This window comes from Eucalyptus grandis, chromosome 7 (assembly GCF_016545825.1).
Source record: "Eucalyptus grandis isolate ANBG69807.140 chromosome 7, ASM1654582v1, whole genome shotgun sequence".
Classification (NCBI taxonomy): domain Eukaryota; kingdom Viridiplantae; phylum Streptophyta; class Magnoliopsida; order Myrtales; family Myrtaceae; genus Eucalyptus; species Eucalyptus grandis.
The window spans coordinates 48,928,456-48,999,591 of record NC_052618.1 but is presented as its reverse complement, the minus strand read 5'-3'; the positions used below and the strand labels follow the sequence as shown (position 1 = coordinate 48,999,591).

The 71,136-nt window shown below is 38.8% G+C and overlaps 7 protein-coding genes and 1 long non-coding RNA gene across 9 annotated transcripts; 6 read left to right on the top strand and 2 right to left on the bottom strand.

The window, feature by feature from the left end:
- The first annotated feature begins 5,727 nt into the window (after positions 1-5,727).
- On the top strand, positions 5,728-10,769 carry LOC104453980 (hypersensitive-induced response protein 1). Its single transcript, XM_039317236.1, is given in 7 exon segments — positions 5,728-5,880; positions 7,841-8,038; positions 8,438-8,558; positions 9,301-9,392; positions 9,472-9,568; positions 10,178-10,222; positions 10,225-10,769. Coding segments are annotated over 6 exon segments (855 nt in total). The 5' UTR covers positions 5,728-5,880; positions 7,841-7,849; the 3' UTR covers positions 10,536-10,769.
- A 315-nt stretch (positions 10,770-11,084) lies between these two features.
- Positions 11,085-14,478, bottom strand: LOC104453979 (mitochondrial outer membrane protein porin of 36 kDa). The gene is made up of 6 exons (XM_010068649.3): positions 14,144-14,478; positions 13,925-13,992; positions 12,686-12,796; positions 12,390-12,476; positions 12,063-12,271; positions 11,085-11,735 (listed from the first exon to the last, which is right to left on the bottom strand). The coding sequence occupies exons 1-6, from the start codon at positions 14,190-14,192 to the stop codon at positions 11,429-11,431; spliced, it is 831 nt and encodes a 276-aa protein (XP_010066951.1). The 5' UTR covers positions 14,193-14,478; the 3' UTR covers positions 11,085-11,428.
- Positions 14,479-15,229: 751 nt separating this feature from the next.
- On the bottom strand, positions 15,230-24,550 carry LOC104453978 (alpha-amylase 3, chloroplastic). The gene is given in 14 exon segments (XM_010068648.3): positions 15,230-15,872; positions 16,623-16,663; positions 16,666-16,789; positions 17,362-17,484; positions 18,217-18,466; positions 19,035-19,141; positions 21,057-21,246; positions 21,533-22,191; positions 22,327-22,682; positions 23,113-23,233; positions 23,343-23,465; positions 23,553-23,607; positions 23,726-23,856; positions 24,167-24,550. Coding segments are annotated over 14 exon segments (2,568 nt in total). The 5' UTR covers positions 24,296-24,550; the 3' UTR covers positions 15,230-15,713.
- Positions 24,551-32,808: 8,258 nt separating this feature from the next.
- Positions 32,809-34,743, top strand: LOC104453976 (pectate lyase). Its single transcript, XM_010068647.2, has 4 exons — positions 32,809-32,999; positions 33,133-33,784; positions 33,898-34,140; positions 34,264-34,743. Exons 1-4 carry the CDS (start codon positions 32,809-32,811, stop codon positions 34,486-34,488), a joined length of 1,311 nt encoding a protein of 436 aa, XP_010066949.1. The 3' UTR covers positions 34,489-34,743.
- A 796-nt stretch (positions 34,744-35,539) lies between these two features.
- On the top strand, positions 35,540-40,994 carry LOC104453975 (single-stranded DNA-binding protein WHY1, chloroplastic). Of its 2 annotated transcripts, none has more exons than XM_010068646.3 (7): positions 35,540-35,935; positions 36,403-36,494; positions 36,588-36,680; positions 37,282-37,376; positions 38,291-38,364; positions 40,133-40,221; positions 40,548-40,994. In XM_010068646.3, the coding sequence occupies exons 1-7, from the start codon at positions 35,650-35,652 to the stop codon at positions 40,665-40,667; spliced, it is 849 nt and encodes a 282-aa protein (XP_010066948.2). In that variant the 5' UTR covers positions 35,540-35,649; the 3' UTR covers positions 40,668-40,994. The 2 variants fall into 2 exon arrangements, with proteins under 2 accessions (XP_010066948.2, XP_010066947.2); XM_010068645.3 differs by having other exon boundaries at positions 36,397-36,494.
- A 134-nt stretch (positions 40,995-41,128) lies between these two features.
- On the top strand, positions 41,129-41,991 carry LOC120295300. The gene is made up of 2 exons (XR_005552651.1): positions 41,129-41,702; positions 41,809-41,991. It is a non-coding gene; the product is annotated as an uncharacterized LOC120295300 (long non-coding RNA).
- Positions 41,992-44,915: 2,924 nt separating this feature from the next.
- Positions 44,916-47,669, top strand: LOC104455761 (serine carboxypeptidase-like 45). Its single transcript, XM_018877299.2, is given in 11 exon segments — positions 44,916-45,153; positions 45,226-45,330; positions 45,428-45,523; positions 45,626-45,718; positions 45,818-45,877; positions 45,880-45,902; positions 46,018-46,317; positions 46,718-46,836; positions 46,944-47,036; positions 47,212-47,329; positions 47,487-47,669. Coding segments are annotated over 11 exon segments (1,428 nt in total).
- An 11,366-nt stretch (positions 47,670-59,035) lies between these two features.
- Positions 59,036-61,845, top strand: LOC104455760 (serine carboxypeptidase-like 45). Its single transcript, XM_010070495.2, is given in 11 exon segments — positions 59,036-59,273; positions 59,346-59,450; positions 59,548-59,574; positions 59,577-59,642; positions 59,745-59,837; positions 59,973-60,058; positions 60,171-60,470; positions 60,901-61,034; positions 61,128-61,220; positions 61,396-61,513; positions 61,663-61,845. Coding segments are annotated over 11 exon segments (1,443 nt in total).
- The last annotated feature ends 9,291 nt before the right edge of the window (positions 61,846-71,136 follow it).

Genomic DNA, 71,136 nt, shown 5'->3' with positions numbered 1-71,136 from the left:
AAATTGAGAAATTAAATCTTGATTTCTTCAATTTCTCTATTTTGGAATAAATCTGTTTAGAAATAGAGAAATCAAATGCGTTACCAAACGGATTTATGTTGGCAAAACCTTATTAGGGAGCAGAGAAATAGAGAAATCGAGAAACAGAAATTTTGTCATGCACGCCCCTACTAGTTCGAGTGCCTCAGACATGCTTGCTCTTTGAAAACAAATTAATAATAGAGGGATGACATTACACATTTGATCAAAATTTAAATACCACATTGAAAAACAAAGCATTTTGGATATTCATCTGAATAAGCTTTTAGATAGTACTGTTTCACTTTAGGGGAGAGAGAGAGAGCACTTTTGTTTTTGTTGCATGTGCTACCTAGTTTGAGTGCATCGGACACGCTTCCTTTCCAAAAGCAGATTAAACTTTTAGAGATGACACTATAAATTAGAATCAAAGTTTAGGGATCACATTAGGTACCGAAGCGTTTTGGATATTTATTTGCATAAGCTTTCATATTGCACCATTCAACTTTTTAGCATGGGATCCCACCGAGGGGGAGAGAGAGAGCTCTTTTTTCGTGGATCCTAGTATGCTTTCATTGCGGGACCTAGTTCGAGTGCCTCAGATGCACTTGCTTTTCAAGAGTAAATTAAAAATTAAGAATTATATTGTGTAAATTAAAAGTTTAGAGACAACTTTACATATTTAGAATGAAGGTTTGGAATAATTAGTGCTAGTATTCTCTTTCCAAAAGCATGTCCTTGAAGGAAAACCAAAATGAGCATTACGAATTTTGAATGCCTAAATTATAAGATAGGATATTAGATGCGTGAGTTAGAAATTTGTAGAGAGACGAAACTCTATTCCAATCATAAGACAATATACATACATAGGGATTGCGTAAAAAATTGAGAGTTACAAAAAAGGTTGTGTCTGTTTCACAGTAGACGAATGATTCAAAGATATTTTCCCAAAAAAACCTTCAACTTCACCCAATGTCCCACACCCAAAATCCTAATATGACTTTGACTAGAAAAAATATATATATAAAAATTAGACACTAAGGGCCCAACAAAATTTATGAAATAGAAATCACTTTTATTTCATTGATGAGTTTCTCAGCAAAGAAACGCATTTGATAACGATTCGGAATTTTTATTTCTAGAGTAAAAATTCATTTGATAAAAAAATAAAATTTATATTTCTAGAAGCGGCGATAGTCGGCATTTAGTAGCCAGAGTCGACGTCCAACAATCGGCGTCCAACGTTCGGCAATCGACGGCGGGTGGTAGAAGTCCAACTTTTGACATCCGAAGGTCGGCAACTAGCGGCTAGCGGTGGATGGCCAACGGTCGAAGTCCAATGGGTGGTAGCGAGGACCAACGGCCAGCAACGGGTGGCCAACGCTCAGAGTCCAACGGCCGGTGACTGGAGGTGGTGACGGGTGGCCAACAACCAAAGTCCAACGGTTAACATCTGACAACCGATGGTGACCGACAAGTGGTCGGCGGCGAGCCTATGGTGTTTGGTGGTTGGCAATGAGGAGCCAACGACCAATGGACGTCCAACATTCGGCGACCAGCAGTCGATGACAAGCGGCTGGAGTTTGATGGCGGACGGCCGGCAGTCGGTGGCAAATGGATGATGGTCGAGGCCTATGGCGGGTGGGTGGCGACCAACGGTGACCATTTGGCATCCCATGGGCGGGTGGGTGACAAGCGATGACGAGAGTGAATGATAAAGAAAGTTTTGATTTCTTATTTCTGTTCCATAAATATAAAAACTAAATTAATTTCTAATTTCTACTACAAATCTATTTCTGGAATATAAATTTATTCTAGAAATAAAAAAAATGAAATTGTATTACCAAACAGATTTCTGTTATAAATCTGTTATGAGGAATAGAGAAACAAAAAAATAGAGAAATAGAGATGTTGTCATGTGCGTTCTAATACATTCGACTTTGTAAAATGTCGCTAGATCTCCCAAATTCAGACTGGTTCGACAGAAAAAAATAAATGCTAAATTTCCATCTCCGATTCCTTGACGTACGAAACAAATCGGACGATACCTTAACCCGTCGTGTTATCGAAGCAACCGTCGTGTTATCGAAGCAACGTATTGCCACGCGAAGTACAGATCGAAAGTGCATGCACTTTTACAGAAGCCAAAGTTCTTGGAAGAAATCAAAAAGGCGACAGCACGCAAGCGGTGTATGGCATGAGAATTTCGCATAGATCAAAATCTGAGAGGGGGAAAAAGGACATGAGTACTCCATCTTTTTCAACACCTGCGTCGTGGCTTTTGCTGCTTGAAAACGTCAGTATACTTCGCCTCTCTGCAAATGAGATGATCGAACTCGAAGCTTGAATGACAGGGAAATGGAAGGCGTGGAAGAAGAGAAGTGAGTTCCAAAGTGTTTTGGATATTTCATCTACTGTTCAACTTTAGCATAAGATCTCACGGGGAGAGAGAGATAGAGAGAGAAGGGGAGGGAGGGAGGGAGAGGGCAAGAGCACTCTTTTCGTGGATCTTAGTATGATTTTCGTCTTGGGATCCACTACTTCAAGTGCCTCGGATACGCCTGCTTTCCAAAATTAAATTAAAAATTTAGAGACGACACTAGTCACAATGCAAATTTAGATCAAAATTCAGGACTACATTAGGTACCAAAATGTTTTGAATATTCATCTGCATAAGCCTTCGAATAATATTGTTCGACTTTAATACGGGATCAGGAGTTAGCGCACTTGCTTTTCAATAGTAAATTAAAATTTAAAAAGCGGCATTACACGTTTGGTCAAAATTTATGGATAATATTATGTAAATTAAAAGTTTCGAGACGACTCTACACATTTAGAATGAAGTTCACGGACAATTCGTGTGAGTATTCCCTTTTCAAAAGCTTATCCTCAAAGGAAAGCTGGAACAAGTGTTATGGATTATAAGGTCGAAAATCGGATGCTGGAGTTATAAATTCGTTCAAAAATGAAACTCTAACTCACCGATGGGCTTATTGCATATGAGTCATGGATAGAAAAATATAAGGACACGAGGCTCACATAATGAATAAAGAGTTAGAAAATGACCTTATGTTCGTTTTATGGAATATGAATGATTCGAAAGATATTTTCTTAAGAATGATTATTCATATCACTTATAAAAATAAATAAACAAAAAATATTTCATCATTCATGAAAAAGGTCATAAATAAATTATTATCGATAATGAAATTTATTGGCTAATTATCTAAGACGACATAAAGGATTATTTTTTTACGAAAATTATTTTCAAACAATTTTTCTAACAAAACGTACTGAAAAAAAAAAAAAAAAATGTTTTTGTAATGAATTCGGTATTGTGCTTGATACAACGTGGCCCCCAGGCTGTAGGCCAAAATAAAAAACAACAAAAAAAAAAAAAAATCTACGTCATCAACGTGAGACTCGCCATAAACCCCCCAAAAAAAAAAAAAACGTGAGACTCGCGATTTGGTGGGACTCACTCGGACGTCTTCTCTAATATTACCTTTGTAGACCCATTTATTTTGGATGTTGGTACTCAAACGGTAATTTTTATTTAATAATATAAATAAATTTCAAATTGATACATCAATTACAAACTTATTTCCGAACGGAATAACTATGATAAATTTACTATCAAATTGTTGAGCAAAATGACATGACAATGGATGGGTATATCGGTTTGAGATTTTACCTTCCGTTCAGTTTTTTACTTATTTAAAATGTTAATTTAATTTAACGGAAATTAACAGAAGATAAATTTATCACAAAAGTATTAAATTAAGACTTTTTAGTAGTCAAAAAATTAATTTGAGGTAAATTTGTTATGAGTATATAAGTTTAGATTTTTTTTTTTGTATTAACTCCTTTTCTTTTGTGGTACATTCATGGTTAAACATCTAACATGTTTAATTGAATATATCCATATATCTATCTATTAACAATATTCAACTGAATCGTGGATTTTCTCTATTTTCTAGACATATAACATGTTTAGTCCTCATACACATAGTACTTTGTAGTTTTGTTGCGCAATTTACTTTTTAAAATGAAAATAGCAAAATTGGCCCAAAAAGAAAGAGGACAAAAAGGTAGGAGGAAAAATAAAAAATCAACCATCCACTTTCCACTTAAACATCATTGAAAAATCCTAATTCTTACTGTTTGCTCTAGCATGTGTCATAGCCTAGCAGAATCCCATATATTAAATATATAACATCTGTATCCAAATCGAAAATCCTAATTTGGGAAATCTTACTCTACGTAGAAAACCACTACAATTAAGAATGGGGATGTGCAACCGGATCAAGTATACCCGAAAACTAAACCAACCCACTCGGAAAACAGGGTCAAGAATCGGTTCCCGTTAAAATTGGTCCGGGAACAAGTTCCCAAAATTTGGAACCGGGTTCGATTGATTACCCACTTAGGAACTGATTCTCGGACCGGTTTTGGAATCGATTTTGTAAGTACAAATCCAAAACTCTATTTTTTTTTCTCTTATATCTATTCTTACTTCCACAATCACACGGTATTTTTTCTCTTTGGCTCTCTCAAACACGCATAGCACTCCTTCTCTTTCCTCTTCCTCACTTGCTTCCCTCCCTCATCGGCTCTCTCTCGCATCGTCCAACGGACAGATGGTGTTTGTTGCCGCTAAATTCTTGTGTACCTCATGGATTGACTCGCATAATTTCTCTTTTGTACAAGGAGTTATGCTTTCATAAATGAGTAGCTTTAGTTGTGGGAATAAAATTAATAAAAACCCAATTTTGTTGCTAATTTTTTACCTTATGATTTTATTTATTATAATTAGCTCCGTGGATCCTTAATTTTTTATTCAGTAAAAAAGTTCATATATTTATTTATACAAGTGCTTAATATTTCGATACAAATTATGATAATTATATTATTTTCTCCGTATTAATATAAAATTTGAAGTTGTATAAAATATCGGGAGATTAAAAAGAGATTTCAATAGAAACAACATTGACTTTGGAACCGGATTGAAAAAACATGGTGGGTCGGGTACATGGTCCAATACAAACGGGGTGGGTACGGGGTTTAAAAAGAGGAATTGGTTATAACGGGTCGAGATATAAGGTTCAGATCTAAACCCTATCACCTGATCACCCCTAATTAGAAAACTAGGGAACACTCAAATTAAGAAACTCACTCAAATCATAGCTTGAATTAATAAGCTAGCCTAGATGAGGTTTCCTTATGAATTTAAATTACAAAATATTCAAACTTGAAAACCCACTCGGACTAGAAAAAATCTATTTGGATCAAATCAAGGCCTTTAACATTTATAAGCGAGATCCAGATAATCCAAAAAAAGAATGATTGCTTGAACTTGTGAGATTTGAATAGGAGCTATCTAGTTTTCAAATCAAATGGCAAATTTTTGAATAATTTATGCTCAATCTCGAGAGCCATGAATCGTCTAAGGAGCTGTCATGTTTTTTCCTTTCCTTGGGTAAAGCAAAATACAAATCAAAGATAAAAAGACAATCCATGCGGAGTCTGGAATGAAATTATCATGCGATCTCCAAATTTAAGATTAAGGACGCGGATTCAAGGGGATGGAAGGTTCGAAAGAGGGAAAATCTAGATGGCGTTAACCACCCTTCACTGGAATCTCGATACGGTCCAACTCCTCTTTCCTTAAAATACACCGCGATTTTAAATCTATTGTTGGGTTTCGAAAGTATTCTACGGGATTCTGTTGGCATACGTCGTGATCCTCTACCGCCGTACTCCCCGTATATAAAGCGGACCGAAGAAATATCTTCCTCATCAATTTCGCCCCCCGAGAAAAAAAGCAGCCATAATAAAGAGCGTGAAGAAAAACTCAACCAGGTCCGTATCTCTCTCTCTCTCTCTTCTCTTCTCTTCTGTCTCTCTCCTTTCTCTCTCCTCTGCGCAAAATTAATGGCGACGAAAGCGACCGTCGGGTTCCGAGCGGTTTCGCTTCCCGCGGGAAGTGGTTTCCTCGCAGTTTCCTACCGTCCGCCCTCCGCGATTTTTCCCGTGTTTTCGTTTACGTCGTCCGCGCCATTGTAGAGCATCCGCAGTGATCTTCGTTGTCTCGCCGCCCTTCCGCCGTCGTTGAGGTGATCGCAGGTAGTAACCCCGCGCTCCGTCGTCGTCGTCGTATTTTTGTCTTTTCTCCGCCGATCGCGTCTGTTTAGGGATCGGATTTCGCCTCCAGTCTGGTCGGTTCGATTCGAGTTTTCCGGCGCTTCGGACGGTACTGGCGGCCCCAAAACGGCGCGAGAATTAGGGTTTTTTCGGGGGCGCACGGATGTTGTTTCGTAGATGGATTGGAGGCATTGCTTGTGGCGGCGCGATTACAGCTGGTGGAGTCGAGTCCGGTGGGGCCGAAACTTGAGTGTTGACCGGTTTTTTTATAAGGTTCATCACCTTTCGTCGTTCCATGTGCTTTGACAATTTCGCTTGCTTTTGGCTCTGGTGTGGTGAAGTTTTTTCCCTCCGTCTGTTCTTGTGGCTAGGGGCAGGTTCCTTTCTCGTCTGTTTGGGTGTTGTGTGGGCAGTTAATTAGACCCATATAATAGTTACGTATTTGTTCTCTAGTCTTTGCTGTCTTGGAATTTTTTTTTTCGTTTTGTTGGGGGGTTTCAGGCTGTCCTTTTCAGTAGTTGTTAATTGGCGATTTTTCTTATGGATGCTGTTCTCAATTCGATATTTGATGGCCCAAGGAAGAAAGGAAGGTATATAATGCTTATCCTTGACCTGTTGGCCGTTGAAATTTCTCCACGCCTCCATGAATTGTTGGCCGGCTGGCGCATCTTATCACTTTAGTAATGGTCCTTAGTGGTCCAATTGACGATTGCTTGTTTGATGGAATCATCTCTTTTCTCATAGTGCTGTTCGACTATGGCCTTACAAGAAAGATAATGGCCGACAAATATCTATTCTTTGAAAACTATTTTCCACTACTCTACCCCCTGCATTAGAGTCAGATCTAGCGTGGGTTGTTTGCCAGCCTTTGCCTTCATTCACTTTGTTGTATAGGAGGTGAGTGATGTTTCTCGCTGGAGGTGGTTCAAGGTACATGTCATATACAACTTAGATATTTGTCTTAAGCTTCAACGTGAAGTGGAGTGATATGCGGGGTCTTTAGAACTGTATTTAAATAGTTATGTACAATTTAAATATTTGTCTTAAGCTTCAACGTGAAGCGATATGCGGGGTCTTTAGAACTGTATTTAAGTAGTCATTGACTGGGTGAAATATAGCAGTTTTTAACTCCACCGAATCTGAACTAGTTGGTTTGACTATCACGTTAGATTTGGGTTTGGTATGGGAAAGCCACGTATGAGAAACTGACTGCACTATATGTTTCACATTTATATCCTTTTGAAGTTTGTAAACGATATCCTTTCCTCATAGTAAGGATTTAGAATTGTCTGCAGCTCCTTTAACAAGGCCATTTTTTTTCATGAGTGGTAGATTTTAGTGTTTGTGGTGTCACAGGTACTTTTGCACAGATTGAGCTTTTAGCTTGTAGTTACATCTTTGCATATTTAACCAGTGTTGGTGATTTATTATTGAAGTGATCTCTCTCTCTCTATCTCTTGTGCTCGCGCATGTGTGTGTGCCCAGAGACAATCACATCTCACTGCTTGCGTGCATGCTTCTTTTCCTTTTTGTGTCACAGATGAAATACTCGAGTCAATTTGACTCCATCTGTTGGCAGGCTACATGCTGTGTGTAGCTCGTTTAACTTGTCTATATCTCTATCAGCTCTTCCTTTTTGATCATTAAGAGTCCCAACCATTAAATTGTTGCATTGTAGAACGGAGAAATGGGACAAGCGTTGGGATGCATTCAGGTGGACCAGTCAACTGTAGCTATCAAGGAAACTTTTGGCAAGTTTGATGATGTGCTAGATCCTGGATGCCACTGTTTGCCCTGGTGCTTGGGGAGCCAGGTGGCTGGTCACCTCTCTTTACGTGTACAGCAGCTGGATGTCCGGTGCGAAACTAAGACAAAGGTACGATAGTTATTTAACCCATCCTGAGTATGAGAAAATATACCTTTGTTCAATCTGTATTCATTTGAGAAGTTGGGAATAGTTTTCTTAAATTTGAGTTGAAGATGTTTGAAGTTTTCTCAAAATAATTGGTTGTTCAAAGGCCTTTAAGTACTATCGTGTCATCACTTAAAAGAACCAATATAGGGAAGTTCACCATTCTATGTTTTGATTTTAATGTTTTGGCAGACCTATGGCATACAGAAACACGAAGTTACAATTTTATATTTCCAACCTATGCTTTTACGGTTCTCTCAGTATGACCTCTTTTTGTTGTTTCAGGAGTGACTTACAGTATTATTAATGTTTTTACTTGATGTTGACCGGTCATTATATGTTGATAGACGACTTTATCTCCAGGATAATGTCTTTGTCACTGTGGTTGCGTCCATCCAATATCGAGCTCTGGCACAAAAGGCATCTGATGCTTTCTATAGGCTCAGCAACACCAGGGCGCAGATTCAAGCCTACGTCTTTGATGGTATGGGCCATAAATGTATGAGTTTGACATTATGAAGCATGGGGCACATAAGATAATCCCTTAACAAAGAGGAATGCATCTCTGGTACAAGAGGCAATGGTCACGTTGGTACTCTGGTTTCATGATCCACTTTGAAGTTGAACATCCCTTTTGAGCTATTTCTGATATCTGACACGGCAGTGTCAAGTTTTTTTTAAAGAAGAGGGATAATAATTATTCATACACATGAAGAGAGTATTTACATAGAAAGTTAAATTGGTCTATTTTGTTATGTTTTCGTGAGTTGCTAACTATCACCTCATTATATAAATCCTCCTTTTTCTGAGTTGATTTTTTGGAAGACTTATTTGGAGCTGAATGTTTATTGAAAGTTCTTCCTCCAGCATTTTAGCAACATGATATAACATAAATATCTTTGGTATATGCTAGTGAAAAGAGATTTCCCCTTCCCTCTCTTCTCTGTGGTCATTTCGACCTTTTCATTTTTATGTTGAGGCAACACAAGTAATCAGAGTTTGAGCTAGTTTGCTTATCTTCACTGTTTCATGAAGCACTGTTTAAGTGCATATTTGATATGAATATTCATTTGCATATCTTGGGATCTTAACATGAAATCTTTGAATGCACTAAATTATTGGCCATATTGTTTGCTTTGGAGTAATTATTGCTTCCTCATGCCAGTATGCTTGAATGTCAGAGATGGGGCAGAAATGACCTATTTTATTTTTTATTTTTGGCTCAGTCATTCGTGCAAGCGTTCCCAAGCTGGAACTTGATTCGACATTTGAACAGAAGAATGAAATAGCAAAAGCTGTAGAGGAGGAACTTGAGAAGGTATATCTTATCATTCAGGTACTCCTTGATGATTTCGTTGAAGGGGACTGTGTTTCATTTGTCTATTCTGCACTTGCAGGCTATGTCAGCTTATGGATATGAGATTGTTCAGACTCTAATTGTTGATATAGAACCAGATGAGCATGTGAAGCGAGCAATGAATGAGATAAATGCAGGTAGATCCCTGATTTCTTTTATGATGATAGGATGTTGCACTTTTCTTTTACTTAGTTTACAGAAGGCGTGCCATACTAACATTGTTTCTTTAGCCCTACTGAAAAGTAAAAGTTTTCCCCCGCAGACAAGTTCCTGCAGAATCATTATCTCCTGTCGGATATATGTTTAAGCAATATGAGAGTTTTTGTTTTTAACCTTACCCACAAAATTAAGAGGTTTAAATATCTAGAGTGCCAAGGTAGGCAATTTTATTGGTTTATCTCCAGACGAGGAGTATCTAATGTGTTTCGCTATTGTGTGTTTCCTGGAGAATTTCAGGTACATTCTCAACCATTGCAAGACTGGGATTAATTGATTTACATTTTTAATCTAATTTGCCCACACATGATGTTGGCATCAACCTCCAAATGCAAAGATAAATCAAATCTTGTTGGTTTGGCTGCTGAATGTGCATTAGAAAATATCTTGTAAATCTAGCTTCTGTTGACAATGTTCTAATGCTGACCAAGATTCCCTTTGTAGTTAGGTTATCGAATAAGATCTATCCGAACAAAAATCATGTGGCACAAGTAAATTAATGGCATTCATGTGTTTTATGTAATTATCAGCTGCACGGTTGAGAGTGGCCGCAACTGAGAAAGCTGAGGCAGAGAAGATTTGCAGATCAAGCGAGCTGAGGGAGATGCAGAGTCCAAATACTTGGCTGGACTTGGGATAGCGAGGCAGAGGCAGGCTATTGTGGATGGTCTGAGGGACAGTGTGCTGGCTTTCTCCGAGAATGTTCCGGGAACTTCATCAAAAGATGTCATGGATATGGTCCTGGTCACCCAATACTTCGACACAATGAAGGAAATTGGTGCATCTTCGAAATCCAGCTCTGTTTTCATCCCACATGGTCCTGGCGCTGTGAGAGATGTTGCGGTCCAGATCAGGGAGGGTCTCCTACAGGCACATGCGGCGCAGTGAGTCCGAGCACATATAGGGGGATGTGTTTTCACTCGGTCAATGCTATGGTAAATAAGTATGAGATTATATTGTTCTCTTTGTCCGTTGCCGTATTTTTTTTACCTATCCAAGTCAAAAAGATTTGAACTGTCGATCTGGTCATATTATTTGAGGAGAATGTATTATATAATTTCAATAATATTACAATATCGGTGTATATACTAAGAATGTTGTCTGGAGGCTTCTCTTATGCTATATTCTATATTTGACTGGTGGATTTTTCGTCGTTATAACGCGATAAATCTGAAGCAGAGGCGAGGTACGATGTATGGAGGGTTTATCTTTAAAACGTCATCTCCAATGGCAAACGCGAACGTTCATTTAGGGGGCTAACGTGTTCACTAACCAAGTGGGGGCTCATCGACGGATGTGGACGAAATCCGCAGCGCTTGTCCGGAGTACCGTTGCACGCCGGGCGACCTCACGTCCCCTCACCCCTCGAGAAAACCCTACTTTGGCGTCGACAGTGACAGCTTTACATCGGCATGGAACTACGGTGACAAAAAGAAGTGACAAACGTGTTCATTCCAAGGATAAATCAGGAGTTCAGCCAACGTCCGAGGCATTGAAAATGGGATGAATGGGAGAACTGGGAAAAAAGAAGGAAAATGACCGCATAGGATTTGTGTGGCCAGCTCGAATTATTTTATACAGTCCATGGCCACCAGACATGAAACCAAACTTATGGGAAAAGTTAAATCGGGAAAGACAAGATACACATGTCCGGTTCTAACCCCTACCTTATTATCTCTCCACCGACTGAAACGGCGTTTTCTTTTGCTTTTTTTTTTCTTTTCCAAGGAATAACTGAAACGGAGTTTTTCACTCGTAAAATGAGGTGACGCTACTCCACTCTATGGCTTCAAAGCCAAGGCCAGCCCAATTTTGGCGCTCTTCTCGATGGCTCTCGTGTCGACCTCCCCTGAGATAGTGAACAAGGATTTTGGGCGCCACTCGTGCTGGATGAGAGCGCTCGCCCTGCCATAGTTGTTCACCCGAGCCTTCACGTTGGTCAATGGGTCCAGTGCGTGCTGAGTGCCGATCGTGAGCATGTTCTCGTTGCTCGAAAAGCTGTGAGACAGCTCTGCCCCAACGGCAGTGCTGGTAAGCGGGCTGACCGTGTGGTAGTAGGAAGCACTGAGGGTATCGCCCTTATCATTCCTGTATAAGCAAAACAATATTGCCATCAGTGATGCAAGAAAATCGTAACACTACCCATACAGATTGATTGGTGACAGCAAATTAAACATGTAATGCTAAGTGACACTCTGCTGCAAGCAAGCAATTAATACTTCCCAGACAGCTGTCTATGTTAGTAAACTAGATCAAAGAGATAAATCCACTTGTCCATAGTCCCACGAACGGTCACAAGTCATTGAACCCAACTGTATAAGGTATTTATCCAAGAATGATGAATTGATGATATGTACATGAAAATGGATGTGGCAAGGGCGCAAATAACCATTTTTTCTGGTTTCAAGAACTCACAATGTCAAGGATGCAATAAGATCAGAATTAGTGAAGCTAAGCCCAGCATTGCACTTAGTAAAGTTTCCACTGGCAGTGTCGAAGGATAGATCAGTTCCAAGGGCAAGAAGGTTGTTTCCAACCACTCCAGAGAAATTAACAATGGGATTTGCAGTCAACCCTATACTTGTGCTTATCCCAGCGTATTCATGCTGGTATTGGAGTTCCACCTATTATAATAAGACCATAGATTAGATTGAGAAGCATCCAATTTACATGAAAAACAAAAGACACTGAAAAGAGAATGAGAGAGATATCACTTTTAGAGCTAATGAAAAAGGTTCTCACCTTACCAGATCTCTGGTCAGGAACAATAAAGCTAAATATTGTCTTGAGCCCAGGAGCAGGTTCATCAACAGTAATGGTGGTAAGGAGCTACATATGAACAAAACAAGAATAGAAAACAGTTCAACATTCACAATCCAAATGATCATAATTATTCACACGAAAACAATAATTGAAAATTGCTATCCATAGAGAGAATGATGAAAGTCTGCATTCTCTCTCTCCCTTTCATGCTCGCATGCATGCACAGATTCACAGGAAAATTAACCGATAATGCCCTGAAGGGTTTAGACACTAACATTGGAGTTGGTGTCCACTTTCACATCAGTGGTGATGTTCTTGTTCTTCAGTTGAGTGCTCACATCAGCCAAAAAAAACTCTCCTTTCTTGATTCCCGTAGAGGTGAGAGCCTGAAATACAATAACAAGAGAAGAGAATGATCAAACACACTACTCATGTACAGCTTAGCTGAAGCGCCATAGTAAGCTAGTATTTTGCAAAATGGGCACACCATCAACCTCAGCAAGAATAAGATCAACCTTAAACAACCCCCACACACACACACACACACACAAGGCATCGACAAATGCCAACATAGTTTAGATATATCGCCCATCTATATTCTCATATGTAATTTTTTGACAAGGCCTTAATTTGCTGGTAAAACTTAGATACGTCATGATAGGCCATACAAAGACGAAAATTTAATGCAATAAAGGTTGTTACACCAGGGAAAAAGAGAATCTCAACGTGCAACATTCTCCCATTTGATGGCTTGAATAGAATGGAAGAACAACACCTTTGTCCCAAGGATAACCCCTCAAGCCGGCGGAAATACTCTAAACGAAAAGAACATGAAAGATTGTGGTATTGCTTGGTTTAAAAGTCAGTAGTGCTTTCAGCTTTAGAAAGACAATGCAACTTTTGAAAATGACTCAACGTTGCTAAACACAAAAACCAAGAGATTCAACCTCACTCGAACATGAAACTCTCATTTGCTTAATGGATTATCACAAGCCATTTTACAAATGGATAGCAAAGCGATTATCTAAAGCTGAGACATTTACAATTCAAAGGCAAAGTTGGTCTTTCTGGTAGCAAGCGAACCACTAAACCAAAATCGATCGATTTGCCAGAATCCATGCATGGTCTAACAATTCCAAAGATACCATTTCATTTCTCTCAAGACTCATCAAAACATCAAATCAAAAAGTCACAGATACCCTCGCCCAACATACCTAAACTGCAACCGACAAGAAGGACGCAATCCACCGCACTCCTCGATAATCGGATCACAAGTTCTTCAAAAGAATCAGAACACGGACCGGAACGGAACAGAAAAACCGACAGCGAATCCAATACAAATATTCAATCCATCTACTCGGCTCAGCAACCACACAGTATAAAAAGCAAAAAAAAAAAAAAAAAAAAAAAAACCAAATCCAGTATATCCACGTCATAATCAGCTCAGGAGAGCTGAAACAGAGCGGCGATTCGGGGAACGGACGGAGCTCACTGACGAAGAAAGGGGAACTTACGATTCCGGTGGAGGTGTAGGTAGTGATGGTGAACTTGTGGTCGCCCTGGTAATCCTTGTAGAGAAGATCTGCAACTCAACACAAATCGCGCGTGCGCACCACGCGCACAACAAGCTATCAGCTCCAAGCGAGCAGGCCACAGAAAAAGCAAGAAGAAGAAGAAGAAGAAGAAGCACGCGAAGAAAGAGAGCGCAAGAGCGAAGAAGGGACGAGACGCGCCTCTGGCCTTCTTGCCGATGTCGGAGTAGAGGCCGGGGCCCTTCGCCATGATCGTGCTGCCGGATTTTTTCCTTCTTCCTTTCCCGAGAAAATGGAGGAAGCGAAAATGGAAGGCGGCCTCGACGAGGAATCTCTCTCTGTGTCGCTGCGAAAGGGGAGGCCGTTCGGTGCGGGTGTTTTATCGAAAGGAACCCTAAAATAATAATAAATGGGGGAATGGGAATAGTCGGGATTTTTACGGTGAGGTGCGATGTGGAGCGTCGGATGAAGAGATTCGCGATCCGCGGCCGTCGATGCGATGCAGGAGGGAGATGGAGAGAGAGGGAGACGGTACAGGGGGTCGTTGAATGTCGCGGGGCTTGGGAATCAAGACAGCTGTGGGGGCATATTCGCCCTGCTGCCCCCTTCCCGAGCCTCTCTCGTTTTTTAGACAGCGTTTTTCTCGTGCTTCGACCGCCAAAAAAAAGAAAAATAATAATTCCATTAATGATGTTGTTTTTTCGTCTCCCTCGAACTTCGGTTCTTTTCCTATTTCTGCGATATCCGAAATGCCCACGACAGTTTCAAAAGGGAAAAATAACAACACCAAAAGAAAATAGGGGAATCGAGCTACCGGTCAGAACGGTATCCGGTCGGACCGGTTTGATTGACAGCAGTTCCCAGAACAATCCCACGAGGGGCCAGCACCTCGCGGCCCGATGTACTGGAGCACCACGTGTCTTGACGACATGAGGTTTTGGTTACTTTGTCAGGGGCGACGAGATTCGAGTCGTGAAGGTCATGCAGCCAAGGGGCATAAAGAGCATATAAAAAGGACGATTTACAGTTCATCTCAGCAAAGATATTTTAATTTAGTGGACCGGTCCTAATGCATCTAATGGTATGCATTACAGTCCATATCGGCTAGCTGCCAAAAGACGAAAAAAAGAACTGCGCATTGCACTGGCCGGTAAGGACTGCCGCAGTCAAATATCGGCGACGCCCCTTTCGTAGCCGTCCACATAAGAGAAATTGAGGAGAGCATAGAATATGAAAAACGGAGACACCAAACGAGAACATAGCTTTATCACAAGTACTATCGAGAACTTCACAGGAATCGCACGAGACTTTTTACGTATCGATAGTGTATACAAGTATATTTTACAACAGAATTGCTTTTCGCAGAGTACAATCGTGGAACGACGTCTTCCAGCAGAATCTGCACGATTTCCACGGGTTCAATCAATGCTTATTCTTACATGCTTTTAACGTAAAAAGGTGTTAAAGGGATGCCCGGGTCACTCTCTTTTTCAATATATAACCTACATCGTAGTGATGAGTTCCTGCAATCACTGAACTATCTGATTCCAACATCTGCCTTTACTTTCTGGCTGGACGGACTAACCATACAGAGTATAAATTGATATAATTCGTGCATAATTATATTGGAGTAGCACTCCATCGTGCTCAGGTATATGCTCCCAGGTACATGCTCCAACTGGCTCGAGGATAAACTCGAGGGAACTTCATCGAGGAACATTCTGGTAACTGATTTCATATGGTTGGGAATGAACACTCCTATATGGTATCATTAAGAAGTTTCCCAAACCTTGTAATCTCTTCCCTCGAGGACCGGAGACCATTTCTGGGGCCCACTTTGGGGTTCATAGTAGCCTGGTCCAATCTTCATTGCAACTTTGTCATCAATAATGGCTGCATAGACGTCCCTCTCAGCCTTGGTTATTTTAATCTACAACAGTGAAAGTGTTCACGGTAAATAAACCTGCTAACAGGTCGCCTAAGAAAGACTTAACTTGTCCAGAGTCTTGATGAGTACAGCTAAAAACAGTGTAGTGCCATAGATAACGATATGTAAAATAGAACAAATGCATTTCAATAATGAAAACACATATCAAGCGGAAGGGACGCTCAAAGAAAAATGAATGGAGAGAACCACAAATATGATATTTTCTTCCCCATCAGCCCATTCAACATTTCTTTCACTAAGCTTTCTCATTTTTATCTTCTGGTAGAAGGAGAAGAACTATTCTCCTCAATCCTTTCAGGTTTTGTATAAAGTAACATTTAAATTCAACAGGACATAGCTCAATCTAGAAGCTTAACCTTCTCCTGGTTTCCATTGTGTTACATGATGTTGGGAATTAAGCAGTGTTAGACAGGACTATACCATCATTCAATTTATACTCCTCTCCATTTTGTCCTTCTTTGATTGGATTTCGGTCCTTTTAGAAAGAAACCCCTTCATTTAAAGGACTACTACTACCATGTGCAGAACACCTGCCCTGCATGTGCAGAGCACCTGTCACCTCACCTGTCCTGGAAGCGCCTCATCCATTTGACTATTTTAACTCATTTCTGGATCCTTGTTTTTGCATTTATCAACCAATCATGTCACATTGTAATAGTCATTCAGTGCTGACAAGAAGGTGAACGGTTCTATAAATAATCTGGTTGTTAGCAATCAGTCTCCGTCACTTACAGTGCTCCTGCAATGGATCTTGTTGCGATTCCTGATAGAATAAGTGAACCAATTTCAGATTGGTAGTGAGAAAAGATGTGGTCATAGAACACTGCTGGAGTTCCTGGGTGCGTCAAGATATAGGCATATCCTTGCATTTCCTTTCCACTTGGAAATCTCCAATGACCCTTCAAGAGCACCAAAATAAAACATGCAATGAGATGTTGTCCTCCCAGTATCAAGTATTGACTCCAAGTGTTCCTTTTATTCAGAAAATACACTAGGGATACTATTTGCAGCAACTCTTCATCTTTATATATATGTATAAATGACCACAACAGAACGAACTAAAAGCAATATACAGCGGGCACAATTTGCATAAATTGGCCCTTCTTTTCAGTGATCAACAGCGGCGCTGCTCATGATATGGCTCATCTCTAGCTTTTATCTTTTCCTGTCCTCATGCATACTCTAAAGCCACAGAGAGGAAAATGTTCAGGCTGACACAGGACATAGAAGCCATGGACTATTTCATTGGGTTTCTTTTTCTCAGGTCAGGTTGTGGCCATGTATATTTAACATGTTAGTTACATGATTTACCTAGAACCTAAATAACCTATATTTAACATGTTAGCACTCAGCACAGTTTTTTTCTTTTTCTCCTGACTCCGGCTTTAGCACGACACAGGGTTTGAAACACAGTCCTCGAAAGGATTAAGATCAGATAAGGTGAACAAAGTAGAATCTACAAACTTCACACCTGGGTAGAGCCAGTGTCATGGTTCTCTACAAATGTTACAGCTCGAGATGGCCACCATCCGACAACCCCTGGAGGTTTTCCCTTCTGATCTGATAGTCGCCAATATTCACATCTTTCCAATGCCTGCATGAAAATCCATATAAGAGAAATTCTCGACATACAACTGGAAGTACACACATCTAAGGTATGTCCAACAGGAGGCTAAGGAAGAAGTGGGTGCATGTAGATTCATGTGCTCTAGATTCTCTATGACGCCATGAAAAATTACAGCTATCCATAATGCCAGATGTTGGCTAATGGATGACTGTTGAAACATCAGGCACACCTAATTGAAACTTGAAGAAGGGTAACAAACTCTACAGATTCTATAAATTTGTTGGTAGAGGTAATGGCACTTTCTGCCAAGTTAAATCCTTTAATTCAGTTAGAAAGCACAAACAGAGAATCAGGAATCAAGAGCTTTGCTACTGAAGATAATCAGCGGTACAGTTAATGCTCATACAAGTAATTTATAAAATCCTGTCCTTCAGCAACCTAATTAGTGAGATTCATCAAGTGCAGATCAGTACAAGATTCAAGGGTTAGAGCCTGAGTTTTAGTCTACAGTTCTCCTTCACCGGCAACATCCAAGAGCATAACTACTTGAATAACAGTGGGTCCAGCAGTATAATAGTTGTACATCTCTAATTTAAGCATAACGTGAACAAATTAATTGACATGGTATGCATACTCATCCAAAAAAGAAAAACAAAACACCAAATGAATTTCCTCTATCTAGAGTCAGTGCACTTAATCAGAGTGTCTATGCTTCCAGAACATCTAAAAAAGTGCCTATCTATCAGTGATAGTGCTTACGGCATGAAGAATTCCTTTTGTGGTGACATCAAATGCTCCAGCTGTGCCATTTGTAGCGTTTATCCAGTCGATAATTCTCTGCCTGTGTGCATCTTGATTGTGATCCATTTCTCCATATGTATAGCTGAGGGAATCCCAGTACTCACCAACAGCAAAGTAAGGTTCACTAGCATCCAAGTAGTCTTTGACATAGCCACCCCAAAAGCCTCTAACAAAATCGAGCCTCCATCCATCATACCCAATTTCTCTCCTGAAAAAGGCATGGCACCAACAGACTTGCCATAGTAAGACCTTTAATATATTATCATTGCAGAAACAGAGTTTTGCATGAGAAGCAAGGCATAAGTGCAACCATATTAAAAGTCAGAAATCATCCGTAGAGGGTCAACTCAAATGTGGAAACTGACACAGAGGGTTAGAACAAGGAGAGACAGCACGCTTGGAGATACACACTTAGTCAAGAGAAAACAAGGGGAATAAAGCCTCAAAAGTATTAAATAATTCACAATAATGAGGAAGTCAGACACTGCAACTTAGCTCTACCAGCATTCACAACCAAGAATAAAGCAGCATGCACTTGCAGCCACCCAGATATTCGTAACTGAAATTTTACCAGTTGAGCTGCCGCTAAAGATAGTAAGTCGTACAATATAGAATTTGTAAGGAGAAAAGCCAATTTGAATATTAACACAATCCATGCCAACTCCTCCATGGAAACTCAAAGCAATTATTTTGATCCTTTTTTTTTTTGTTAGGGGGATGGGCTGTCAGAATGATAAGAGGTATTCAGATGAACAAAGAAGGTATACAGCATTTACCTCAGCCAATGTAACCATTCCTTCAGATCTTTCCGCACAAAATCTTGTGAGTGATCAATATTTGGGGCAGCATGAAAATTATCTCCACTACTCTTGTTGCCTCTACCCTGCAGCATAAAAAAGGTTCACCAAAAGGTCTAGGTGGGGATATATGAATTCTTATGATGTTCAAATCACAATATCTAATTCAGAGTTCGAAAATCACTACTGACTTGTAGAGCATGCTCAAACCTCAGCAAGAACCCAAACAGAAAAAAAGAAAACCCTGGGTCATGCAAATAAAAGCTCCGCCCCACCATACACGAGAAAACAAAGAAAATTCAGTGACACAATAACTCCGAGATATGGCAAAGTGCTAGAGGAAAATATGAAATTCATAAGCCAAAACTTAGTCGGTGACACCTGGGGATGCAGTTAGATAAATTGAATTTGCGCGTCATCAAACATGCCCATAGACTGTTCACTTAACTGAAATTAATAGCACTATGGGTACGCTAAATATCTGGTCTCTTTCATGGAATGACCTTACAACATGGACATGTTCATAAAGGTACTTGGCCAAGGGAAAGTCAAGTGGTTCTTGTTTCATGTTTTGCATATAGATAGCCAAGTCAACACTAGAATTGGTCAACTGAACCAGTAATTCTGGCATTTTACTGGTTAATATCTCATACAGAATGTGGGTGCCGAGAACTACTCTAGCTATTGCTGCCATGACATTGGCACTGCCAAAGAGAGATGGTGTATGACATATATGGACTTTGCATTGACAAAAGCTTCTCACAAATTGATACATTCTTATGCATGAATCTACCTCTTCTACAATTCTCTTCTACAATTCTACCACAACCAGATATTGAGAAAACCCTTTCTATTAGAAAAGGAGCTTGAGAAAGCCCTTGAATACTTTTAGTAGGAAAGGAGCAGAAAATTTCTCCAAGTTAATGCTCGTTTTCTCATATAACTTAATTGCTGCTATTTTGCAAGTCATAGATCATTAATTCTAAAAGCAGCACTCTCTTTCTAAGCTACTTTGGCAGCTTTACATGCAGTCTGCAGTTAGTCAATCAATAGCATAATTCAAATTTCCAACATTGCATGTCTACAAGGTTTGTCTGAGCCTCATATTGAGGAGTCTTCCGCCCATCTAATAACTTTAGCGTTTGGGTAGATCGTACTAACACGCTATCAAGTATTCCATATTGCACGCCCATAGAATTTTTAGGCTTTGTACCTGTGTAATCTTTCTACACCAATAACTTAAGTTTTCCCCCCACAGATGTAAATTAGCTTCATTCTCTCGCTCCATTATCCTTGCTCAGTTTCTTGCACGCAAGATAATGGGACAATCTTTTCTTGATCGGTCATTCCAGTACATCACTTCTCTATTTAGTCTTCAAAGATCACTGCATTTGCATCAAAATGACAGATTTTTCCCTAAAAAATAGCCAAACGCGAAAATGAAGAATAATATGCACTGCCAATACTAAATATATGGCACTCTTTATGGTGCAGTTACCATTATTGTATACACTTGATCTTCTAAGATACATACCAATGTAACATTTGGTCACAAATTGACAATTCACAGAGGTTCTACATTTTTTCAAGTTGGCTAAATCAGCCGATAATGTATTTTCACACAAGTTTTAAATGATGACACCTGCAACTCTAATCATCTGAGTTCGGTGTGCCTACTCAAGATATTAGAAACAAGCTTACTAAGGATAAAAGTTTGTAACAAGAGAGGACAGGGAGCACAATATTCTTTAAAAGAAACTGGGAGTGGAGGCATACAGAATCATATAGCTAAGAAAATATCTGACACCTTACTGTCACAGTCTAATTATGCAGAAAGACTGTATGCATGCTTTGAGTTTTTAGTGTCGTGCAATTTGAGATTCTTGTATTTTGATCAAGATCTTCTTGATATAAGAATCTTTTAAAGAGATTGAAAATGACCAAATTGTGAGGGTAGGCAAACAAATTAAAAGATAATAGGCATCAACTGACGCCAACTACCTGAAAATGAGGATCGTCAGCAACTACAGCTCGATCATCCCAATTTAGACGACCACCAAAAATATTCCATATACCGTTTTGATTCTGGTACTGTGCACATCGATGATTAAGCACAACATCTCCAAGAACTCTTATGTTAACTTCATGGAACTTCTTCACGAGGTCCTTCAGTTCATCAATAGTTCCATATCTGATTGATATCATACAAGCCAAGGCATCAGTAGGAATCTCATTAAAAGGGCAATGCAAAGTGAAGTTTTGGAACGCAAAAACCACATGACATGTATAAAAGAAGATTTTAGATTGCTAACTCAAACTATTAAGATAAGTCCATCAAATCCAAGAGACTTCCGCTATTATAGTTTCAAGATTTATAGTTGACACAGATAAAGCAGGTAAAAAAGAAGACCTCTAAGTGAGCCCAAACCAAAATGCACACATTTAAACATTGTGCATAGCGTTTATAAGGATGGTACCTTGAATTTAAATTGTAAAGATCCCTCGGCATATACCCTTCAGGTGACACAGAATCAGTAGGTGGTGGTAACCAAACTACTGTGAAACCCAGAGAAGCTAACTGTGAAGCTTTTTCCATCAGTTCTTTATACCACCTTCCAGACTTGTTTGATTCCCAATTAAAACCTTGGCACAATATCTCGAACCCCGTTCCTGTGCCTGAACATATATTTGGAGAAGGTTCCAGTGCCTCTTGTTCCAAAACAGCTTCCGCCGAAAAAGTTGGCAGGGAACTTCTGAAAATACTATAGGCTTCAGCAGCCAACTTTTCAATCTCTTGGAGAATGCTTTCTTGTGCTTCTTTAGTCTTCGTCTTGCGACTCTTCTCAGATGAAATATCACTAACCAAGTTTCTTATCTCATTGATAATATCATCAGTGTATGCAGTGCTACTGACTTCTGTATTTGTTTCCATGGTTTTTCCAGATGTCTCTGTACTGTCAGATTCGTTTTGTCTAAGAAGAGAAGAACTCCTTGTGCTAGATACCGGTATGTAAAAATCCTCTCCCATACAATTCAGCCAAACATCCTCCTCCTTTAGCTTGAGAACAAAAAGGAATCCCACAAACTCTTCATCCAAAGCAAATGATCCCCAAAATCCATTTCCCTGTTCCTTTGGCTGTAAGAATAGATTAATGTAATTATGAACAATGCAATATCCTCCTTGTGAATAAACACTTGATAGGTGCAAGAGAGAGCTATAAAAATTTTCAGGGTGTTGTTGCAAGGAAGTTTATCAATTCCAACAATTTACCTGTAACAAGGTCCGTAAAGCCTTGTTCTTGAAGATTTCTGTTTCTGGCGGATACGGGGCTGCTGGAATTTCCCACTTTTTAGAATCATCTCTGCAAACTCCCCAGTGAACAATAACATCTCGAGGGAGATCCGTTTCCAAGTATACAAGAGTCTTAGCTGTCTTAGGACAGATCTTAACAGAAATGTTGACAGAGTTACGAATGGAAACTACTTTAACAATAGGCTGCTCCACATAAAATCCCTCAAGGCACCGCACTTCTTGTTTTGAGGCTTCTAAGTCAGTGCTGGCATCTTTATCCTTATAGTCTGATGCTTCTCCTTTAAGGAGTATGTTAGATAGCTGTCCCAGGGCACCTAGGATCCAAGTCAAGTATCCATTGATCAGTAAAATTGTAATCGAGAGAAAGGCATGAATTGACAGCACTAAAAAGAAATTGAAACTATCTGCTGATCCATGACCTACTCCACCATTAGAGGAAAGAAGCACACAAGAGCCTATAGAACACCTGCTCTGACGAAAAACCACAATCGTAGTGCCAAGCACAGGTGCAAATGGTGATCTGAGTACATTCCTATAGATTTTACATCCTAAAATTGGAAGATCTATAACCTTTTAACAATTGTAAGGTCATACTTATACAGCATAAATAGAGTTGTGTTCAGCATCTCTGTGTAACTGAAAAAAGAAGATGTATAAGGTAAAAGTTATGCCATAAATAGAAGAACACAGACAGCATCTCTGTGTCATTTATGTTCTAACTGAACATAAAATTACTTCTCCAACCTGGCCATAAATCAAAGCCCCTTTTGGAGCCAACAATGTTGCTATCGTCTTGAAGAGAATCCATGAGAGGCACCTTGAAGTCTCTCCCTCTATGCTGATACCAAGATCCAGATTCTTCATCCTGCAGCCAAACTCTGAGTTGAGGAAAGAGGATATTCACTAAAATCCAGAAACGTTTATATAGGGGAATGACAGGAAGATGCTGATGCTAACTGCTATTAGGTCAGAACCTTCAGAACAAAATTTATGGCGGCAATATTACTGTTGGACTTGATACTTATATTCACTTCATAAACTTCATCCCCATCCATCAACGTAGATGATTTCTGCAATGGCGTCTCGATTGCATAGTCCTTTCAAAATTAAAAGAAAAGATCACTACATGCTCCAGTGATTGAGCAAATAAAACAAGAACTTGAGCTCAAAAGTCCAATGTGAACCTTGATAGGAATTGATCCAGGAGGTCTCATTTCAGCAGGAGGTTGATCCCATTCACTGCAGGTTTTTTTTTTTAAAAGAAATTTCACAAAGCATTGTTTTGATTATTTCATCATGAAGATGAACTCAAGTTCTCAGGTGTTTGGACGCATTCTCTACTTCAAAGTAGCCATACCTGCCGACATCGTCTACGTGAGAAATTCCCCAGTGAAGAATCCACTTCCCAGCAAGCGTACAACCAACCGTGAGCTGCCAATTCTGCCCATCCTTCCCCTGATCTAGTCTCACGAATATCTTCCCCTTGGCCTGAACGGATACACATACCAAACTAATTATCAACAACTCTCATTCTAATCGCGCGCGAAATACACAATCCAAAGGAAAAAGGAGCTCCAATTCCAGACAACATGCATTTTCCAACATCGAAAGGAGCACCGATCACATGCATATTCAGCACTTCCTCAGCAACCAAAGCACCGAAAAAGCACAAATCGCGACAAAGCAAACCGAAGCTCACCGTGACCAGAAACATCCTCCGCAGATCATCACAGACGCTCACTCAATCAAACTAAACTACGAAACGCACGAAGCACGCTATAGAGGCTAAAGTCCGCACCGTCTCAGTTCTCTGGAGAGGGAAGGCCTCCTGGAAGAGGACGTCGGCGGATTCGAGCGCCTCCACGACCGCCGCACCGGAGGAGCTCGCCCGCACGCGGAGGAGGGGCCGGCGCCGGCGCCGCCCCATCCTCCACGGCGCGGTCCGGAGCCGGAGGCGCACCTCCGCCTCGCGTGGCGAAACGACGGCGACTTCGGAGCGCAGCTCAGCGAAGCGGGAGGAGGCGACGGCCGGAGCGTGCTCGACCGGAAGCGGGGCCGGGAGATCTCCCGGAAGCTGCGGTGGAGCAGAGGCTCCGTGCTGACGGCCGACGACATTGCTTGATCGAGCGAGGAGGATGAAGAGCGAACGAGAAAAGCGAGGAGGAGGAGGAGGAGGAGAGAGTCATCGCTCTTTTTTGAATCCTGATATTTGTGGAGTTTGTATGATGGACGTAGCTCTCGAGCTCTGGACGAATTTCGAGTTTCCCAAAAAAAGAAAAATAGAAAATCCTCTTCGTTTTTTCGGGTTCGACTTCCTTTTCGCTTTTTCGCCTTTTCGCCGTGATAATCTAAATTTATTGTAAAGGTGCGTCATTTTATCAATGGACGAAACTGTTTCGTGTCAACCCAAAAGTAGGCCGATCATACCTTAAGCTAAAAGGGATCTCTTTTTTTTTTTTTTTACCGTTTGCTTATTAAAAAACTCCACAGCCACAGCCGCGACATTTCCACGGACATATTAGGGGCTTGGGCTTGAACTGCCATCACAATCCTACATCTACACTTTTCTCGAGTCGATAGGTAAATAAGCTCGTCATGGTTTCACATTCGATCAGGATATGTCTCCCGACTCCTCTCACGACAATTCCAGACATTTTTTACTCTCTTCTCGAAGTTCTCCCACCTATTTGTCATGGTCCCTCGTTTATATTTAACCTTGAATGGAATTTATCTAGGATTAGAACTGAATTCTTGAAGAGCCCAACAGCCAACAGTGCCTCGTGATATAACAAGATCTAGATAGGCCGGGGCTCTCACCCTCCAGCGCAACCTTCAGGGATTTAGGGCTCGGTCCATAACCGAGCATGCCTATTTCCTGCCATTTCTTTATCCATTTTCCCCTATATGAAATTACGAATCATCAAATTAGTGACCGTTTCTTCCAAATCACCCAAGAAATTTTTCAAATAAAATTGTTTCAGGACAATTTATCAGGAAAATATCTACGATTAATGCCAAGCGCCAGCTATATTCTTTTATATTTTGTTTTTTTTTTTTTTTTTTTGGTCGACCAAACTTTAAACGTGGCTTTATAGCTTTTCTTTTTTTTGTTTTTGTTTTTTTTTGGTCGACCAAACTTTAAACGTAGCTTTAGGCAACAGCTAGTCAAGTAAAAGGCAATCGCTTAGGACAACGCCTATCTCTCTCTGGTGTTTTGTCCGCAGGTGTCGGAAGTCATTCTCCCGGCGAAACCACGTGCCTCGCTTGCTTTCTTTTCTGGAAACTGCGCAAATCTCCGCATATGGGCGGCGAGGAATCGGATCGCCATCGCCTTTACGTAAGTCAAAGGGTCAGCATTCATCGAACCCGGAAAGAAAAAGATTGTGCTTGCCATCTTGACGGGAAAAGCAAATAGTCGATTTGGTCGGGAACCAAGGCCCCGGTTAATAGCGATCGGTGGCCAGTCGGGCCATCGCCTCATGCTTGACTTATTTTCCGGGCCTGTTCATCGGCATAATATTTCACGGGCTACACGAGCCTCATCAAGTTAGTCTATTTGCCCATGATTGCCTAACTTCGAGCCTTTATGTAGGAATAGGTTCGAGTATCATTAAACACATAATCTAGCATCTTGTTTGCATCATAAGCCCGAAACCCTTATTTGAAAAGAACAAGGAATTTTTATTACAATTTTAGTTTTTAGAGATATGAAAGGTTTATCAAGGACCGAGATGAAAGAGGAGGATGACGGCAATGGCAAAAGTAAGTCCAAAACTCTTAATTTGAAAAGAATAGGCCTTTAAAGATGACCCAACAATTGCTGTGAAAATTTATTTTGACAATAAATTACAATGGATAGCGATAAATTATCGGCGATAACTTATGCAACTTATATGCATCATCAGATCATGTGATTACACTTGAGGCCTACCTCATTCCACGGGTCACGTGAGCTGAATTCAAATTCTTAATTTGAATTAGGCGAAAATTGTCTAAAAAGTCTTAAATATATTATATTTTGTCACTTTAGTCATAAATCTTTCAATTTTACTAATTAAATTTTAAATCATTTCTTATTGTGTTAATTGAGTCAATTCAATCAATTTAGTTAAAAATCACTAACTTGGATGCTAAGGGTGTGCATGGAAACGTTTCTTAGAAACGTTTCTAACACTTCTCTGTCACGAATTTTGTTCGGGGAACAAAAAAAGAACAGAAACGCGTTTGGTTGCATTTCATTCTTTTTTTGTTTTTTGTTCCCGGAACAAAATAAGAACAAAAAAAAAGAAACAACAAATTGTTGTTTCGGCCTTGAGAAATACTTCTTGACGCCCGAAAGGAACAAAATGAAAAGAAAAATAAACAAAAATTGTTGTTTCTCCTTTGTTCGTCCTCCTTCTCTCCGGCGACTCCTCACTCCGCGGAGCCTCGCCGGAGACCATGGCGAGGCTTGGCCCGCCGTCGGTGAGGCCGTCGGCGGCGAGCCTCGCCATGGTAGCGTGGCCAGCAAAAGAAAAATAAAAAGAAAGGAAAAAATGAAAAATAAAATAAAAATGTTTAAAAAATTAAAAGAAACAAAAAAAGAATAAAATTTACCAAATGTGTTTCTATTCATTTTTATTCTAAAAACAAATGTTACCAAACGCGTTCTTTTGTTCAAAAATTGTTCTCAGAAAAAGAGAAAATAATAAAAATTCAAGAAATATTTAAATATGATGAAAAGCTGGCTTCGTGTGTCTTCTTCAAGCTTGATAGCCCCTCCTCCAAGCTTGTGTTTTTGCAATGAGAGCTATCCATGTGCACCAAGAGGCATCCCCGTCAAGCTTTTATCTAGGCAAGCGTGGATGGACTCCATTGGTATAATGTGGACTATTGGTAGAGGTTTATAATTTAATTGACAAAATTGATAAGTTTAAAATTAAATTATTAAAAATGTAATGGATTTATGATTTTTTAGACAATTCTTTTTTAAAAACAGGTACCATGTCTAGAAAGGAAGAAGTGCCGAACGGCATGGATTATTTCTCCTAGGAATAGATGTAAATTAAAAAAATCGTAGTGCATCATTATCTGCTTTGTTTTGGGTGGACGAACCTTTCTAGAACATTATCTAATGGAAATTACCTTTTCTTTTTTAGAAAAACATCCTTTCACTTGATAAACAAAGGAACAGAAGTATATATTTATTATTAGCAAGCCATCATAGATTGGATTTTGGTCATTCATAGTTTGCTTATAAAAATAGAGGATCCCAAGTTTAGAAAAAGAAAGGGAAATTAGGAAGAAGAACACGTCGTTCATTCTGTAGAAGGTGAATGATTTGAACATTTTGTTAAAAACGGTCGCTTGCATTACTTATAAAAAAATATTCATGTTTGTCTACAAAATATTTAGATATAATTGTTATCGATGAAGAATATATTTTTCATTAACTAATTATTTTAAGTAATATAATTGACCATTTTTAGATAAATATTTTAAAATTATTTATTTTTGCAATACAAATAGAGCCAATAGAGGAGCTAGACAAGTGGAAAATAAACAAGAAAGAAAGAATATTTCTTTTTTATAACGATGGGGTATGCTTTATTTTTCCTTTCAATATTTCCAATCCCATTCAAATAAGAAACAAATATGGATAATTAGAAGGAAAAACGCTAAAATACCTCAAAATAAACTATGCAGCTAATTCCAAGCAAAAAAAAAAAAAAAAAAAAAAAGTTACGCAGCTAATTGATTACTTTTTCTTAAATTGCATTATCCTAAAATCTCTGTACGTTTCTTTTAATTGATCATTCCATAGGATCCCGTTTTTTCATTTCGAATTTTCTATATGTGGGTAGTGTTGAGGCGAATTTTATTTTTGTCATTACCCTTGCGTTTTTCATCACGTCCTCCATACAACATAAATAGGTACCTGTATATATGCAAATACAGAAATTCCATCTTTAGTTGTAAAATGAATTTATCACGAACTTTAGTTATCCTTTAAAGCAAACTCAATTAAATAACCCTTTTGCTTTATTATCGCACGCAATCAACACCAAAAAAAAAAAGTTCACCAATTAAAAAAAAGGGTGAATGCCATAAAAAGTTAAGGGAAAATGACATAAATAATTTTTGAACTTTGATCTAATATGTAATATTGTCCATGAACTTTTAATTTGTTCAATATAGTTTATGAACTTTAGACAATGAACATGTTCAATGTCGTTTCTAAACTTGAATAGATGGAAGGATAATATTTAATATTTTCATATAATTTATGGACTAGATTGAACATTTACCAAATATTTAGGGACCACATTAAATAAATTAAAAGTTAGAGACAACATTGCATATTTGACTTAAATTCATGAACCACTTTGAACAAATTAAAAGTTGAATGATAATATTTGATGTTTTCATATAATTTATGGACTAGATTGCATATTGGACTAAAATAGATGGAAGGATAACATTTGATGTTTTCATATAATTTATAGACTAGATTGAATATTTACCAAATGTTTAGATATCATCTTAAACAAATTAAAAGTTATGGACAATATTGCATATTTGATTAAACTTCATGGACCACTTTGAACAAATTAAAAGTTCAAGAATGACATTGTACATTAAGCTAAAGTTGAGGGACCATTTGCATAATTATCCAAAAAGTTAATATTGATATTTCCATGCCACGTTTTATTGAGTATCGAAAAAAATCTCAAATTGGTATATCGGTAGCCTTCATCCTATATCCTTGTTAAATTATTGACATGGAAGCACAGTGGCCGACAATAAGGGATTTGATGTGAAAATTCAACATTAATGAGCATTTAGGGAAAAATTAGCAAATTTTCCAATCTCCATTCTTTTATTTATTTATTATTATTTGGTTTCTCTAAAATGATGCTATTTAGATTACAATTCCTAATTTTGTTTGGGTCTTAAGAATTTTGTAGATTTGTCGTGAGTGTATCAGTTTGAGTTTTTTTGATGACACGGGAATGAGTTTTGGGTAAATATGGTATGGATATATCAGCTTAAGTTTTTTTATGACGTGGAAAATAGTTTAGAGAAAAAGTGATACATATGTACCAATATGAAGTTTTGGTAACATTTAGTCATCCTTCATTCAATTAATGTTTGTGAAGAAAATTATAAACAAAGAACAAGATACCTAATTAATAATTGACCGAAGCTAATTTCTTACTATCGCGTTCTATATACTTGATTACTTAAATTAAATTCCTTCTACAATGTCAATCGCTTCGATTTACAATCACGAGAAGGAGGGCTTCGTATGGCACTGTCCCCTTCTAGATGCATTTGACCAGCTTACTAGATTTTTGCGGGCTAATTCTCTAAAAACCTCCAAATTTAGGTTGAATTTCAAATTCTGTCCCGAATTTTTTTTATCTAAAAGAAGACCCCAACTTTCACTATAGTCCTAAATCTACCAATGCATCGATCCTAATGTTTGTACTTCTGAAAAAACTAGTGACGTTTTTTGGGACATGTGGACAGATTTGAGATTTGAGCAAAATTTGGGGATTTTATTTATAGACCAAATAAAGGGTGGGTTAGAATTGAGATTGGAACTAAAATTTGAGGAGTTTTGTATTTGGGGGAGTGAGGCTGATTTCCGCCATCGAACCGTGCGAATTCGAAAAACCCTACCAAAACCACAAAAAAACGAAGCTAAATTTACGACGCGCATCGACAAAAATAGGCCTCGAAACTAACGGCAGTTTGCACCCTCCACAACACTAACATCGTCGGCCACAAACCGATTCCGCACCATCCTCGGGCTGATGTGTGTCTGAATTTCGCTATTTTTGGCCGCTCTTGTTTTTAGGCTCGAATAATTATTCTTCAACTTTCAATTTTTCCTCTGGTCAGTGCAACTTCTTTTGAGCTTAATGCTTGTTGTTCTTATTCTTAATGGGTGTCTGGACCGTCCAACAACATGGTAGGGCATGCTGTTTCTGGAAAAGCAAAGCAATGGGCTGAAAAGGGTTCTCGCACAGCGGTTCAGAATTTCATATCTCCAATAGGAAAAAGAAGATAGCATGCAAATTGCAGAAGAATAGGATTTGATCAGGCCTCTTGTCCTGTACATTTTGTCCTAGAGTACTAATTTTATTAGGCATGTTTAGTGATTAATATCCATTCCACGTAGACGACCGCTCGAGATAAAATTAAATAGGACGTGTAAGGATGCAACGAAAGAATAAAGGAGCATCTTTCTAGTTAGACTTTGCCAGTGCACCTGGAGGAAAAAAACAACACAGAACCCCGCTGGATTCTGAAGCTAAATGGAAAGAAAAAGTTTGTTCTATAGGAATTGCATTCGCAGTTGTTGTGTATGCTAATAAGACAATCATCTCCAATCATGGAACAGGCACTTATCATATCACTAGTGCCGTATTTTGCTGATGAACGGGGTGATTATGAAAAAAATATCATTTCTTTTTATCCCCCGAAGGATGTGCAAGAAGTTGACTGAGGCTTTATTTCTCCTCAGAATCGATAGCTCGAGATTCTCACGGTGACAGGTGATCTGCACAAACCGCCGGTTGGAAACGACAGTAAATGGCATTCAATTCTCCTATTCAAGTGGTGGTGGGGAGACGGCAACAAGCTTGGCCTCATTCGATGGAAGATAAATTTTCTAGCTAGTTGAAATCGCGATGATCAAGGGAAGAATTGAGAAATAAGTCGAAGGTCGGAGAAAAATGGTGTTGATTTAGCAAACTCCCTGTATAATTCGATTTGGCAGCCATATGATTTCATATAATTTACGGACTAGATTGCATATTGAACTAAAATAAATTGAAGGATAACATTTGATGTTTTCATATAATTTATGGACTAGCTTGAATATTTACCAAATGTTTAGAGATCATATTAAACAAATTAATAGTTAGGGACGACATTGCATATTTGACTAAACTTTATGAATCACTTTGAAAAAAATTAAAAGTTTAAGATGACATTACACGTTAAGTTAAAATTGAGGGACTATTCGAGTAGTTATCCAAAAAGTTAAAATTGATATTTCCATGCCACATGGAAACACAAACTGGTATATCCGTGCCTTCCTCCTATATCCTTATTAAATTACCAACATGGAAACACAGTGCCCAATAATTTGGGATTTGACATGAAAATTCAACATTAATGGGTCTTCTAAACGATGTCATTTTAGGGAAACCAAATAATAATAATAATAATAATAATAAAATAATAATAATAATAATAATAATAATAATAAAAATAAAGAACGAGGATTGGACAATTTGCTAATTTTTCCCTAAATGCTCATTCAAATTTCAAAAGTCTATTACAATTCCTAATTTTGCCTATGTCTTAAGAATTTTGTAGATTTGTCATGAGTGTATCAGTTTGAGATTTTTGATGACATATGAACGAGTTTTGGGTAAATAGGACATGAGTATGTCGGTTTGAGTTTTTTATAACATGGAAAATGGTTTTGAGAAAAAGTGATACAGATGTACCAATATGAAGTTTTGGTAACATCGTAATCATCCTTCATCAATTAATGTTGGTGAAGAAAATTATTAGCAAAGAAAAAGATACCTAATTAATAATTGACCGAAACTAATGTCTTACCATCGCGTGCTATATTCAATTATTTAATCTAAATTCCTTTTACAATGTCAATTGCTTCGATTTACAACCAAGAGAAGGAGGGCGTCGTATGGCATCGTCCCTTGCTAGATGCATTTGACTAGCTTACTAGATTTTCGCAAGCTAATTCTCTAAAAAACGTCCAAATTTTGGTCGAGTCTCAAATTCTGCCCTGAAATTTTTACTAAAAAAAGACCCAAACTTTCACTTTAGTTCTAAATCTGCTGACACATCGGTCCTAATGTTTGTAATTCTGAAGAAACTAGTGACAATTTCTTGGTCGTATGGACAGATTTGAGATTTGAGAAAATATGAGAGATTTTATTTATAGATCAAATAAAGGGTGGGTCAGAATTGAGATCGGAACTAAAGTTGTGGAATTTTTTATTTGGGGGGGTGAGGCCGATTTCCGCCATCGAACCGTGCGAATTCGAAAAGCCCTACGAAAACCATAGAAAAACGACGCTAAATTTACGACGCGCCTCGACAAAAATAGTCCTCGAAACTAACGGCAGTTTTTACCCTCCGCAGCGCAACACTAACATCGTCGGCCACAAACCGATTCCGCACCATCCTCGTGCTGATTTGTGTCTGAATTTCGCTATTTTTGGCCGCTCTTGTTTTTAGGCTCGAATCAGTTACCTTCAAAAACCCAACATCGACATTAAATACAGGTTCTCCTCCTCCCCCAGGGAGAATCGCACGAACTCTGCCCAGTTTCTATAAACTCGGGGCAGGTTCAAAAGAAAAATCTTCCTTTTTTCGGGAAGGTAATTTAGTAGGTGATCCCGAACGGTAGATATGAATAGGCACGTCTGCTTCTTCCTGTTCTTCTCGTCGTTCGCCGTCCTCGTCCCGTCCCTTCAGGCGAACATCGAGGAGTTCGATGAGTACTGGGCAAAGCGGGCCGAAGAGGCGCAGAAGGATGCGCTCAAGGCGTACGACCCTCACCCCGAGACCGTCACCAGTCTTTTCAATGCGAAAGTCGACAAGTCAGTCTAGACAATTTTCCGTGGCGATGTATTTGTGCATGAACGTTACATTTTGTGTACATGCACGAACATGCATGCAAAAAGGTCCAGGAACGAACTGAACTGACCATCGGTGGATGTACTTTTTGTACAGGGCCGTGAGGGGCAACAACAGCACGAGGAGGCAGCTAAAAAAATACAAAGGGCCGTGCTTGGCGACCAACCCTATCGATAGATGCTGGCGGTGCAATCGGAATTGGGCTCGCAATAGGAAGAGGCTCGCTAATTGCGTCCTTGGCTTCGGCAGGAAGACCCGTGGGGGCAAGCGTGGGTGGTTCTACGTCGTGACCGACTCGTCCGACAACGACATGGTCAACCCCAAGCCAGGGACCCTACGCCACGCCGTGGTCCAGAAGGGCCCGCTCTGGATCATCTTCGCCGGCAGCATGGTGATCAGGCTCAACCAGGAGCTCATCATGACGAGCGACAAGACCATCGACGCCCGGGGGGCCAACGTCCACATCGCCTATGGCGCCGGCATCACCCTCCAGTTCATCAGGAACGTGATCATCCACGGCCTCCACATCCACGACATCGTCAGGGGCTCGGGGGGGCTGATTAGGGACGCGCATGACCACGTCGGGCTCAGGACGGCGAGTGATGGCGACGGCATCTCCATCTTCGGCTCCAGCCACTTGTGGATCGACCACGTGTCGATGTCGGCATGCTCGGACGGGCTCATCGACGCCATCCAAGGGTCGACCGCCATCACCATCTCCAACTGCCATTTCACCCACCACAACGAGGTAAACTAAAAACTACCCAACGGACGTCACCCCCCGAGAGAACTCAATCTGCTAAAAACTTTCGCCAGTGAAGAACTTTTACAAATAGCTGATGGGTCGATCTTGGGTGTCAGGTGATGTTGTTCGGGGCAAGTGACGGGTACTCGCAGGACCAGATAATGCAGATAACCGTGGCCTTCAATCATTTCGGGAGGGGATTGGTGCAGAGGATGCCGAGGTGCAGGTGGGGATTCTTCCATGTGGTGAACAATGACTACACTCACTGGCTCATGTACGCCATCGGCGGCAGCCAGCACCCCACCATCATAAGCCAGGGCAACAGATTCATCGCTCCTCCAAATATTGCTGCTAAAGAGGTAAAACCTTGTCAAAAAGTCATCTTCTTTCTTCTTCCTAAACGAAGGATGTGAAAATTCTCCATAGCAAAGTGAGCAAGAACTGATTTTTTCCCCCTCTGTTTGGATCCGAATGGATGGCAGGTGACTAAGCGGGATTACGCGACGGAAGACCAGTGGAAGAACTGGCTGTGGAAATCGGAGGGAGACCTGATGATGAACGGGGCGTTCTTTGTCAACTCCGGGAACCCGAGGGCGCGGTTCCCGTTCTCTCGGCGCGACGTGATCAAGGCGAAGCCCGGGACGTACGTGCGGCGGCTGACTCGCTTCGCCGGCAAGCTCGGGTGCAGAGTCGGCAGGCCTTGTTAGAGAGACGCAGATTTCTTGAAATTTCCTTGTCCTGTTTTTAGCACGAAACAGAGGCTCCGGTCGACTGTGTTGTTGTATTCCTCTGCTTGACAGGGATTGGAACACGAGAGCTCCTAATGCTAGTTGTCCCGCCTTATTTTTCTCTTCTTCTTCTTCTCCTCTTTGTGGGAGAATATGCAAGAAAAGATGAGATGGAGCAATTGGTCCAACGTGCGGTAATATTTGTAACGAAAGAAAAGAAAAAAGAAAAAAGAAAAAAAATACATATGCTAATATTAATTAATACTTTCCTACCTTTTTTTCATTTAAATCATATTTGTGGAAGGGACAGGCTAGATGACTGGGTCATTTGGAAGAAAGTTGAGTTTGTGTTTTGTGGAAGGGAAAATGGATCACACACTTCGCAATCGGTAATTTAGTGCTTTTATTGTAACTTTTGTTTTTGACTTGAATCTACCATCCATTACTATTCCATTTAAATGCATAGATATTAACACTCGTGAAATTTTCAAACTAGATTCGTCATTCTTCATGTCGGACTCATCTTACAGTCATTTGCTAGTGTGTTGACATGTATGCATAATATAAGAGTCAAGAAAATTGTTGACGAATGATAGATTTAGGTTTGGGTACCACCATTGGATTTGACAAGGGACGGAAATTAGATGGAAATAAATGTGTTGTGAGAGTATGAATTTAAATGTACTAATTCAAAAAGGAAAAAACATATCATGACTAAGAAACATTAACTATAGAGATAATAACATAAATAATTCTTGAATTTTAATCAAAGTCATCTATGAATTTTTAATTTGTTTAATATGATCTATAAACTTTTACCCAATATGTAATATAATTTTTAAATTTTTATTTTTTTAATATGGTTTCTCGATTTTGATACGTATTCAATTTAATCTCTGAATTATATGAAAATATTGAATGTTATTTTTTAGGGATGAAATTGAATATTGAGTTAAAAATTCGTGATTAATTGCGTCATTTTCGCTTAAATACATAAGAAACACGCAACTAAAAATGAACGTAACGTCTGTCACCGCTTTCAGCTTGGGGAGGAGATAAAAACACTGTAGCCATCGCTGCTGCTCTGCAGTACAACGCAACGCCACCGCGGCAGGAGAAGAAAGAGGCGACGCGGCGACGATGCTTCAGCTCCACATGCTCGCGTCCTCGCCGGCGAGCTCCCCGAGCCCTAGACTCTCCCTCCTTCGCGATTCCTTCTCCTCGCCGCCGCAGCAATCGCTCCGCGGCCGCAGCACCTTAAACCCTCGCAAAACCTCGCGCGTCTCGCTGCCCCGCGCCCCCCATTGCCTACGCTCGCTGAAGTGCCGTCAGTCCGAGTACTTCGACCAGCAGCAGAGGTTCGCCTCCTCGACGGCGCCGGCGGCGGATGGCTCCTCCTCCCCCTCCTTCTCCCCTTCCGGTGGAGGTAATTTCGCGCTGTCTTTTCGTTAGCTGGCGTTGAATGATGGAGGATGGAAGGGTCTGGTTTTTCCGGTCGTAGATGAAAGGTAGCAGATTTTTGAGGCTAGGTGGCTAGGTGGCTAGGTTCGGTTGCGTGCCGCCGTCCTGAATGTGTTTCTCTTGTTGTCATTTGTCGCTCTTTAGGACGGTCCGATAGACGGAGATGACCTAGCGACTGAGGTTAACAGTATTTCTCAAAGTCTTTTTTTTTTTTTTTTTTTGCTGTCTTGGTTAGTCAATTGCTTAAGTTGGCAGCGAAGGCGTTCGTTTGCTTAATCTCTCTAAGAATGGGAGAGTGTGGATTCTATGCAGCTATGACGGAGAAGATAGTGTGGTTGATTCTCGTTTGCTTTTTTAAAATCATGCTTTAGCAGCGCCGATGCTGGTTCAGTTGTGTGATTTGCTTTGGTCTCTTATGTGCGGTAGGAACAGCGTCTCCAAAGGTTTTCGTTGGCCATTCCATATACAAAGGAAAGGCAGCACTGACAGTGGAGCCCAGAGCTCCAGAATTCACTTCTTTAGATGTATGTTAGAGATTCCATCTTCTTCTTATATGTCCAAGAAAGTCCTGAGATGTTGATTTCTGACCTTTTGAAGTTTTGGGTTAACTGGTGTAGTCAGGGGCGTATAAACTGTCTAGGGAAGGATTTGTGCTGCTTCAATTTGCCCCTGCGGCAGGCACACGAGTATATGATTGGAGCAGAAAGCAGGTGATCTATTCATCATCGCATCTCTATAGCAGGGAATATGGTTTCTTGATTTGCTATGTTTTATAATTTTTCTGTAGTAAAATGTCTCTCCCTCTTTATGTTTCCTTCAATGTTTTGTGTTTTCCATTTTGGGGATGTGGCATCAGGTTTTTTAAAAGCCTAATGCCCTGAGCCATTTAATTTGGGCTTAAATTTCTATGCTTCCCACTTCTCTAAGTACCGTTCTGCCATTCTTCTTTTTGCCTGCCTTTTTTCTGAATGGGTTTCACTTTCGCTAATGAGTTTTTGTAGTTACCTTATATTTGTATACAAGTGGTTTTTGAAGATAGAAAAGGACTGTATTCATGCATATGTAACTGTTGCTGCAAATTATCGTCATGTGATTGATCACTTAGCTGCCACCAAATCAGCTTTAGTTGGTGTCCAGCAACCCTTTTTAATAACAAAATAATGATCCCATTTTGACAAATCATGCTGCTCCCCTCTTTCATTTTGTAAACTTCGAGAGATCTTAATAGATCAATGTTAGTGTTATTTAGTGTATTCTCAATCCTTTTTGATTCTTGAGGTTCTACTGATAGCTGGGGATGCTTTCCTCTAGGTGTTCTCATTATCCGTGACAGAAATTGGAAATCTCATTGCTCTAGGTCCAAGAGACTCCTGCGAATTTTTTCATGACCCTTTTAAAGGAAAGAGGTATCATCTCTCTTACTTCACATTTTTTTGGAAGTAACATGTATCTGTGTGTGTGTGTCCTAGTTTTAAGCTCTGATTGCTTGAGCTGGGCCTTGGCTCTGGTAATTGCTGTCAGCTCTTGTAAAATAACAGATGAATTGCAACAGAATTTAGAGACAAATTTTAAGTTTTATTGATGCACACAAATTCTCTAGCTATTATTAATGCTGTGCGGAAACATTTTTATCCAGGTATATCTTACTGAAAAATATGTATTTTGTTTTTTATGATACAAATTTATCTACCATTTTCATTTCAAAGTCAAATCCCCAGAGAGTAAATTATAAAAACATAAGATATGCATGTCGATTATATGAATTGCATTTTGAATACTATAAAATTTAAAGGATTTCTTTCTCTAATAATGTGTACTGTCTCGCTCATGCCTGATACTTGGAGCAACTCTTCTAATGCAAAAGTAATATAATCATGTCAACATCTTTTATGGCTGCGTATAGAATAGTGCGTCCCGGAAAGTATCCAATTATTATGAACTTACCACTTTACATGTTACATGGAGTTTAAAAAAAATAAAGAATTCCAGAGCTTCCATCCTTATAGGAAAGTCTGGAAATGGTGACTCAGACATTATTTGAGTGAGACGTGCAGGTGTATTGCTTATCAGCAAATCAAAGAGTTGATCCATGCAATTTCCTTTTAATTCGAACATGGTTATGTCGATTATTCTACATCAACTAATTTTTTATCACTTCTTTAAGGCAGAAAAGAGGAACCACTTCACACAACTTCACTTCTATTTACATGTTCTGTTGATCATGCAATTCTTAGGCTTTGCATTTGGTCAAAGAGAAAACGTAGACTGCAATTTCAACTTTAATGTTCTGAAGTTGATAGAAGCTGTCATACTTATGCAGTGATGAAGGTAAAATAAGGAAGGTTTTGAAGGTGGAGCCCCTACCAGATGGCTCTGGACACTTCTTCAATCTTAGTAATACTCCTGCTTTCTAAATCTCCTGGAACTGATATTTATATGTCCTCTTACACTGCAAATGCTTGAAGTTCTTCCTATTCTTGATCAAACCATATCATATTACCTCATTGTGTGGTAGATTATGAAGATTTATGATTCAAAGCATTTTTTAATTTTTATATTTTTAGGAGTCATTTAAAACTTGCTGGGCTTTCAATATGTTTGCAAAATTTAGGGATGTGGCGTGTTCAGTGACAAACACCAAGGCAGAGCTGGTTGAGTAGTGATAAATCAATGGGGTTGCTTTGGGGAATTCTAACACTATCTGCAGCTAACCAATTTGACTCGATAGTTTTATAGTCAATCCTTGCTGTTTAAACTTACGTGCTTGGTGGCATCAAGGTTAGGCTTAAACACTGCGAAATAAGTGTGGCATGTCATATTGGCTATTTGTCTGCAGAGTGTCAAATTATGTCCAGATGTACATAAGTTATAGCGACTAATCTTGCCAATTTTGGATGGGGCATGTTCAAGTGATAGTGACTGATCTTGCCAATTTTGGGTGAGGCATGTTCAAGTTCTTCTCTAAGTAAATCTCCTGGCCTGGCTGTTTATTCTGTTATATTTGCCAACCTTCTGGGCCACATGGCTAGGTTCTGTTCATACCCTTCCTCTAAGTGAATTATAGGAGCTACTGTGATCTTGCTCAGTCAGTCAAGCTTTACTATAATATCTTCTCATTTCTGAGAATCCATGAGAACTCAATTCCGATGTATTTGCTTCAAGATATCTATAACTACATTTTATATATAATTTTTTATTTCTTCTTTTAAGTAAAAGAGATTTTATTGCAAAATGGCACCAAGGGGTTGGCAACCCATGTGGAGACTTATGGGGGGAATTCAAGTTGTAAATAAGGTCCACAGGGACTGTATGCTATCAATGAAATTTCCAGCACCACTGAAGATTATTGTGAAAAGCCATCTAAGTTTTGATAGCAAAGGAGGTGTTTCTCCATTTTCGAGGGTTTTCCTATTCTAATCCTGCCAAAAGATCCATAAAATGGGAAGGTGGTATCGATGAGAAAGATTTCTCCCATCTTGGGAGGAGTTATGTATTTCCAAGATTGAATTCCCATCTTGAGCAAACCAGCTGCCGCCCATTTGGCACCTACTAGAGAATATGCTGAGTTCCAAAGTTCCTTGGCCGTATCATGTGAAATCAGACTCAGCCTTATTTTACGAAGAAAAAATCTATTTGCAAGTACTTTCCCCTTCTTTGAAGATTGTCCTACATGAAATTTTTTTCCCAAGCACCTTCCAAGTGAAGGATTAAACCCGAAGAGGTGATTCTGATTTGCAGATAGCCTTTGAAGAGTCTTGCATCTCATGCCTCCGGAATATCACTTATCAAATCCTGTAATATGATTTGACTGTAAATATCCCACTTCCATGGATAGTTTGAGACAATTATCAGAATGACTCTGTAAGGACATTAGGAAATAACTGTAAGGACCATAAGAATATATCTTGGTTGGTTTTAGGGAGTTGAAAGATAAGTGGTCTCTGTCTGATCCAACCAAAGAGTCACTTCATTACAAATATATTTCTGCACAGGAATTGTCTAAATTGTTGTCTTATGGTTGCATCGTTTCTTCATTATTTGTACCACCCTTGAGGTGTGAGAATATGTGATGTTTGTTCTGTATCTCATTTTTTCTTACCAGCTAAATATTTAAATGTCTGATATTTGCTTTATTTCTTCATTTTGACCTGATGTGCCATAGGTGTTCAGAATAAGCTTGTGAATTTGGATGAGAGCATTTATATTCCTGTCACCAAGGCGGAATACACTGTCCTTAACTCGGCTTTCAATGTAAGATGAACATTTTTCCCTATGTTCTGCTTTTATCTTCTGGTTCTCCATGAATGATCTAGTGTTGTCTATTGCCTTCATCTCTTCATAGTTTTACGATATCCCTCAATCTCAATTTCGTGATTGAGTGGATTGTCTTATGAAATTGCAGCGGAATGAGTAAAATGAGATCGTTTTCTTGTTGCTTGTGATAGCCCAAGCAGTGTTCTTAATGCAGGAATGCTTATTTTCACAGTAGAACTGATTGGTCTGATAACTTTGTTGCCATTAACGAATTTGGGCTTACATTTCAGTTATTCAATGATATTCTGTTGTGTCATTTGCAGTTCATACTGCCTTACCTATTAGGTTGGCACACCTATGCAAACTCAATAAAGCCAAATGATCGAAACCGAGGTAACAATGCCAATTCTCGATATGGAGGAGACTTTGAGTGGAGTAGATGATAGACTGCTGGTTTTTTCTACTTGTGATGGAGAGTTCCCTTCCCTGAGCTTATGTTGTAGAGTTGAAATTCTGCGTTAGAGGAAATTTTGTTGTATTGGAAAATGCCTCCCATCTTCAGCATCCTTTTTGTTTCAAACAGGGTAGTCAGGAAATGCTGGGTTTAAGAATGTAGGGGTTTCATGCTAAATCATCTTTAGTTACTTTCAATGCCTTTTCATTATGCTGTCCAACTGCTAATTTGATTGTATTGCGTCAATATATTGGCATGTTTTAGATTGTCATGATCACATGTAAATACTAGCAAATGTGGGAGGTTGTAGATTGTAGACGTACCTTTTGGAGTTGGTGGACCTCTGCAATTCTCCTTATTTTATGTCATGGATTGATGAGAAATCCCGCGACAGCATTTGCTTGGGGTAGAATTTATGCTCCAGATTATGTAGTGTGCTGCATGACATGGCGACATCATTACAAATAAATAAACAAAAAAAAAAAAAAAAAAATTGAGGATTGCGAAAGGTAGCAGTGGTCTACAAACTTTTTTCGAATTTTTCAATCAGGTCTATGGATTGTTTGTTTTATTTTTGGGTGTAATTTGAGCCGGGGTAGTTATCATATACTGTTATTCTGAGATACATGTGTGGGGGCATCAAGAGATGTCTAGTTAGTGTGCATAAGAAAATAAGCTCAACTATCATGGAGGCTGTAGGTTATCCTTATTTGGTTATAGTGAGAAAGCTTCGTAAAGATGAGATACCTTGGTCGACCTAGGCTGGTAACGTCTGCCTCAACCTCTATCAAAACATGATACCATAATCTTTGTGCTCCCAACAAATTCAGTCATAAAATAGGGGCTGTGTTTTGCGCCTCTAATTTGTTCTTGCTATCATGTGTATGGATGTCTTCGCAAAGATCAAACATTACTATGCTCGATGTTATGTGTGTTTCTCGTCAGATAAAAGTCATTTCACTGCGGAAGATGGGAGAGTTCAATCTTGACTAAAGTGGCTATTCAATGGGCCATGGATATCTAGGTAAGCGATGGGATATTTTCAGCTCATTGTCCTTCTCTTTTTGCTTCTTTCATGGGCTGGTATGAACCTTTGTTATGTTTCATTGCATCTCACAAAACCATTTCAGTTTATGGATGAACTTCACGTGTCTGTAACTCCCCGGAGCTCAGGACTTCCACAATTAATGTCACACCCTAACTCCTACAGGTATAGGGTTAATTAACTAGCCATCCTTCTTCTTGAAGGACATAACCTCAAATGCAAACGAGTATGGCATATTATCAAAATATATGTCCATCTATTTATTTGATAATTAGTGAGTTGTTTGGGAATCATATTTTTTATTACATCTCCAACTCAACTAAACCTATTAGATATCATTTCTGACATGTATCCAATCATTAACTCATATCCAAAGTTCAACTACCTAGGGGCGCATGATAACCAAAATTTCTGTTAGAAATAGTTTTTTTTTAGATTTATTTCTAAAAGAGAAATCCGTTTGATAAACCTATTCCGTTTTTATTTCGGAATAGATTTTTTATTCCATAAATAGATTTTGAAGAGAAATCGAAATAGAAAAAAATTATTTATTTATTTTAAACAGAAATCATAAATAATTTCTTCCACAAACCCTAATTTTGATAACTCTCATCTCCTCTACGACGTCTTGCCTCCTCCTCCTCCTCTTAGGTTGCCGCTCGCGCCACCTCGCCATCGGCTGCCGGTCGCCGCCCCCGCCGCCGCCAACCCCACCATTGCCGCTACTGCCCGGCCGTCGCAGGTGGTCGTCGGCCGCCAGTCGCCGCCGACGACTCGGAAAGAAAGAAATTTTGTGTTATTATCAAACGAATTTCTATTTTTAAAGTAGAAATTTTGTACGTTATCAAACGGTTATTTTTGCTTAGAAACTCTTCTAGAAATAGAAATAGAAAAATCTATTCGTTCCGAAACTATTTCGGAAACGTAATGGTTGTCATGCACCCCCTAAATTCCCCATTAATATCAATTGTCCTACTTACGGCTAGTTGATAACCTTAAACAGATTTTGAATGAATGAATTAATGGTGCATTTGATAATTATTACATTTTCGGAAATAATTTCTATTTATAAATGATTTTATATATATTTTGTTTCTTAAATGAGTTTATGAACATTTGAAGTGTTTGGTACGACTTTCAAATTTTTTTGTGACTTAGAATTTTCTATTAATTTTTTAATACTTTTATTATAATTTTCTCTTTTTCTCTTTTAAATTTTAATAAATTTATTTTTATTTTTAAGTATTTTTATATATTTTAATTTTAGTATATAATTTTATCTTTTTTTTTTTTAATATAATCTTATTATGTAATTTTATTATATTTATAAACTTTATTTTAATTTTTAAAATAATTTTTAAATGATTTTTATTACATAAGGAAGTAGAGAAGAGAAGAAAAGAAAAGAGATAAAAAAAAGAGAGCATGATTTGACTTGATTCTAGAGTGTTCCATAAACAAATAAGTAATTTTTTATTTTTTTTATTTTTTTTATTTTGTTCCAAATCTATTCTAGGAAACAATTTTATTCTCAGGAACAAAAAACAAAAAAGTTACAAAATAGAATTCTATTCTTTTTGGTTCGAGGGAATAAAAGAATAAAATCAAATGCTATTTGGCACGTTACCAAACATATCATAATGATCACAGCTCAATGAGTTGTACATATTTCTTTAAAAGAGATCGAACATCCATCATGTATCTTCATAAAGCACCAAAAACTCAATAATCTCAAATTCAATAGATAATATACATACATTATAAAAAATGAGCAATATCTTTTTTCAATAGAGATTTTGGTGAAGAACGGAAATATTCTTTTAATTCACAATTACAAATCAAACATAAATGGTCTATTCCATCGATTGGTGTTGGATGCTCACTTCCCAATTTAAGGCTCTCGCTTCCACGAGACTCGTGCTTGGAAATTGCGGAAGAATGCATTGCAGAATGGCAATGCTGCATGAATGTGCTGCATGTATGAATGTTTTTGTTGGAAGGTCAAATACCGATGATATCAACGAAATACTAAAAAGATCCCCATAGCAATACATGCGGAGGTACAACATAAATAAAAATCCAAATTGGGACATATATTAAAAAAAAAAAAATCAAAATTTGGCTTCGCTATCATGAAACTAAAGCTATTAAAACGAAGATGCTGGGTTTGGAGAATTTAGCCTGCACCTGAAAATGCCTCCCATATCAGCCGTCCTTTTCATTCAAGTAGGGTTTGGGGTTATGGGTTTTAGAATGGGTGGTTCTCACTCTAAAATCAGGAACCGCCTACTAAAGATTGGTTTCGAAAAATTAAAATTGGAAAACGCTCATTGGTTCTATAGACTCACTTGGAACCGAACTGTGAAATGTCTCCACTTCGAAAAGGTGTGAGGATTGAGAGTGAGCGACAAGGTGTGAGGCTGGAAGCAATTGAGAACGAGAGTGAGAGAGGGATTGACGAAATGGGAGGTCACTAAGAGCGAGAGCAAGAGAGGGTGGCGAGCCGTGAGAGTGAGAGAGGCGAGTGATGAAAAGAGATAAAGAAGAAACTAGGATTTTGATATGAAAAGTTAAAATTAATATATATATATATATATATATATATATGTATGTATATGTATGTATGTATACCGCTCTGGTCTGAGTCCACACTTGGAATTGGGAACCACCAATCTAGTAATAAGATCCAAAATAAAAAATTTCTTTTAGAAAACTTTCTCAAACTAGGAAACCATTCAATTAGAAACTTATTCAAAATAGAAAATCTACTTGAATTATAAAACTCTCCATCACGAACTCAAACTTGATATATATTTTCAATGGAGTCTAAGAAAGATCCATTCCACTCTAATTTTATCATTAGATATGTTCTTGGGTGGTGAAGTGTCATTTGAAAGCTCCTCAACTCCTCATCCAGAAGATCCAATTCTTATTTATTGACAACGAGCATTGGATCCAAAATAGGAAATTTCTTTTTAAGAAATTTTGAAACCTATTCAAAGTAGAAAATCTAAACTTTCCTATTCAAAGTAGAAAATCTAAACTTTCCTTTGTGTGCTTAAACTTGACATATATTTTCAATTTTGTCAAAGGAAGATCCATTCCTGCACAACTGTTATTTTTATCATTAGATCTGTTCTCGGGTGGTGAAGTTTCATCCGGAAGCACCTCAGAGTCCTTCAGTCCCTGTAAATGATGATTTGGTACTTCATTGTGATCGTGAATGGTGTCATTCCTTTGTTCTTCTCCTCCACATCAACGGCCGAGCTCATCAAGAAGCTCCCCGGTCAGCCAGATGGCGTTTCTTTCAAGCAGCACTCTGGTTACATCGTCACGGATCCTCGACGTGGCCATGCTCTGTTCTATTACTTCGTGGAAGCCGATGCTAGAGACCCTTCATCTTATCCTCTAACGTTGTGGTTCAACGGCGGTATGGTAGTCCTAGTGCTAGTTCATTACTGCTTGCGCCATTGTTTGCCAATTCTGATTTACTTTGGTTTAGGCCCCGGTTGCTCTTCTCTTGGGTTCGGTGCATTCGAAGAGCACGGTCCGTTTCGACCAGCTGGGGACGGTGGCTTGACGAAGAATGAATTTTCCTGGAATAAAGGTACTTATTTCATTCACCAATCGATCATGTTGTCATGGAACGGACTCTTGAAAGTTGTTGAGGGTTATTTACACTCTTTCAATCGCAATTTGGGTAGTGTCGAACATGCTGTACGTGGAATCCCCCATCGGAGTTGGGTTTTCATACTCGAACACAACTTCGGACTACGTCAATTGGACAGATGCAGACACCGGTACGTCTGATTTGTTCGTAACGATTTTTCTTCTTCTCGAAAGTAACGAGAGCTTAGCGGCCTTCGCATTCGTAGTAAGACAGACGTCCTTTCACGTTGCAGCCAGAGCAAACATGCAGTTCCTTCTCGGTTGGTATAAAGAATATCCGGAATATAGAGACTCAGATTTATATCTGTCGGGGGAGAGCTACGCTGGTAATAGTTGTGATTCCTCTAGTCTCTCGGCCTCTCTGTGTGGATGTGATTGTTAATCTTCCTCCCGAGCAAACTGATATGTGTAGAACATGATTGTAGGCCACTACGTACCGCAGCTTGCAGCTCTGGTGCTGGATTACAATAAGCAGTCCCAAGGAAACCGATCAAGCTTAAGGCGATAGCAGTTAACGATACTTTGCTCATTCGGATCGCATGTTTTCGATTTGGCAGCTTTCTGCGTTTGATTTTCAAGCTCATTACCTGACGAAAGAGATCGCATCTTCTGTTCATTGATGCAGCTTGGCAACCCACTTCTCGATTTACGGATTAGTGTGGATGCCGCCACATTTTTGTGGTCCCATGGTGTCATTTCGGACGAGACACTGAAGCTGAAGGAGACGGTGTGCAATGACTCCAGGTACCGGACGGAGCTAATCCATCACAAAATTTCAAAGGAATGTGCAGGAGTGTTGGAGAGGCAGATGGAGGAATTGGGGAATTTCACTGATCCAGGCGATGTGCTCGCACCTTATTGCTCCTCTGGGACTGCTGCGATGCAATCAGCTTCTAGCAGCGCGTGGGATGCGTATCACGCCAAAGTGAGTTTGACTCTCTGGAAGATCTGTCCTAATATCTAGGATTTTGCTTGGGTTACATACCATAGGGATACGCTTGAAGACATTTCTAGCTAAAACGTCTTCAATATCAAAGTCACAAAGAATATACGAAGAAACATCGGCAGAGAGTACTGCAAAATGAGCATGCAATTAGTGAGATTTTCTTGCGATAGTTTTCATTTAGAGTACCAAAGCCGCTTGCACGCACTCATTAAGAGACACCCTCTTAAAATTTCAACCGAGCCTGCATACAGCATAAGAATGGAACAGCCTAGGAACAAAAACCCATGAGAGCATCCCTATGGTATTGACTCACAGATAGGACTATTCAGAATTTAGGTCTTGAACTCGCTCATCAAGTATCATCTTTTCTTGTGAGCAGCTAGCTCGAAGGATGGTTCTAACTGATCCATGCCTCGGGGATTATATATTTTCGTACCTCAACAATCCTCAGGTTCAGAAAGCACTCCATGCCAATACGACGAAGCTGCCATCGGTTTGGCAATTCTGTTCAGGGTCATTCTGCCCACCTCTGCTGTATTATCTTCCTTATTCAGTCGGAACCACACATTCTGTTTCTAAATGTTGTTTCATGTGGAACGTGGCAGGCTTCTTTCTTATCATGACGTCGATATAGGCATCGACATCACACCTCTTTTATCGGCCTTAATCAAGAAGCGTCTGCGAGTCCTCCTCTTTAGGTAAGTCGTGGACATGAATTGCCTTACTCCAACACGTTCCGTTCCATGACAACATTTTCTCGTTGGGAGTATCGCTGTCTGTGTTGTGGAAACATGCCTTGAATTCATGAATATAAACATCAGTGTCGCATTACTCATGTCAACTGATAACATGAAATTGGGCTGCATGTTGCAGTGGCGATCAAGATTCAAAAATACCATTGACGCAGACGAGGATCATCGCCAACATGATTGCTCGAGAGTTGAAATTCACATCCTTGGGAAAATACTCACCTTGGTACAACAAAAAGCAGGTTCGGCTCCCTTCCTGTCTAGGTTCTTTTTTAACTCGACACGCCATGGTGCAAAGGAAAGAGAATGTTTCTGTCCATTGTTGAATCTGCTTTGAAACTTTCGGATGACCATAATATATTCTCAACAAAATCAGTGACATTCAATGTCATAAATCAGGTTGGTGGATGGACTGAGTCATTTGGTAGGTCGAGAAAAGGGAAGAACGCGACTCATTTGACATTCGCCACGGTCAGAGGAGCGGCTCACGAGGTCCCATACACTTCGCCCGAGCAAGCTCTCACCTTGTTCAAAGCATTTCTGAAGGGATCCTCTCTACCGAAAGTGCCGTTCAAGAACTGATCCATTCATTGCTCTTACAAAGATGGACCATCTCTAGAATGAAACTGTCCTTTGTTTGTATTTTGATATCCAAAGCATCAGAAGGATAACCAATGTCTTCACATCGCAGTTCCAGATCAATGGGAATAATTAAATGTGGACTTCATGTTATAACCGCGAGATTCGAACTTGACCTGATCATAAGTTTGATGGACCGAAGAATAGTTGCACCACAGATTAGGGGTGTCAACGGTTTGGTTCGGTTTTAAAACCGAACCGAACCGTTAGAAAAATCTTTCAAACCGAATCGAAACCGAACCGAACCTGGTTAGTATTCGGTTCAGTGTTTTTGGTTTTTAATTTTTAACTTTTGGTTTTTTTTTTTTTTTTTTTTTTTTTTTTTTTTTGTTAAACTCATATTTCTCCACTTTTATTTGTCGGTTCGGTTCGATTCGGTTAACCGATGAAAACCTAACCGAACCGAAAAATTTCGGTTTTTAATGAAAATCGAACCGAATGAAAACCGAAACGAAAAAACTGAATTTTTCGGTTCAGTTCGGTTACTAACACTCCTACCACAGATAGGCACGGCAAAATGTCAATGCTCGACGTAGGTACCGTATGCCATCCTCAAACTTCTGAAATACGGAGAAATGCATTGAAGATTTGGAATGCAGGAGCACGTCTTATGCGATGTTTGAGGGTCGAATTTGACTATATCGATGAATATAATCCTTTTATTTCAATTAAAACGTCAACAACGCCATGCATGCAATCGAAACTATCAAAAGGAAGCATGTATATAAAGGCCAGGACGAATCCTGCAGTCATCATCGGGGGGGTCTTTCCAAACACGTCTGGTGTGGACGCAGGCTGGACGATGAGCGCCGTTTTGATTTATGATCCATTGCAAAATTCCTACTTGAAAATTAATTTTCTTAAAAATATTGCTTGTATCACTTATAAGAATGAATAAACGAAAGATGAAAATATGTAAATATTAATTGCTGTCAATAATAAAAAGGAAAAATTACCAAAAAAGTTCCAACCCTATTACAATTGTGTCGATTATAAACTTATTTTTTTGACCAATTAAATCCTAAACTTTTTACAATTATTTTCGATCAGTCCATCCGGGCTAAAATTAGCCCGCCGACGCCGACGTGGCAATCGGCCGGCACCAATGACCTTTTCTTAATAATATTTTATTTTTAAAAAAATTATTAATTTTTTATCTTTTTTTTATCTTTTTTTTTTTTGGTGCTTGATGACCTTTTTTTTTTTTTTTTAATAATTCTTTATTTTTGAAATATTTTATTAAATTTTATTATCTTTTTTTTCCTTTTTTCTTTTTTTGCGGCTGGTCGCGTGCTCATGATTTTTAATAATATTTTATTAATTTTTTAATCTTTTTTTCTCTTTTTTGTAGCCGGCTACAGGTGACCTTTTTTTTTTTTTTTAATAATATTCTATTTTTGAAATATTTTATTAATTTTTTTTTATATTTTTTTTCCCTTCTCCCTCTTCCTCCCTCCTCCTTCCTTTGGCTCCAGCGGCTCGCCTTGCCCTTGCCAAACTTGACGGCGAGCCCCCTTGTCGAATCTAGTGAGGGCTCGCCTCGCTTGGCGACCGCGAGGCGAGCCCTCGCTAGATTCGACGGGGCTCGCCTCGCCGTTGCTGGGCGCTAGCTAGCCCTCATCCGGCGATGGCGAGGCAAACTAGCTCGGCCGCCTCAATCCGGCGACTGGCCAGCCCTCCCTTCTAGCCGGTTGTCGGAGCCAAAGAAAGAAGGGAGGAGGAGAGGAGGAGGAAGGAGGGAGAGGGAGAGGGAGAGGGAGAGGGAGAAGGAAAAAAAAAATTATTAAAAAAATGTCTTTGATGTCGGCCGATTGCCATGTCAGCGTCGACCAGTCAATTTTGGCTAGATGGACTGATTGGGAATAATTATAAAAGGTTTATGACTTAATTGGTCAAAAAATAAGTTTATGACTAAATTGACACAATTATAATAAGTTTATGACTTTTTTGGTAATTTTTTCATAATAAAAATATTCATCATTGCCTGATTAATTGAAACGATCTAAACCATTATTTTTTGGGAAAATATATTCTAAATCATTCATTCTTTGCGACATTTGTTTGGGGGAAAACTTCATGATAAAGAAAAATATTTTCCGGGAAATCATTTCTCAGAAAAATAGTTAATTTTCTTTTGTTTGGTGACATGTAATTGACAATATTTTTTGGTTTATGGATATTATTTGGAAAATGATTTTAATTTTGCTCCAAAAAAAAAAAAATGGATTCATCTTGTAAGTCGTTGGACTCTATTCGCTTCCGGACGCTCTCTCCTGCTCAACTTCTCCAAGATTGCCGACCTCAAAACCCTCATCCTCTGCTCCTCCGTTTGCAATCGCTTTCGCCTCGCTGTCCCCCCGACACCGTCTCCCTCACCGTGGACTCCTTCGATCGCGATGGCTCCGCTGGAGGGAGCTCCTTTCGAGCTTTATAGAGGATCCTCAAAAGATCCGACTTATGTTGTAGAATTTGAGTTTTCTTCCTTTTGAAAAACCAAAAAAGGGTTGTATTGGGAAATTCCTCCCATTTTAGGCACCCTTTTTTCTTTTTTAAACAGGGAATCTAGGCAGAAGTTTGGTTTGAAAATGCAGGGCACCCCGTATTTGTCCATCTTGTAAGCTTATCTTCTTATGCGGCCCGACTGCCGATAGCTGTATTGCCTGATGTGAACATGTTTCAGAGACGACAGCGACATATCCAGGGAAAGAATTATATTTGCTTTTGTACTTACAGACATGTCTTATTTCATGTCTGAGACATCGAGAGGAGGTCAAGTAAGCCTGCATAAAAAATAAGCTCCATAATCATGGAGGTCGTACGTTCTCCTTGTTTGGTTATTGCGAGAAAGCTTTGTGAAGATTGAGATACCTTGGCTCGCTTCGGCCTTATCAAATTACGATATATACATTCTTTGTACTTCAACAAATCTAGTCATGGTATAGTCGTGGCGTTTTGTGCCTATTACTTCTGCTTGCTATCATGCATATGGAGTCCATGCGACGCCTGGAATGCGAATATTGAATATTACTAATTTACTAATTTGTTGGCGTGATTTTCTCTCCTATCTTAAGAAAGGAGATTTGTTAATATTGTATTCCTATAATTCTGGGATCTCTTCCTTTTTCTATGATTTTATTCTGGTTGCTTGTTTCCTTAGTTGTAGCAACCTTTCTTGTACATATGGTTGAACAATGGCAGATGCTGAACACGGCATAAAAATAACAAAAAAAGAGAACGAAAGCTTTGTCCAAGGATGTAGGCACATTGCCGAACCTCGTAACCTTTGTGTTTTTGTGTGAATTTCTGTTTTTCTTCATGGTATCAGAGCGGGTTATGACCGTGATTATTTGAAGAACTTGCCTCATCCTCTTTGTGTTGTTTTTTTGGGTGAGCACCATGACAATTTCAAAATTAGAATTTGGAAAACTTCCCGACAAAGGTGCAAGCTCTGAATTAGCATCGGCAAAGGCTGTGGTGCATGAGGGAAACAACTAACGTCTTGCATCTATTTTGCTGAATGGAAGGAATTTTCTTCCATGGTCACAAGCAGTGACCATTGCGCTTGGAGGCTGATCGAGGCTTGGACATATTACTAGGCAAACTAAAGCTCCTGATGAAAGTCATCCAAATTTTGAAGAATGGCAAGCAAGTGATCACAGCATTATGACTTAGATCTTCAACTCAATGGAGGCTAAAATCTATGAGATTTTTGCTTACTTAGATTTGGCCAAAACATTGTGGAACTCGTTGTTTGAGATGTATGGTCAAGCCAATAATGCATCTTGAATCTTTAAGCTTCAACAAGGTCTTGCTACCTCTAGGCAAGGTGCAAATCAATCATTCACAGAACATCTAGGGAACATAAAAAATAGTGGGATGAACTCCGTCAATACAAACCCGCAACCCAGAATGTGCGTGACTATGTGCAAAGGGAAGAACAAGATAGAGTTTTTTTTTTTTTTTAATCTCTTGGCAAGCCTAAGGCCGGAGTTTGAAGACACCAAACGTGACATTCTTATGAGGCCGCAGTTGCCGTCCTTTAATACCGTTTGCTCCATAATACAAAGTGAAGAAACAAGGAGGAGAGTCATGCATTTTGACTCGATTGTGGCACCATCAACAGGCTCATCAGAACACTCTGCAAATACTGTTAGTTCCAATGCCAGGCAAAGTGATGGTATTACTCGGTTTGTCAAAGGGAAAGGAAAGAAGCCCCTTCGTTTCCATTGCTATTGTTGTGTGTTGAATGAGTCAATGTTTCTGGTTTGTTTTTATGTGTTAATAGTCTATTATGTGGATTGGTTGCTGTACGTGTGAATTTAGTGGGCTGTGGTGGTTACTTGTTTTTGTAAAGCCTATATAAAGGCTAAGGCGTCAGTTTTTTTTTATTATGTGTGTGTGTGGGAGTAAAACAGACGGTTCCTCTGTTTTTGTGATATCTCCTCTGTTTTCCTCTGTTTTAAGTGCTGCTCTTGTGCATATCTGTACATCTGCATCTTCTTTGGTTTTTTAACATTGGTATCAGAGCGGTGGTTAGGAAGAAAAGTGTGTGTTTGAGTGCTGTAAAAGGTGAGAACCAAAAGAGAGTTTTATTGCAGCAAGTACTTTCGTTTGCAGCAGTCAAGGGAGCGTATTGCAACAGGTTATTTTCGTTTGTAGCAGCAGCATGTTGCTTTTGTGGTGGTTCTATTTTGCAGCAGCAGTAATGGCCTCAGAAACATTTGTACAACTTGCTATTCCACACTTTGATGGTCATTATGATCATTGGAGCATGCTAATGGAGAATTTTCTCAAGTCCAAGGAGTATTGGGATGTTGTTTCTTCGGGAGTTGCTGAACCTGATGAAGGAGTTATGTTAACGGCAGCGCAAAGAACGGCTTTGGATGCGTTAAAATTGAAGGATCTCAAGGCCAAAAATTATCTTTTCCAAGCAATTGACAGATCCATTTTGGAGACAATTCTTTGCAAGGATACCTCCAAGGAAATATGGGATTCCATGAAGAAAAGTATCAAGGCTCAAGCAAAGAGCAAAGAGGCAGCAGCTTCAAACGCTTCGTTCGGAGTTTGAAATGCTATGAATGAAGGGAGAGACAATCACAGATTTCTTCTCTCGGACAATGGCAATAGTTAATAAGATGCGGATTCATGGCGACAAGACGGAGGATGTCATCATCGTTGAAAAGATTCTTCGATCGTTGACACCAAAGTTCAACTTTATTGTTTGTTCCATAGAAGAAGCCAAGGACATTGAAGAACTTTCCATTGATGAGTTGCAAGGATCCTTGTTAGTTCATGAACAAAAACTCCTACAACAAGAGACGGAAGAGCAAGCTTTGAAGGTCTCAATTGGAGATCATTCTTCATCAGCAACAAGGGTGAACAAAGGAAGAGGCAGAGGAAGGGAGAACAACGATCGCAGTGGCTTCAGCTTTGATCAAAAGTCTGAAAGCTATTCCTATCGTGATTTCCAAGGGAGAGGAAGAGGTCGTGGAGGACGACATTCAATTGGTTTTAGGCCAAGGTCAGCAGACAAATCCAAAGTGGAGTGTTTTAGATGCCACAGGTATGGGCATTACAAATCTGAATGTCGAACTAATTTGAATAAACAAAGAGTTGAAAGAACTAACTTTGCTGAAAAAGAAGAAGAAGTATCTCTTTTGATGGTGTGCCATGAGAAGGAAGAAACTCAACCAAACATGTGGTATCTCGACACTGGTTGTAGCAATCACATGTGTGGAGACAAGAAAATGTCCATATGAGCATACACTCTTTATTAAAATCGGTGATGGTGGAAAGTTGCTTCTTGTATGCTTATATGTGGATGATCTTATTTTTACTGGGAGTGATAGTGCCATGTTTGACAAATTCAAGGAGTCTATGATGGATGAATTTGAGATGACTGATCTTGGATTAATGCATTATTTTTTGGGCATAGAAGTTATTCAATCTACAGCTGGAACCTTTATGTCTCAAAAGAAGTATGTTCAAGAGATTTTGGACAGGTTTCAAATGAATAATTGTAACCCCGTGACTACTCCGACTGAAGTTGGATTGAAGCTCTTGAAAGATCCTTATGGAAGCAAGGTGGATAGCACTCTCTACAAGCAGATTGTTGGAAGCCCTGATGTATTTGACGGGACAAGACCAAATATCATGCATGCTGTGAGCCTTATAAGCAGGTATATGGAGCACTCAATTGAGTTACATTTACAAGCTGCAAAAAGGATTTTTCGCTATTTGCAAGGAACTAAAAATTTTGGGCTGTTCTATAAAAAGGGAGAAAAGTCAGATTTGTTTGGGTTTACAGATAGCGATTATGCTGGAGATGTTGATGATAGAAGAAGTACTTCAAGGTATGTATTCATGCTTGGTTCAGGGGCAGTTTCATGGTCTTCAAAGAAGCAATCAATTGTTACTTTATCAACAACTGAAGCAGAATTTGTTGCTGCAACTTCATGCGCTTGTCAAGCCATATGGTTACGGAAGATTCTTGAAGAGCTTCAGTTCAAACAGCAAAAAGCAACTATAATCTATTGTGACAATAGCTCAGCTATCAAGCTGTCCAAAAATCCAGTTCTACATGGGAGGAGCAAGTATATAGATGTGAAGTACCACTTCTTAAGAGATCTTACAAAGGATGAAGTAGTTGAGCTAGTTTTCTGTAGAAGTGAAGATCAAGTGGCTGATATATTCACCAAGCCCCTAAAGTTGTCCATGTTTTAAAAGCTGAGAAAGCTCCTTGGTGTTCGTTTGTTGGATATTCCAAATTGAGAGAAGGTCCTTTAAACCGATTGTTTGCAACATCAGTTTATGGGAGGGAATGTTGAATGAGTCAATGTTTCTGGTTTGTTTTTATGTGTTAATAGTTTATTATGTGGATTGGTTGTTGTACGTGTGAATTTAGTGGGCTGTGGTGGTTACTTGTTTTTGTAAAGCCTATATAAAGGCTAAGGCGTCAGTTTTTTTTTTTTTATATGTGTGTGTGGGAGTAAAACAGACGATTCCTCTGTTTTTGTGATATCTCATCTGTTTTCCTCTGTTTTCCTCTGTTTTAAGTGCTGCTCTTGTGCATATCTGTACATCTGCATCTTCTCTGGTTTTTTAACATTGTGATCGAGATGGACATTCCAAGGAACGATGTTGGATTCTACATCGTTAGCTGCATCCAAATAAGGACAAAGGTCCGAACGCTAAGATAGCAATTCAAGAGAATACCATAGACTTCCAATCCAAATTGGAGTCTCTATCACTGCAGGTTCAACAACTACTTCAGACACATGGTTCAAGTCTCTCTGGCACTAAATCCATAAATTTGGCCAAGACTTCTCGTAATATTAGTGCACTTTTTCTTGAGTCTAGAAATCGATTTATTGTTGATTCTGGTGCCACAGACAATATGTGTAGTTCCCCACTTATTCTATCTAATACTACTTCTAGCTTTTTATATCCACCGATCCCAGTAGCTAACGGAGTGGAGGTGCCAACCCAAGGTGTTGGGCAACTGAATGTGCTTTCGAAAAAAACTAGGGCTTTATTGGTTCTAGGATTATCTTCTAATTTAATATATGTGAGCAAATGTACTAAACAATGGAATTGTAATGTCATTTTTACTCCACAGAAGGTGTTGTTCCAGGATCGCAATACCAAGAGGATGATTGGTGAAGGACAACTTCGGGATGGGCTGTACACCTTAGATTTGCATGGTGAAGCATTGGTGGCTAGGAAGGGGAATGTGGATACCTCTCGTCTATGGCATTGGCGCATGGGTCATCCTTCAAATCGAGTGTTGCAATCCTTAAACATGTCTTTGACTCGTGATTCTATTAGTTGTGATCCATATCACTTTGCTAAGCAACATAGGTTGCCTTTCCCTAAACATTTGCATAAATCAATTGTTTGCTTTGGTACATTTAGACATTTGGGGATATTCTCCTGTTGATTCTAGATAAGGTTTTCGGTATTTTGTTACCTTTTTTGATTATAAATTGAGAGTTACTTGGCTTTATCTTCTTAAGTACAAAAGTGAAGTGCTTACAGTTTTCCAGGATTTTTGCAATATGGTGAGTAATCAATTTAATGCTTTTGTGAAGGTTCTTTGTACTGATAATGGTACCGAATACACCAATAAGATATTTCAGGTTTTTTTACGAAGCGAGGGTATTACAAGACAACATGTGTGGGTACTCCACAATAGAATGGGATAGTTGAAAGAAAAAATCGTCACCTACTAGAGGTTGCACAGGCCTTGTTATTCTCTGCGAATTTGCCTAAATCCGATTGGGCAAATGCAGTTCTGACTAGCTGTTATTTAATTAATAAACTCCCTAGTCGAGTGTTAGGGTATATAACTCATATGGAAGTGTTGTATGGGCGAAAATTGATATATCTCACTTGAGGATTTTTGGGTGTGTCTGCTATGTTCACTCTCAAACCGGTGGAAAGCTAGATCCTCATGCCAGGAAATGTGTGTTTGTTGGTTATTCATCTGTCAAGAAAGGCTACAAGTGTTATGACTCTTACACAAAGTATATCTATATTTCTTGGGATGTTGTATTTTATGAAACTCATATGTTTTTTCCTAACAAGAGCCACATTCAGGGGGAGTGCACAGATTATTATAAGAATTATTCCTATGAGTTTGCTCCTGTTACTATGGATGTTAATGGGATCGGTGAAGCCAAAGTCAACAATGGGGGTGTCGAAGCCAACAATGGGAGCTGTGCTTCAGGTCATGAATCTGTAGGACAAAGTGCTTCGGGTCCCGAATATGCAGATCAAGAAAATTCAGAAGTGGATCGAGAGATTGAGGCAACTGTTGTTCCAGAAGCTAAACCTAGAATTGTCACTAACGGGTTGATAGATGAAAGGGCAACGGATGTAATCCCGTTACGAAGATCATCTCATGTCACTAGACCCTCAACTTGACTTCAAGATTTTACTACTTATTATTCAGTTCAATATCCCATTCAAGAATTTGTTGGATATGACAAAATACCTCACAATTTTTTGAGTTTCTTATCTACTATTGAAGAACAACAAGAACCTCACAATTATGAGGAAGCAAGGGAAAAAGCCATCTGGGTTGATGCAATGAAGGATGAACTTCAGGCTTTAGATTGAAATCATACTTGGGAACTTGTACAACTTCCAAGAGGGAAGAAGACAGTTGGTTGCCGATGGATCTATAAGATCAAATATAACAGTGACGGATCAGTTGAAAGATATAAAGCGAGGTTGGTTGCAAAAGGATACACTCAAACATATGGTATAGACTACAAAGAGACCTTTGCACCCATGGTTAAAATGAACACTGTACGTTTTTTTATGTCAGTAGCTATTAATTGTGGATGGTCCTTGTTCCAAATGGATGTAAAGAACGCATTCCTTCATGGAGATTTGGAGGAGGAGGTTTATGTGGATCTTCCTCCTGGACACCCCTTGCAAAATAAAGATGGAATTGTTTGTAGGTTGAAGAATGCCATATATGGTCTCAAGCAATAATCTAGAGCTTGGTATGGTAAACTGAGTGCTGCACTCATCAAGGTTGGATTCAAAAGAGGGACAACAAACTCGTTAATGTTCACCAAGGCTGATAACAAAGGTATAGTTGTTGTACTTATTTATGTTTATGATATTGTGATTACAAGCAACAATCAATCTGGAATCGAAGCACTTAAGCGGCATTTGAGCAAGGAATTCGATATCAAAGAACTTGGCAAATTGAGGTATTTTTTGGGTGTTGAGGTGGCGAGATCTCACAAAGGATTATTTTTATCTCAAAGAAAATATATCATGGATTTGCTAAAAGAGACTGGGATGTTGGGAGTTAGACCGGCCAATATTCCTATGGAGTATAATAGTAAGTTCATTTTAGATAACACTCCATTACATGATGTTGGGCAGTTTCAGCGACTTGTTGGACGGTGTATTTTTTTGACTAATACTAGACCTGACATAGCATATACTTTTAGTTACATAAGTCAATTTTATGCAGAAACCAACTCGATGGCATATGGAGCTAATAAATCATCTGCTACGGTATTTGAAGGCTAGACCTGTGAAGGGAATTTTAATGAAAAATAATGGTCACACAGAACTTGTTGGCTACACTGATGCGGATTGAGCCGAAAACCCTAAAGACAAGAAATCTACTATAGGGTTTTGTCCCTTTGTGGGAGGAAATATTGTCACTTGGAAAAGCAAAAAACAAACGGCGGTTGCTCATTCGAGCGCAGAGGCAGAATATTGGGCTATGGCTACTACTACTACTGAAATTGTGTGGTTGAGACTACTACTTTAGGAATTGAGTTGCAATTACATGACTAAGCCTATGAAGTTGTTTCGTGATAATCAGGCTGCAACTCATATAGCTTCAAATCCAGCGTTTCATGAGAGGACCAAACATATAGAGGTGGATTGCCACTTTGTGAGAGAAAAGGTGCAAGACAAGACAATTGAGACCTCATACATTCGGAGTGAGGGTCAACTGGCCGATGTTTTTACGAAAGCGTTACCCAAGGGAGTATTTCAAGAAATGGTAAGCAAGTTGACCTCCAACGAGGTCTTCGGCCCAACTTGAGGGGGAGTGTTGGCGTGATTTTCTCTCCTATCTTAAGAAAGGAGATTTGTTAATATTGTATTCCTATAATTCTGGGATCTCTTCCTTTTTTATGATTTTATTCTGGTTTGCTTGTTTCCTTAGTTGTAGCAACCTTTCTTGTACATATGGTTGAACAATGGCAGATGCTCAACATAACAAAAAAATAACAAAAAAAGAGAACGAAAGCTTTGTCCGAGGACGTAGGCACATTGCCGAACCTCGTAACCTTTGTGTCTTTGTGTGAATTTCTGTTTTTCTTCAGCTAAACATCATTTTGCTGCAAAATCTGGAAATATTCAATCTTCACTGAATTGGTAACTCAGGACTTCGATAATTAATTGCATAATGCATCTTGCTGAAATAAGGATCCCTGGTAAAGTATGTTGCTTCCTTTCACAAAAGTCCGGGCGCTGCACATGGTGCAATCCTTTGTTTTCTGCGTCTGTCTGACTTAGAAACAGGCCAAATGCGCCTTTATAAGTAGAAAAACCAGGCAGAATGCTAAAAAAAGAGTTTCTAGCCAGTTGGTTATTAAGAGATTGTTTAAGATGAAGTGAGCCATCTAAAATCAATTGACTGGTCAATCTGGCCTTGGAAGAACCATTCCCACGCAACTGCTATTTTATCATTAGATCTGTTCTTGGGTGGTGAAGTGTCATTTGGGAGCTCCTCAATCCTTCACTTCTCAGAGTCCTTTAGTCCACTGTAAATGATGATTTGGTACTTCATTGTGATTGTGAATGGTGTCATTCCTTTGTTCTCCTCCTGCACATCGACGGCCGAGCTCATCAAGAAGCTCCCCGGTCAGCCAGATGGCGTTTCTTTCAAGCAGCACTCGGGTTACATCACCACGGATCCTCGACGTGGCCATGCTCTCTTCTATTACTTCGTTGAAGCCGATGCTAGAGACCCTTCATCTTATCCTCTAACGTTGTGGTTCAACGGCGGTATGGTAGTCCTAGTGCTAGTTCATTACTGCTTGCGCCATTGTTTGCCAATTCTGATTTACTTTGGTTTAGGCCCCGGTTGCTCTTCTCTTGGGTTCGGTGCATTCGAAGAGCACGGTCCGTTTCGACCAGCTGGGGACGGTGGCTTGACGAAGAATGAATTTTCCTGGAATAAAGGTACTTATTTCATTCACCAATCGATCATGTTGTCATGGAACGGACTCTTGAAAGTTGTTGAGGGTTATTTACACTCTTTCAATCGCAATTTGGGTAGTGTCGAACATGCTGTACGTGGAATCCCCATCGGAGTTGGGTTTTCATACTCGAACACAACTTCGGACTACGTCAATTGGACAGATGCAGACACCGGTACGTCTGATTTGTTCGTAACGATTTTTCTTCTTCTCGAAAGTAACGAGAGCTTAGCGGCCTTCGCATTCGTAGTAAGACAGACGTCCTTTCACGTTGCAGCCAGAGCAAACATGCAGTTCCTTCTCGGTTGGTATAAAGAATATCCAGAATATAGAGACTCAGATTTATATCTGTCGGGGGAGAGCTACGCTGGTAATAGTTGTGACTCCTCTAGTCTCTCAGTCTCTGTGTGGAAGTGATTGTTAATTCCTATTTATTCTTTTAAATCCATTTTGATACGCTAATCTTCCTCGTGAACATACTAATCTGTATAGAACATGGTTGTAGGCCACTACGTGCCGCAGCTTGCAGCTCTGCTGCTGGATTACAACAAGCAGTCCCATGGGAAATCGATCAAGCTTAGGGCGATAGCAGTTAACGATACTTTGCTCCATTGGATCGCGCATTTTCAATTTGGCAGCTTTCTTCATTCGATTTTCAAGCTCATTATCTGACAAAAAGAGATCATCTTCTTCTGTCGTGCAGCTCGGCAACCCACTTCTGGATATTCAGATTAGTGTAGATGCTGCCACATTTTTGTGGTCCCATGGCGTCATCTCTGACGAGACATTGAAGCTGAAGGAAACGGTGTGCAATGACTCCAGGTACTTGACGCAGCAAATCCATAACAAAATTTCAAAGGAATGTGCGGAGGTGTTTCAGAAGCAGGTGGAGGAAATGGGGAATTTTACTGATCCAGATGATGTGCTCGAACCTTATTGCTTCTCTGGGACTGCCGTGGTGCAATCAGCTTCTAGGAGCATGTGGGATGCGTACCATGCCAAAGTGAGTTTGACTATCTGGAAGATCTTTCCTAATGTCTAGGATTTTACTTGGGTTCCATACTATTGTGATATCCCTTAATAAATTTTAAGCTAAAAGATCTTCAACATCATTGTCACGAAGAAACATGAAGAAATTTCGACAAGAGTATTGCATAATGAGCACGCAATTAGTGAGAATTTCTCGTGATAGCTCTCATTTAGAGTACTAAGCTGCTTGCTTACTTTACTGTACTCTTTCCAGATTTCAAGACGCACGCTCTCATTAAGAGATATCCACTTAAAATTTCATTTGAGCCTGCATACAGCATAAGAATGAAACAGCATAGGAACAAAACCACGAGAGCATCCTTATGGGGTTGATTCACGGATAGGACTATTCAGAATTTAGGCCTTGACCTGGTTCATCAAGTAACGACTTTTCTTGTGAGCAGCTATCTCGAAGGATGGTTCTTACTGATCCGTGCCTCGGGGATTTTATATTTTCGTACCTCAACAATCCTCAAGTGCAGAAAGCACTCCATGCGAATATAACAAAGCTGCCATCGGTTTGGAACTTCTGTTCAGGGTCTTTCTGCTCACCTCTGCTGTATTACCTTCATTATTCGGTTGGAACCAGCACCTTCTGTTTCTAAATGTTATTTCATGTGGCATATGGCAGGCCTCTTTCTTATCATGATGTCGATATTGGCAATGACATCATACCTCTTTTATCGGCCTTAATCGAGAAGCATCTGCGAGTCCTCCTCTTCAGGTAAGTCGTGGACATGAATTGCCTTACCCCGACATGTTTTGTTCTGTGACAACATTTTCCCGTCAGAAGTATCATTCTATGTGTTGTGGAAACATGCCTTGAATTCATGAACATAAACATCAGTGTCGCATTACTCATATCAATCGATAACGTGAAATTGGGCTGCACATTGCAGTGGCGATCAAGATTCGAAAGTACCATTGATGCAGACGAGGATGATCGCCAACATGATCGCTCAAGACTTGAAATTCACATCCTTGGGTAAATACGCACCTTGGTACGATAAAATGCAGGTTAGGCTCTCTTCCTGTCTAGGTTCTTTTTTAACCAGACACACCACGGTGCAAAGGAAAGAGAATGTTTTCGTCCATTGTTAAATATGCTTCCAAACTTGACCGTATACATTCTTAAAAACATCAGTGACGCTCGTGTCATAAGTCAGGTTGGTGGATGGACTCAGTCATTTGGTAGCTCAAGAGAAGGGAAGAACGTGACTCACCTGACATTCGCCACGGTCAGAGGAGCGGCTCACGAGGTCCCATATACTTCGCCCTCGCAAGCTCTCACCTTGTTCAAAGCATTTCTCGAGGGATCCTCTCCGCCGAAAGTGCCGTTCAAGAACTGATTGATTCATTGCTCTTACTATGACGAACCATCATTAGAATGAACTGACCTTTGCTGTATCTTGATATTCCTATTTAAAGGAAGAAGCAATGTCTTCACATCGCAGTTCCAGATCCATGAAAATAAATAATGTGGACTACATGTTATAAATGTAAGATTTGAATTGGACCCGATCATGAGTTTGACGGACTGAAGAAAGATGTAAGAATTATTGTGACCCAAATGATATGATTTATTATATGGTTTAATAATTATTGAAATGCTATAAAATAAATAACTATTGGTTACGAGAAGTTGCGACTCTAATAAAATGAAAGGGTATATCGCTTTGATGGAAGACACATTTTTAACGAACGTACAAATAGAGTCCGGTCCTCTTTCCACCCACAATGAACAATAACATAAAGGAATTGGGTATTCTCTCCTCCATCGATAGAATACATTAAAGTATAGTGGGTTAAGGGAGAGAAATCGGATTTCTTCTTTTGGTTCGAGATTCTTCGGTTTTCTACAACGATCATCATCAAGTGGAACGCTATGAATAAAGGTATGTTTTCATCTAATTGTGAAAATCATGAAGATAAAAAAATCACTGTTTTCTTTTGTATTTCCGCATCAAAGTATTATGTATATACTAACAGTTGGTGTCAAAGCATGGTTTATGATCTCATGATTTTTCCATTTATAGAAATATTATGATTTATATATGATGATTCGTTCAACGATCCTGTTCATACTATTCATTGTTATTGAAATGTTTTCGGAAGGTTCTGTTGAAGAAAATCCGAATGATGAATGTTTTCATGGAGAAAAATGTTGAAAATGGAAGAATTAGGGTGAAACAGGGGATGAAAGGATGAAAAATGGCGAAGAAAATTGCCTTTGTCGCTCGAGGAAGAAGGCGCGTGGGTCCACGCGCACTGTGGTTGCAGGCGCGTGGATCCCACGTGCTCGCGCCATCAAGCGCGCAAAATCGCTGCATACATGGGATACACGCGCATGCTAATCGCTGGCGCGTGGAGCCCACGCGCACGGAACTGCGCGGCGGTTGGCAGGCGCGTACAATGCACGCGCGCGTGTGGGGCAACACGCCCTCGGTAGTTGCCAGGCACGTGCCGAGCATGCACCTGCGCGCCGAATGCATGCGTGCGAGGCACGCGCCCGCCGAGGACGAACGTCCCCATGCGGCACTTTTACACTTTTGCCCCTCCCGCGGCTTCTAATTACCGTTTTGCCCTTCTTTTGATGATTATTTACAGTTATGCCCTTGTTTAATTTATAATTACGATTCTGCCATTATTGATTATTTACCATTTTGCCCTTGGATTATAAATTTATGATTCTGCCCTTATGGAATTATGAGTTTACGATTTTACCCTTATGCTTTGATTACGGTTTTGTCCTTGTGTGCAATTTGCTAAATATTTGTATTTTACAATATTAAAAATTCATATTATGAATGGTTTGTTAGTCACCAAAGTGGCCAAACCTTGAAGTTTTTTGAATTTTTTGATATTGTAAATTGTTTTATTCAATTACCCATGATTAATTGATGCTATATATGAAATTGATATATTGCATATCATTATTGGTGTTATGGGTATATTGAAGTTTATTTATTATAAGAACTTAGGTATTAACCCAAAGGTTAATTATTTTCTTATAATTCATGAACATGATGGTTGATAATTAATATGACTTGTTAAATTTGTTTGTATATCCAAAGATAGCAAATAAATTTTAATAAGATATATTTACAATTATCAAATAAAAGTTATTAGCATCATTATTATATATATATAGATATATTTGTATATCATAGGATCGCCCAAAGGAGAGCTATGATGTCATGTGTTGTTTAGTTTGAATCTGATTATGTGATATTCTCAAAACATTAATGTATGAGTATTTTCTTACACATTTGCAGTATTTGTACCCATTTCACTCCATTTGCACGCCTCATTTGTTCCCTTATTCAATAGGATAAATTTTCCTGATTGTAGTGAACAAGTCCAGTTTCACTTAGGTGTCCTGGATCTTGATTTAGCACTTCAAGCTGAGAAACCAGCTGCTATTAGTGATGAAAGTAGCAATGATGAAAAGTTTTTTCATAAAGCTTGGGAAATATCGAACATACTGAACTTAATGACAGTTGCAAATAACTTAAAAGACTTTTCTTCCAAATGCTAAGGAATTTATGAAATTTGTGGAAGAGCATTCTCAAACTGTCAATAAGTCACTTGCTGGTACATTGATGAGCACATTGATCACTATGAAATATGATGGTTCGCGTATCATGTATGAGCATATACTTGAGATGACGAATTTAGCATCAAAGTTAAGGACTTTGGGAATGAACGTGGATGAATACTTTTAAGTACAATTTATACTTAATTCCTTACGTCATGAGCAATATGGGCCATTTCAAATGAATTACAACACTATAAAGGATAAGTGGAATGTAAATGAATTGGCTAGTATGCTAGTTCAAGAGGAAACAAGGATAAAGAATTAAAAGGCTCATTCTATTCATCTCTCAAGTTATCAAGAAGTTCGAAAGAATTTCAAGAGGAAAGGTGGAAGGAGCAAGAAGAAAAAACTACACGTCCTGAATGACTCTTCAAAGGCTTCTCAAATCCACAAGAAGGAACACAATCTTATTAAGTGTCATTTTTGCAACAAAATTGGACACTTGAAGAAAGATTGTCTGAAATGTAAGGCTTTGTTTGAAAAGAAAGGTAAATCTTGTCCTTTAGTATGTTTTGAATCAAATTTTACTGAAATTCCTTATGATACTTGATGGATTGATTCTAGTGCCACCACTCATGTGTCAAATACGATGTAGAGATTTCTTACGATTCAAACTATAAAGCCAAATGAAAGTTATGTGATTACAGGGAACAAAAACAAAGCTCTAGTTGAAGGCATTGACACTTATCGTTTGATCTTAGATACTTTGCATTATTTGGATTTGTTTCGAACCCTTTATGTACCTACATTTTCTCGCAATTTAGTTTCTTTGCCAAGACTTGATGTAGCGAGATTTTATTGTAAATTTAGATCTGAATCTTTCAGTCTATTTAAGAGTGATACTCTTATTGGAACTGGAACTTTATGTCATGGTTTCTATAAATTTAGACTTGATTATACTTTTGTTGAGACATTAATGACTTTGCATCATAATGTTGGCACTAAACGAAGTTTGGTGAATGAAAATTCTACTTACTACATTAATGACCTTGCATCATAATGTTGGCACTAAATGAAGTTTGGTGAATGAAAATTCTACTTACTTGTGGCATAAACGTTTGGGTCATATATCCAAGGAAAGAATACAAAGATTAATGAAGAATAAAATTCTTCCAAATTTGGATTTTACTGACCTTGGAGTGTGTATTGATTGTATTAAAAGTAAACAAACAAAACACACTAAGAAAAGTGCCACAAGAAGCACAGAGCTTCTTGAGATTATACATAATGACAGATGTGGTCCTTTCGATATTCCATCTTTTGGTAAGGAAAGCTATTTCATCACATTTATTGATGATTTTTCATGTTATGGTTACATTTATCTATTGCATGATAAGTCTCAATCAGTGAATGCACTTGAAGTGTATATTAAAGAGATTGAGAGGCAATTAGATAGAAAAGTGAAAATAGTAAGATCGGATAGAGGCGGTGAATATTATGGAAAATATGATGAATCGGGACAATGTCCAGGTCCATTTGCTAAATTCCTTGAAAGACATGACATTTGTACTCAATACACAATACCAGGTATATCACAACAAAATGGTGTAACAGAAAAATGTAACCGTACTTTAATGGAAATGGTTAGGAGTAGATGAGTCATTCATCTTTATCCTTGTCCTTGTGGATGTATACTTTAAAAACTTCTATGTACTTATTAAACATGATTCCTAGTAAGGAAGTTCCAAAGACTCTTTGAATTGTGAACAGGAAGGAAACCTAGTTTACGACACCTGCATATTTTGGGTTGTCAAGCAGAAGTAATAATTTACAATCCACATGAAAGGAAATTGGATTCAAGAATGACCAGTGGTTATTTCATTGGTTATGCAGAGAAATCCAAAGGGTATAAATTTTATTGTCCTAATCATAGTACAAGAATTGTTGAATCTGGAAATGTTAGGTTCATTGAGAATGGTGACATCAGTGGGAGTGAAATAATGCGTGATGCTTGCATTCAAGAAGTAAGGGTAGAAGTTCCTATACCCAAAGCTTCTAAGTTGTTGTTCATGATATTATAGTACAATCTAACAATAATCAAGAATAACAAATTAATGAACAAATACTCCATAATGGAGATGTCAATATTGAACCTCCAATAGCTAAGTTACAAGAAATAACATTAAGAAGATCTCAAAGAGAAAGGAGATCGGCTATTTCTGATGACTACATGGTTTATCTACAAGAGTCAGAAATTGACTTAGGAATTAGAAATTATCCAGATTCATTTTTCCAAGCTATGGAATGTGAAGATTCTAATGAATGGTTTAATGCCATGGAAGAAGAGTTAAAATCCATGCATCAAAATTAAGTTTGAGATATTGTTGAATTGCCTAAAGGATGTAAGAAGGTCGGGTGTAAATGGGTCTTTAAGACCAAGCACAACTCAAAAAGCAATATTGAACGACATAAAGCCAGACTTGTTACAAAGGGTTTTACGCAAAAAAAAAGAAGAAGCATTAATTATAAAGAGACATTTTCACCGGTCTCTAAGAATGACTCACTTAGAATCATTATGGCTTTTGTGGCTCATTATGACTTGGAGTTACACCAAATGGATGTAAAAACCGCATTTCTTAATGGGAATTTAAAAGAAGAGATTTATATGGACCAATCCGAAGGCTTTTCAGTTAAAGGAAATGAACACATAGTATGTAAATTAAAGAAGTCAACATATAGACTTAAACAAGCTTCCCGACAATGGTATCTTAAGTTTAACGATACTATAACTTCATTTGGATGTAAGGAAAACATCGTTGATCGGTGTATATATATGACGATTAGTGGGAGCAAGTTTATTTTTCTAGTTCTGTATGTTTATGATATTCTGCTTGCTGCTAATGATCTTGGTTTGTTACATGAAACCAAGAAATTTCTCTCTAAGAATTTTGAAATGAAGGATATGGGAGATGCAACGTATGCGATAGGAATAGAAATATTCCATAATAGATCACAATGATTATTAGGATTGTCTCAGAAAGCCTATATTGAGAAAATTTTAGAGAGATTTAATATGAGTAAATGTTCAGCAGGAATAGTTTCAATTCAGAAATGTGATAAATTTAGCCTTATGCAATATCCGAAAAGTGAACTGGAACGAGAACAAATGAAAAATACTCCTTATGCATCTGTTGTGGGGAGCTTAATGTATGCACAAACTTGCACCAGACTAGACATTAGTTTTGCTGTCGGAATGCTGGGCAAGTATCAAAGTAATCCTAGAATGGATCATTGGAAAGCTGCAAAGAAAGTTTTTAGATACTTGTAAGGAACGAAGAATCATATGCTCACTTATAAAAGATCCGATCATCTCGAGGTGATTGGATAATCAGATTCAAACTTAGCTAGATGTGTCGATACAAGAAAATCAACATTTGGTTACTTGTTTTTTCTGGCTGGAGGGGCAATTTCATGGAAGAGTGCGAAGCGGTCAGTTATTGATGCATCCACTATGGAAGTTGAATTTGTGGCATGCCTTGAGGCCACAATTCATGGATTATGGCCGTGGAATTTTATTTCATGGCTTGTGATTGTTGACAGTATTGCCAAGCTGCTGAAAATTTATTGTGTTAACTCTGCAGTAGTTTTCTTCTATAAGAAGGACAAGTATTCTAAGGGTGCTAAGCATATGGAGATCGAATACTTGTCTGTCAAAAAAGAAGTTCAAAAACAAATAGTGTCAATTGAGCACATTAGCACCAATCTTATGATAGCAAATTCCTTAACAAAAGGACTGCCGCCCAAAACATTTAATGAGCATGTTGAAAAGATAGGTATTATTGGACGTCATTAATGTTTGTATTATGATTGTATTGAGTTTATATATTTGACACTTTGAGCTCACTTACGTGTTTCTGATATTTCTTGTTTTCTATTTAGTATACATTATGGAAACAGATGAATGTTAAACATGATAGTTTCTAAAGAAACATTATAGTTGGACTATTACTGTATTTCTCATTTATGGATCATGTTAAGTAAAGTGCTATAGTTGTAGTACATAGAAGGGACTATGTCGATTAATGACATACAACCGTTATGACTCACATTAGTTTTCTTTACTTAATTGTGATTATTATGTGATTGCCAATTTAATGAAATTTTATAGCATAATATTATTGTGCACATTATAGTCTTTATTAAACCATGAAAAGAAAATCATATGGGCCAAGTGGGAGAATGTAAGAATTATTGTGACCCACATGATATGATTTATTATATGGTTTAATAATTATTGAAATGCTATAAAATAAATAATTATTGGCTACGAGAAGTTGCGACTCTAATAAAACAAAATGGTATATCGCTTTGATGGAAGGCACATTTTCAACGAACGTACAAATAGAGTCCGGTTCTCTTTTCACCCACGATGAACAATAACAAAGGAATTGGGTATTCTCTCCTCCATCGATAGAATACATTAAAGTATAGTGGGTTAAGGGAGAGAAATCGGATTTCTTCTTTTGGTTCGAGATTCTTCGGTTTTCTACAACGATTATCATCAAGTGGAACGCTATGAATAAAGGTATGTCTTCATCTAATTGTGAAAATCATGAAGATCAAAAGATCATTGTTTTCTTTTTGTATTTCCGCATCAAAGTATTATATATATACTAACAAAAGAATGTCAATGCTCAACTTAGGACACCGTATGCCATCCTTAAATTTCTGAAATACAGAGAAATGCATCGAAGGTTTGGAATGCAGGAGCACGCCGTATGTGATGTTTTCGTTTGAGGGTCGAATAGGACTTTGTCAACTAATATAATCCTGTTGTTTCAATTGAAATGTTGACAAATCCATTATAAAAAATGAGCAATATCTTTTTTCGATAGAGATTTTGGTGAATTACAGAAATATTCTTTCAATTCACAATTACAAATCAAACATAAACGGTCTATTCCATTGATTGGTCTAGTAAGCTCACTCCCCAATTTAAGGCTCTGGCTTCCACGAGCCTCGTGCTTGGAAATTGCGGAAGAATGCATTGCAGAATGGCAATGCTGCATGAATTTGCTATATGAATGTTTTTGTTGGAAGGTCAAATACTGACGATATCAACGAATTTGATTCCTAGTTTTTAATGAACACTAAAGAGATCCCCATAGCCATACATGCGGAGGTACAACATAAATAAAAATCCACCTTGGGACATATATTAAAAAAAAAATCAAAATTTGGCTTCACTATCATGAAATTAAAGCTGTTAAAACGAAGATGCAGGGCTTGGAGAATTTAGCCTGCACCTGAAAATGCCTCCCATATCAGCCATCCTTTTCATTTCAAGTAGGGTTTGGGGTTATGGGTTTTAGAATGGGTGGTTCTCACTCTAAAATCGGGAACTGCCTATTAAAGACTGGTTTTGAAAAATTAGAATTGAAAAGCGCCCATTGATTCTATAGACTCACTCGGGAACCGAACTGTGAAATGTCTCCACTTCAAAAAGGCATGAGGATTGAGAGCGAGCGACAAGGTCCGAGGCTGGAAGCAATTGAGAGCGAGAGTGAGAGAAGGATTGATGAAACGGGAGGTCACTAAGAGCAAGAGCAAGAGAGGGTGGTGAGCCATGAGAGTGAGAGAGGCAAGCGATGGAAAGAGATAAAGAAGAAACTAGGATTTTGATATGAAAAGTTAAAATTAAAATATATATACAAAGAAAATCAACTCGAATTCTTAAAAGAAGATTTAGAATTCAAAAGAATAGAAGAAAATCTTATAAAACCAAACATCATAGAGAAAATAGCTTCCTACAAAAACACATAGAGAAAACTATATGTTCTACTCTACCCAATGCCTTTTGGGAAAGAAAAAGCATATCGTTGATTTACCTTATGAACATGACTTTTCTGAAAACAAAATACCTACCAAAGCTCGCCCAACACAAATGAACCAAGAAGTTTTGAAATTCTGCCAAGCAGAAATACAAGATCTCTTAGATAAAAAACTCATAAGAAAAAGCCAATCACCTTGGAGTTGTTCTGCTTTTTATGTCAATAAAAATGCTGAACTTGAAAGAGGAGTTCCCATTAGTCATTAATTATAAACCTCTTAATACAGCCCTTAGGTGGATAAGATATCCTACACCCAATAAAAGATTTGTTAAACAGACTTTGTAGATCAAAAATATTTTCAAAATTTGACATGAAGTCAGGATTCTGGCAAATACAGGTCAGCGATAAGGATAAATACAAGACAGCCTTTACAGTCCCTTTTGGCCAATATGAATGGAATGTTATGCCATTCGGCCTCAAAAATGCCCTTTCAAAATTCCAAAGAATTATGAATGAGATTTTCAACCCGTATTCAGAATACATCATAGTTTATATAGATGATGTTCTAGTATTTTCTTCCAATATAGAACAACATTTCAAACATTTATCTACTTTCATAAAAATAATAATACAAAATGGTCTTGTAGTTTCTCCCATTAAAATTGCACTCTTCAAAACCAAGATTAGATTCTTAGGTCATTACATTCATTTAAATACTATAACTCCCATTGAAAGATCAATCTCTTTTACCGATAAATTCCCTGATGAAATCAAAGACAAAACTCAATTACAAAGGTTTTTGGGTAGTCTCAATTATATTTTAGATTTCTTTCCAAATATAAATATCCTTTGTAAACCTTTACACCAAAGGTTACGAAAGGATCCTCCACCCTGGACCTCTGTCCATACAGACATTGTCAAACAAATCAAAATGCATGTAAAAGATATACCATGCTTACACCTTGCTGACCCTTCCACTTTCAAAATAGTTGAAACAGATGCCTCAGAATTAGGATATGGTGGTATTCTCAAACAAGTCAATAACAACAAAGAACAAGTTGTTCAGTTCATTTCAAAACATTAGAATTCCACTCAACAAAATTATTCGACAATCAAAAAAGAAATACTTGCTATAGTTTTATCTATATCAAAATTCCAATGAGATTTTCTCACAAGAGAATTTTTACAGGGGATACAATCATGCCAAGACCCAAAAAAGACAAAGATAAAGGCAAAGGCAAAGCCACTGCCGAACCCTCTAATACACCACC

Coding starts and splice junctions, on each gene's coding strand:
- LOC104453979 (XM_010068649.3), bottom strand. CDS start 14,192: ATGGCGAAGGGCCCCGGCCTCTACTCCGACATCGGCAAGAAGGCCAGA. Junction 12,477..12,685: donor AAGTGGACACCAACTCCAAT/GTTAGTGTCTAA, acceptor GTTCATATGTAG/CTCCTTACCACCATTACTGT. Junction 11,736..12,062: donor CTTATTGCATCCTTGACATT/GTGAGTTCTTGA, acceptor TTGCTTATACAG/GAATGATAAGGGCGATACCC.
- LOC104453976 (XM_010068647.2), top strand. CDS start 32,809: ATGAATAGGCACGTCTGCTTCTTCCTGTTCTTCTCGTCGTTCGCCGTC. Junction 33,000..33,132: donor TTCAATGCGAAAGTCGACAA/GTCAGTCTAGAC, acceptor CTTTTTGTACAG/GGCCGTGAGGGGCAACAACA. Junction 33,785..33,897: donor ATTTCACCCACCACAACGAG/GTAAACTAAAAA, acceptor CTTGGGTGTCAG/GTGATGTTGTTCGGGGCAAG.
- LOC104453975 (XM_010068645.3), top strand. CDS start 35,650: ATGCTTCAGCTCCACATGCTCGCGTCCTCGCCGGCGAGCTCCCCGAGC. Junction 36,495..36,587: donor CAGAATTCACTTCTTTAGAT/GTATGTTAGAGA, acceptor TAACTGGTGTAG/TCAGGGGCGTATAAACTGTC. Junction 37,377..38,290: donor GACCCTTTTAAAGGAAAGAG/GTATCATCTCTC, acceptor ATACTTATGCAG/TGATGAAGGTAAAATAAGGA.